The sequence below is a fragment of the Sapajus apella genome, unplaced genomic scaffold (genome assembly GCF_009761245.1).
Source record: "Sapajus apella isolate SASKATOON/1434 unplaced genomic scaffold, GSC_monkey_1.0 scaffold31, whole genome shotgun sequence".
In the NCBI taxonomy this organism is placed as follows: domain Eukaryota; kingdom Metazoa; phylum Chordata; class Mammalia; order Primates; family Cebidae; genus Sapajus; species Sapajus apella.
The window spans coordinates 21413249-21485337 of NW_022436971.1; the positions used below are offsets into that span (position 1 = coordinate 21413249).

A 72089-nucleotide genomic window follows, 5' to 3' on the forward strand; every position below is an offset into this window, starting at 1 on the left:
TCCAGCATCAGATCTAAAGACATTGCCTCCCTGCTATTCTCTGATACTCCCCTCTATCAAACTCTTCAGGGCTTACATAAGTCATAGCCTCTCTTTCCCTGCCTGAGTCCTGCCAGCTCAGAGGGCAGCTACCAGCCCATCCTAAGCACCGTCTTTCCCAAGGTGACGCTGCCGGAGCGCAGAGTGATCTCCCCTGGGAAGCAAGTTGCTTTTGTTATTGACAACCGAAACTGGAGACAGGGCCTCAGGACCACACCAGAGGGACCAGGCTGCTTGGGAAGGTGTTGTGAATATCGCATGCACAGGCTGCCTGAAATATAGCAGTATTCAGAATCCAGTGAGTCCACACAGGTGCTTAAGATTGAGCGTGTATACTGTCAGGATGCCCATGCGCTTGACAGCTAAGATAATACTCTGAATCGCTTAGCATGTACTTCACTTCAGGAGGCCAGGTGGTCAGTATGAAGCATGACTGTGTTTATGACGGCTGGAGGGGGGAGGATGAGCATCCATTTGAAATACGATAATAGGAGATTACTCTTTTTTAGTTCTGTATCTGTTCAATTGATTCATTAAATCTTCACTGATCACCTGCCAAGTGGATAGTCTCATGCAACGCACTTTGAGAGACACAGAACAACACAAGGCTGGGTCTCTATACTCCAGAAACCTAAGACATGGTGTGAAGATGAGCCACCTGTACCCAAAGCCATCAGTAGCAGAAGTGTGTGAATTACTGAACAGTCTGATGCATGGGGCCATGGGGGGTCTGTGCCAGTGCTGTCTTCACCCATCATGGAGCTGATTGGCACATGACCCTTTGTCCTGTGTGTGCCCAGTTCCTAGAACTGAAAATCAGTCCTAAGACTGTAATAAACCTAAAAGAAAAATGAGATTATATAAGATGAAATAAAATGGAAACAGCGTATAACAGGAACCGAAAAACAATGGTGACAACAATGACAATTACCATGATGACGATGACAGTGACAGAGTGTGTGTCTCCCTATTAGAGATATGACGACACATCTGACCCGCGGCAGATGCGTACCCACAGCCAAAAAGGTGAGACATATACAATGGAGACCAGGAATCTGTGGGTTCCCACTCATATTCATCCGTTATTATTCTAAGGGCATCACCAAACACACATTCCTCAAATATAACGGTTTCAAATGCTTAAAAACAATCAAAAGCTCAAAGGGAAAACCTTATTTAATATCCTTCCAACCGAGAGACAGAAAGAAACCCAAGAACAAAGTTTAGAATGCACCACTGCACAACTGTCCAGAGTTGGCAGGTGACGGCGTCATTTACCCAAACGTACAGCTTTCACTCAAGAAAAATTTCCACATCTATAAATGCCTACAGCTCAAAGTTCATTTTTTACTGTATCTCAACACTCAGCTTTTATGGTGGAAACATATTAGGAACTATACATTTTGCATTATACACAGGAACTACGAAGAGGAACATATCTTATGTGTGTGCATGTACACACACACACACACACACATCCTATATAAGATCAAGTAAATCCACTATGTATAAAAATATCATATGTTGCAAATCACGCGTCAAACTGTTTGAAGGGTGGAGGGACGCAGCAATTGAATTTTCGTTCCAGGTTCCAAACAGTATTTCACTAGAGAACCTCCTTGATCTTTGGTTATTAAGTTTAGACTCCTCTTAATTACAACAACGGAAGTTCTCATTTTAATAGCAGCTTTCAGCTCAGTCCCACTTTCACAGCTAGACTGCAGGAGCCCTCCAAGTTGAGCCAGACGCTTGAACAGGTGCGAGGTCCCGTGTGTGTGTCATTTTTGTTTCACATCCCATAGTCATCTCGGCATTAATCCCAAAGCAGGCCAGCTTCAACAAAGCCACTACCAGAGGTGTCTAATGTCATAAGCAATCAGCCAAAAAAAGAAACTTTTCTGGACCTGGGGACCTGACAAAAATCCCCCCAAAAGAGTCAAAGTCACTGCATTCAAGATAGAGTTTGGTTTTTTTTTTTTTTTTTTTTTTTTGAGACAGAATCTCACTCCATCAGCAGGCGCCAGGCTGGAGTGCAGTGGCACGACCTCGACTCACTGCAACCTCTGCCCCCCAGGTTCAAGCAATTCTCCTGCCTCAGCCTCCCGAGTAGCTGGGACTACTGGCTAGTGCCACCATGCCCGGCTAATTTTCGTATTTTTAGTACAGACGAAGTTTCACCACGTTGACCAGGATGGTCTCCATCTCTCGACCTCGTGATCCGCCCGCCTCGGCCTCCCAAAGTGCAGGGATTACAGGCATGAGCCACCGCGCCCAGCCTAGATAGAGATTTTTTTTAACATGCTGTTGATAAAATGAAAAAGTATAAACTTTCTTGCAGCTGCCAGACCGCAGAGCTGAGGTCTCTGCCCTCTGCACCTGCTCTTATGAAACAACTGCAGGACCAAGGTGCTACCAGGGAGACTCAAGCCTTGCCTGAAAAGAAGAATCCATAAGAATGAACTTACTAATTATTCAGCGAGGCCCACTGACCTAAGCAGAAAACTGAACTTAAATTTGAAAACAAGAATTATTTTTGCCTAGTGAGCCAGGTACTTTGCTGTGCCATTACCTACTTTCAGACTGTTGAGCTTAAGAACATGGAATGATCTTGTCACTGCTTCTGTTTTCAAGCAGTAACCAGCTGGTCCCCACCTTGTAAGAAACAGGTGCTCCCTGCTCCAGAAAACGCAAGCATCAAGGAGTTGCTACTTGGAGCATAAAAGGCGAAAGAAAAGTGAGTGGAGATTCAACAGCGCAGGAAACCACTGAGGAGAGGAGAGAAGGCGGCTGTCCCTGCATGTGCGATACAGTGAAAGAGAGAGAGGTCATTTCATTTTCCGTTTCACCATCCAAGGCCTCTTTCCTAAGCTCAGCACATGTGCCTCTTCAGGACCCACCACCCCTGTCACTGGGTGCTCAATGTCTAGCCAGAAGGCTTGGAACTGACTTCATTCATTCATTCTGTCTACACCCTCACTGCTCCCAGCAAGGACCCTGGGACAGCAGCACCAGAGTCACCTGAGAGAAATGCAGGTCCCGGGGCCCTCCAAACCCAGCAAAGCAAAAGCTGCCTTGTAACAAGATCCTCAGTAGTTTCTGTGCACAATAGAGTGCAGGAAACACCCCAGAAAATGTCCTCGAAACCCCAAGTCCTTTTCGTCTGCTCAGAGCCTATGACTGCGTCCCCCCAACATCTAGGCAGCTCTGCAGGGGACATCTTGGCCACGCACTGAGGAACACATCCCAGTGTGCCCATACCTCATGCCATAAAGAGGACACACGCAGAGCCACAGAATCCACCTTTGGACTATAAAGTCACTAAAGTGGTCAGCTTTCTGGTCCAGTGCTCTCACTATATAGAGGAGGAAAAAGTCAAGGCCACATAGCTGAGATCTCAAAGGGAAGCAGTCACATGGGTGAGGACGGGCCCCACAGCCTCCCTAATTTCTCATCTGCTTTGCTTCCTTCTCTCTCATGAACAAAGCCTCGGCTTGCAGCTCAGGAGGGAGGTGTGAGGAGCTACTTATAAAGTGAAAATTTAGCAGGAATCTTGGAGACGGCTGACCTCTCCATTTTCTACATGCAGCAGGACCCCAGGGAGGCTGAGGCATTCCACAGCTATGCCAGAGAGCAGCTAAGGGCCAGGCGGCACCCACATCTGCACCCAGGCGATGTCCATGCATTCCGTTTCCTGAGATATCTTCCCCTGCTCTATTAGCCAAGACACGTGCCCAGGTCACCAAAAGACTCCTACTTACCATCTCCTCCCCATGGCCAACAACATGGGGCCTCCAGGGAGCAGACGTCAGCTGCCTGCTTACTCTTATGTGAGAAGCACTGAAAAGTCTTTCTTCTGAGCCTCAGACATCCTCGACACCATCCACCAGGGTTCATGTGTTTTTCCACCTTTTGAGATCTTAGGGAAAAAATGCATTTCTTCCTTCAATCACCATGATAACCATCACTATTCTCTACCCCTCTGCCTCTTGCTCACACTGCCAGGTTAATTTGTATAAGACATATGTTTGACAGAGGAGGGAGAAATCTATTCAGTTGAGCCCCTGCCTGTTCCCATGAACTGCGTGGATCAATTCTACATGGACGCTTCAGTCCGTGCCTGTCATAAAAGCTGCTCACTGTTGTTAGGAGGAGGGGTGAAACTGGCTTACTAAATGTTCCAGTTAATTTTAACTGAAACCTTTTCAAAAAATAGAAAGTCGGACTTGCTGTTGACAATATGCCATTCCAATTTCTCTCCTTAATCATGAGGAAAATCACTCTTTTAAGTGGTTAAAGGAGGCTGTTCTCATGCTACTAACCAAGACATACCTGAGACTGGGTAATCTATAAAGGAAAGATTTTTAATGGACTCACAGTCCCACATGGCTGGGGAGGCCTCATGATCACGGCAGAAGGCAAAGGAGGAGCAAAGGCACATCTTACACGGCAGCAGGCAAGAGCGTGCGTGTGCAGGGGAATTACCTTTGATAAAACCATCAGCTCTTGTGAGACTTGTTCACTATCACAAGAACAGCACAGGAAAAACTAGCCCTATGATTCAATTACCTCCCATGGGGTCCCTCCCATGACACATGGGAATTATGGGAGCTACAATTCAAGATGAGATTTGGGTAAAGACACAGCCAAACCATATCAGAGACCAAGCAGAAAGGGCCAGGCCAGCAGGATGGAAGGGAGGGAAGACCAAGTGGGAGGCAGCATCCTAAAGTGGAGAGAAGAATCAATTCTGCCCAATGGTTCAGAGGTCAAATAAGCTTAAAAGCAAAAAGTGCTGTCTGGAAAATTCTGTCTTGAAGTTCTAGGACAGCTGAAATAAAGCCTCACAGACCAGATGGCTTCAGCCGCAGAGGTGCATCTCCTCCTGCCCTGGATGCTGGGAGCCCGAAATGAAGGTGTCCACAAGCCCCACTTCCTCACTGGCTCTGGGTAGACTCCTCCCATGCCTCTTCTGTGTGCATGCCTGGCAGCCCTTGGTGTTCACGGGTTTGCGGATGTCACTTCAGCACCTGCCTCCATTTTGCATGGCAGTCTTGCCTTCTGTGTGTCTGGGTCCACACTTCTCTCTTCTGCCAAGGACACCAGCCATTATATAAGGGCCCAGTCTAAGCCATTATGACCTGACCTTAACCTGAATATCTCTGGAAAGGCCCTGTTTCCAAAGAAAGTCACATCCACATGGAGTGAGAGTTATAGCATCCACACGTAGTTTTTGAGAGGCATAAGTCAGCCTGCAACAGATGTCTACAGGACTTGGGTATAAGGAAGCCACTGGTGACCTTCCCACTATACTTGATCATGTGCTAGAGAGAGCCAGGTGAGGACAGTAAAGATGTAAGCCGGGAGGACAGGAGAAGAGTCCCTTTCAAGGAGCCTGGTTGGAGTCAGAAGAACAATGGCAATAGTTAATGAGGGCATACATGTTGGAGGTAGAACGCTGTCTGTGTGTTTTATGTACAGATACCAGCACATTGAAGGGAAGGACCTGATGAAAAGTGAGAAATTGGAGACGCAGAAGAGAAAGGTTTACTGTTGGAGTCAAGTCTTGATGGAGACAAGTGTGGTGAGGGAAGAGCTCAGCCTCGGGCAGAAGAGGCTGAACGAAGGTGGGAGTCGGTCCTGGAAAGAGGTGGCAGAGCCAGCAAACAGAATCGATTTGGAGGGAGGAGTGCAGGAGGCCTGCTAATCCACTCTGCAAAGGTGTACCCAGCCAACTGGCACATCAGAGCTTCTGGGTGTCAGGAACCAACAAGGAACGAAACAAAAAGCCCTTCTGTTCTGCTAGTGAGGGAAGGGAGGCGAGGCGTGGATGGGAGTGGGGATGGGGATGGGGATGGATGTAGGTGCATTTTTAAATAAAGTTAACTGTCACAATATTTTAGATGGGGAAATGCTATAAGAAAAATAGATTAGCAGGGTAAGGGGAATCTGCTTGTGAGGGTGACACAATTTGGAAAACGCTGGTCTGGATAGGACTTTTAGGGAAATGCAGATTGCCAGGGAAGGGGGTCATGTTCTAGAACCATCCCATGGATGTGTGGATGTTGAAGAGTCATTGTTCCAGGGATGGAGACGTCCACCCAACTGCCTGTGTTCCTGGGAGGGCTCCTCACCAGCTCAGCCCCCTCAGGAATGGAGGTGTCCACCTGACTGCCTTCTCGCCTGGGAGGGCCCCTCACTGGCTCAGCTCCCTCTGGGTTGAAGATACCCCCCTAACTGCCTGCATGCCTGGGAGGGCTCCTTACTGGCTCAGCGCCCTCAGGAATGGAGACATCCCCCACAACTGTCTGCATGCCTGGGAGGGCTCCTTACCAGCTCAACCCCCTCGGGGATGGAGATATCCCCCTGACTGCCTGCGTGCCTGGGAGGGCTCTTCACTGGCTCAGTGCCCTCAGGAATGGAGACATCCCCCCCCCAACTGTCTGCGTGCCTGGGAGGGCTCCTTACCAGCTCAGCCCCCTCAGGGATGGAGACATCCACCTGACTGCCTGTGTGCCTGGGAGGGCTCCTCACTGGCTCAGCCTGCTCAGGGATTGAGACATCCCCCAGACTGTCTGCGTGCCTGGGAGGGCTCCTCACTGGCTTAGCTCTCTGCACACCAGCTTTCCATTTATCTGGAGGGCCTTTCCTCTACACTCCATCCACTGTCCTAGCTACTGCTCACCCTCAAGACTCGAAAAGAGAGCCCAGTCTTCCAAGCACCTTCCCAGTCCCTTCCCTGGTGGATCAGAATTGGGGGCCCATCCTCCATGCCCTCCTGAGCATGTGTTGTCAATGTCCATCACCTGCTGCTCTGTCCTTCTGCAGAACGTTCTCCTCCAGGCCCACAGGTGTGTTCCACCACCCACGGTCCTTCCTGCCTGCGCCTGGTACATGGCACGACACTTAGTTGCAGTTAGATTCCATGAGTAATTGCTGAATAAACAGGTGATGGAGAGGGAAGGGAAGAAGGCAGAGGAGAGTGAGAGAGAAGGAAAGAAGGGAAAGAGAGAGAAGTGGTCTTTGTAAATGGAAGAGGTGTCAGCCATGTGGAGGATCGTGAACCATGAGAAAGAAGTAAGACTGGCCAGGTGAAATGTGGAGGGAGCTTCCTGACCCCCATCTACCCATTCCAACCCATTCTCCGTAGACTAGATCTTTCCAAATCATACCTTAAGATGTTTTCTCTCCTGATCAAAGATCTTCAATGTCTCCCCTTTACCTACAGACTAAATTAAAACTCATCAGCCCAAAAGAAAGGCTTTCATCATTTGGCAAAATTACCTCTGACAACTCCTGTATGTGCAGGTGAAATTGTGGGACTTGTTGATACCGGAGCACACTCTTCACGGTACTGCTCTGACTTTGCTCCCTGGAACACCTCCTACGGCTGACATTGAAATTCCATCCCTCTCATGTGGTTAAACTCAAAGAATTGCCCCTTACAAAGTCTTCCAGGATCTTGTCCTTCGCCCTCACAGCCTCATTCCACATTCTGTTAACCTGGCCTTGGCTTTTGTCTGACTCTGCCTTAACATTCTACATCTGTCTCATTAATCCACATGCTCCAGAGAGCAATGGGTGCATTTTACTCATCTTTGTTTTTCCTTCAGGGTACAGCATAATAATAGATATTTCTTAAGTGGGTTGTACATGAATGAATGAATGAATGAATGAACGAATGAACAGAGTTCAAAGGAGAGAGGCCGGAGGATGATGGAGACACCTCAGAGTTAGGGTTCAGAAGACATGGATTCTGGCCCTTCTACCTACCGACCGTGCGACCTTGGATGGTTACTTAATCAGCACTAAGGTGCATCTATAAAACATAGCATTTATAATATATATTCTCTAAAGTTTGTCCTCCTCTAATAATTCACATGCAGCACAAATTCCAAGTAACTGAAAGCTGGCTTCCAATTCACTGATGTTTCACAACATCCTATTTCAGCATTTTTTTTTTACAAGGTGGGTTTAATCATTCTGAATTACAGCAAGAAAATGAATATGACACCATGGAGGTATAAATTCTTTGAGGCCAGGAAATCTCTGAGGCCTATGACAATTATGGGATTGGCATCTCCTGATAATCAACATGGTAATGACGATAGCACCCAGACAAAATTGTCAAATGCACGGAGAGCAGCATTGTCCACGTTTGGGGGAGTAGCAAATTGAAATGCAGCCGGACTCTTCTATTTCCAGTAAGGACACCATTTATCACGAGCCAGCACGTGACCCTGCAGTGCAGCTCGCTTGGGGGAGGGGATGCTCGGGGTGTGCACTTGTGCTCTATCCATGTTGTGCACAAGAAAATGGGGCTGCAGGCACGGGCTCCGGCCACCTCTGGAAGTAATAAAGGCTGAACTGACAGTCACGTGCTCGTAACACTCAAAGCGAGGGGGAAAGCAAAGTTCTGCTGCAGCATAATGACCTGTCCGCAGAGAAGCCAGTTCCATTTCCATCCTGAGAGCTACAGGAATGTGTCATCTACTTAGAACAAGGGAGGGGCTACGACAGAAGGTGTGAGATATTCTGGGTAACCTAATGAGGAGAGGATAAAACATAGGAGGCATTTTGGTCTGTTCATTTTCCAGGCAGTAACTGCTTGTGCAAGGTTACTTCTGCGCACCAAAAGGAAAGAAAATAAATCTACCCTCTCTGTCAGCCAGGAGACAGTCTCCATATTCTATGAAGGGCGGAAATGGGCTCCCTTGGGAAATTAAACCAGCCACCTTGGTGAATCTTCAGGAGAACATGCAATTAAAATTACAATTTTTTTTAAGTGACGTTTCCATCCCTGTGCTGTGTAGCTAGCTGCGGGAAAACCCCTAAAGGAAGATCTGCCGTCCTTCACCAGCCATTTGCTAACAGGGCACTCACAGTCCACTGCGGGGGAGTGGGGGGAGCCTACATACTTTTTTCTTAGTTAAGACCCTTGGCTTTAAACATAAGCAATGGCGATCAAATCACCACATTAAAGGAATAACTGCTAGCAAACTCTTATTTTCCCAGGATCAAGATCAGCCAAAACTATTGAAAAGGAACATTCCAATGTTTTGAGATACTATCTAAAGATTTGCTGTCCCGAAAAGTTCAAGATAATTGTAATTACAGTGAATTGTCCCATTCACAGAATCTTCAAGTTGGCAGTTAAGTGGCAAAAGCCCAGGAATTCAGATATGATAAAAATCCTGAAGACTGTCCAAGCATAAGGGAGAACACAAACGAGGAGCAGAGCAGAACTATCTCTGTTCCGTTTAAATCCTGTTCACTCTCATCATTACTTCTTTCTCCTCTTTTTCCCCCTTTACATTCTCCTTCTTCCAAACTTTCCAATTTACATGATCTTTGCTTAAATTTTAGCAAAATTTCAGTGTGTTATGGCCAGTGAGCAAAGGCAGTGGTCTATGTTCATAGCAGTTAAGTCATCTGAAATGACCATCATTTTGCTGCTTTAACATTTTTGAAGATTTTCTTATAAAGCTTATCATTTTCATATACACTCTAGTTGTTCTAATTCATTCGTTTTGATTCTGATACTATGTATTGGCACAATGGCTATAATTAAGTCTAATTATATAATTAGCATAACATATGTGATCATGTAATTAGAATATGCAATTACATAATTACAATGTGTAATGGCATCAGGGTGTAAATATCTTTCCAAAATGTCAGGAAGAAATATCCTCTGTTTGCTCAAGAGGAGGTTTTAAAGTTCAGTTTCACATTTGATTACAGGATGGAAATTCAAATATTATTTGAATCAACCACTTTAATTATGCTTAGGGAATAAAAGCTTTATTTTCTCTTCCTTTAATATCTTTTCTAAGTGAAGTACAAGGTAAGAAACTCTGCAATGTATCAAAAGTGTGTATTTTACTAATCTTCCTGCATTATTTGAGTTGGGGAAATAAAATTATTAGAACTCCTGGCAAAATGAACCAGATCTCAAAATTTATATGCTTGGATCTAGCAAATTTAGATCTAAAAACGTATTATTTCCTTTAGTCACCAGTTAACCCCACAATTGCCACATGCTAGGCATGGGCTCCTGGATGCTTCACGGCCTTCTTAAGCCCCAAAATACACAAAACCAAGCACATTTTTCATCCAGACCTGATTTTTCACCCATATTACCTCCCTCATTGGTTCTCAGACTTCAACATGAATGAGAATCACCTGAAGGGCTCTGAATAACAGATTTCTGAGTCTCACCTGAGAGTTTCTGATTAGGTAATCCTGAAGTAAACCAGAGAATGTCCAATTTTAACAGGTTTCCAGTTAACCTGTGGCTGCTGGTCCAGGGCCATACTTGAAGAAATATTATCTTACCCATCACCAAGTTTCCCAAGCTAGAAACTCAGATTAACAATTGCCTCCTCTTGTTCATCTCCCCTCTACTCTCCACTCACCCGATTCCCAAGTCCTGTGGGTTCCACCTCAAGAAACCTCTGAGTTACTTCCCGACCCTCCTCTGCATCCCCCCTGGCCAGGCTGTGTTCACCTCTCCTGTGCTAGGACCATGCTGGTACCAAGAGGGAAGTGCTCCTCTCATTTCCTCCCCTAGTCAAACCCCAAGCTAGCACCAACTTGATTACCCTTCTACCCTTCCTTTTTGAGAACGTAGTGCTCCCCTGACCTGCAGGATGGCTTTCACTTCTCAGCACGGCAGCTCCCTTCCCAAGCACTCCACTGCTCTCTCACCACTCCCACACCAGGACTCCCTTTGCTAATGCTGTCCCTTTTGTGTGGATGGAGGCTCTAGGCAGGGCCTGACCTGTCACTAGAAATCAGAGACTCATGAAATGAGATCACACTGTAGACACAGGAAGCCATGATTTTGTGCAAGTCCAGATGCAGAGACAAACTGAAGTCTATGGTGGGGGAGGCATTGAGAAAGTGTAGGGAAGGGAGGAGGGCTTTTTTTTTTTTTTTTTTTTTTTTTTGAGACTGAGTCTCACTCTGTCCTCCAGGTTGGAATGCAATGGCATGATCACAGCTCATTGCAACCCCTGACTCCCAGGTTCAAGCAATTCTTCTGCCTCAGCCTCCTAAGTAGCTGGGACTACAGGCAAGTGCCACCACACCCAGCTAAGTTTTCTATTTTTAGTAAAGATGAGGTTTCACCATGTTGGCCAGGCTGGTTTCGAGCTCCTGACCTCGTGATCTGCCTACCTTGGCCTCCCAAAGTGCTGGGATTACAGGAGTGAGACACCATGCCCAGCTGGGAGGATGGCTTTTTTTAGACAGGACAGTGTGCCCAGTGCTTTACCTATTATCTCATTTAGTTCTCACAAGTCTGTTTTATAAATTACATTTGCTACATGAGAAAACATGAGGCTCAGGAAGAGCACACAGCTTGTTTAAGGTCCAATATCCAGTAAGCAGCACCATCAACTTTGAAACCTACCTTGTAACAAACACGCTGTCTGCCTCCAAAATCCACACTTATTTAACACATTTCCACTGTTGGATGATTTCATGGTTAGATGAGAAAACATACTCTAGTAGTGCTGGAGAGCTGATAGATGTGGAACTGGAAAGCAATCTCTAGGGCAGAGGTCTCAGCCTTTTTGGCACCAGGGATGGATTTTGTGGAAGACAATTTTTCCATAGACTGGGTTGTGGGGGATAATTTCATGATGATTCAGGCACATTACATTTCTTATATATTTTATTTCTATTATTACATTGTAATATGTAATAAAATAATTATATAACTCACCACAATGCAGAATCAGTGAGAACCCTGAGCCTGTTTTCCTGCAGCTAGAAAGTGGGGGTGGTAAGAGGCAGTGACAGATCATCAGGCATTAGATTTTCAGAAAGAGCTCACAACCTAGATTCCCTCACATACACAGTTCACAATAGGGTTCTTGCTCCTATGAGATTCTAACAGTGGATCTTCCTGTCAGATCCACTGCCTGATGTAACAGACAGTGGAGCTCAGGTGATAATGAGAGTTATGGGGAGCAGCTGTAAATACAGGTGAATCTTTGCTTGTCCACTGCTCACCTCCTGCTGTGCTGACGGGCTGTGCTCCTAACAGGCCGCCAACCAGTACCAGTCTGTGACCCAGGAGATGGTGACACCTACTCTAGGGGACCTACAGTATGGCTCTATCTCAGGCCCTGCCCTTGTCAAACTTCTTAGTAAACCCTATAAGACCTAGAGCCTGTGGTTCTCAGAGTTCAGAAGGTCTGCTAATGAATCACTGAATCATCAATCACAATATTAAACAGGAACATGGACAAATGCAACATAGCACATTTAGTTCCAAAATAATTGGACAACTTTCAGGATTCAAAGACATTTGATGTTGACAACATGTAATGTGTGAAGGATCTAGGAATTTCTCTTGACTGTAAACTTAGCAAGGGCCATCAACATAACGTGACTTTTAAAAAACACATAAAAACAAAATTGTGCTTGTTTTCAACATGGCACTTGATTCAATCTTAAAATGGCTCCCCTTCTCCAAGGCAAAGTATCTCAAATTATGGGAAAGATTTATCCACACTCAATAGCAAGAGAAAAATGCCCATCGTTTAGAAAGGAAAGAAACCATAGAGCACTAAAAAGGGAAAAAGCCATTCGCCTGTGGGTTCTTAGTCAAGGTACGTGAAAAAGTACAAACAGGTACAGATATCATTCAGCATAAGGTAAAGAACTAGAACCAAGGTGGATGTTTGGTCCTGGTTCCTGTAGTGGCTATATCTATCTATAAGCTATATCCTTATAATGTAATGTAAATACAGTGTACAGATTTTACAAAAATAAAATCCACTCTAAGTTCTCTTTTCCACTCCAAAAGGAAAAGAGAAAAGACTTCAAATTCTGGCCTTAGCTATAATTTCTATGAACATTCATACCTGAGATGTGAAAGAAAAAAGATCTAGCTAAGCAATGAGCTACAGGCACCCATTGGCTCAGTGATGGCCATAAAGATGCGCCTGGAGCCAGCACTCCTGGGGTCTGATTAGAAGGAACCCCATTATCTCCATGGAGGGGCTAAGCACAGATTAAGAGAAAAAAAAACTGGAAAACTAAAATTTCAAAACACAAATGCAAAAGAACACTAAAAAAAACAACCAAAAATATCAAAAATGAAAAGGCAAATTCATTCCAAGAAAATTCAAATAACAGATCAACATAAAAGTGAATATAAATGTTTAAAATCCTCAAATGAGTAAAGAATGATGTAACAGTCATAAAAATAGAAGAAGTAAGAAACTGAGATTACAAAAAACATGGATGTGAACAAGAACTGATCGAAATTTTTGGAATAAAAAAATGTATTCATTGAAATAAAAATTCCTGAAAATAAGATAAACTCTAAATTGGATATGTCAAAGAAATAATAAGTAAAGTAATAGATATTGCTGAGTAAATCACCTAAATATGGGTTAAAATAAGAGCTATGAATAAGAGGTATAACTCCAAAAATTCATCTAGAATAAGAAGTTCCAGAAGAAGAAATGAGACAGAGTTTGAAATAAGCAACATTTTAAAAGACATAAGCAAATAATTTTTTTCAGAATTGAAGAATCTTCAGATTGAAAGCAATCGCCAGATATTAAGCTTATAAAATAAACTCATATAAAAATATATCCATATGAAACATCAGAAAACTATACATGAGAAAAGCATAAAACCAACCAGAGAGAAAACAGTTTGCTTTCCAAACAGCAATTAGATGTCAGCAGAATTGTCACCAGAGTTAAAAATAGAAACCAAAAGATGTTGACTGAAGTCTTCAATGGGAATATAATTTTCAACCTAAAATTTTATGCCCAGCTGAACTATTTTTAAAGTGGGGCAACATAAAAAGACATTTTCAAATATGCAAGAGCCATGATGAGTTGCAACTTACACATTCTTTACTAAAGAGTGTTCTAAAGACACAGAAGGAACACATGGAATATAAGAAACCACAGTAAGCACGTGACTTAGTACACTGTATTAGTGTATACACTTAATGAGTAGATGAAATACTTCTAAAATGTGTGTTTAAAATACAGAGGAATTTATAAATAACAATAGCAATGATGATAGAATGGGGAAATATATTTGGTAGCTATATGTTTTATATATATGTACATATATGTGTGTATATATGTATATATGTTTGTGTATATATGTATATATTTAAAAGGCTACTTCTTTTATCTAATTCAAAAAGATTATAAAAGTTAATGAAAAACTTTAGAATATTTTAACATATGTTAAAGTGCAAAGTAAGCATAAAAAGGTATAAATACAGTTTATAGATTTTACAAAAAAAAAATTATTTAAAACCTATGAAAATAAAAAAAGCAAAAGAGCAAGTTTTAGTAGAGATGGGGTTTCACCACCTTGGTTAGGCTGGTTTCGAACTCCTAACCTCATGATCCACCCACCTCGGCCTCCCAAAGTGTTGGAACTATAGGCGTGAGCCACTGTGCCTGGCCAAAAGGCACTGTTCAATTCAAAATAAGGAAGAACCTTTGAACAAGCAGAGCTCCCGCAAACTGGGGCATCCTCCTCCCCAGTCTCTGCAGAACAGGGATGGGGATCTGCTGCTACCAGGGCTTCCAAAGGATTTTGTTAATAAATATCTCACAAAGGTTCTCACCATCTCTTCCCCACACATAACAATTCCTCCACAAACTCTCACCTCCTGTGCATGCATGTATCAAGGCCATTCACATTTCCCCACCCAAATGTGGGTTCCCTAAGTCCACTTCACAGAGTTCATTGGAGTAATAGGATTTTTAAAGTTTTCTCAGTATAAAACATGTCAAAAACTGAAATATTATCTCATCTTTTAATACACAATAGGACATTAAGAATGAGCTACAATTAGAAAATAAATATGTAATTTTGAGGGATGATTTTAGTATATGCTTTAAATACAGGTTTTAATAGATTAAAAATATGTGTGAATTTTAACTCTTTGTTAACCCTGTCTCTACTAAAAATACAAAAATTGGCTGGGTATGGTGGTGGGCACCTGTAATCTCAGCTGCCTGGGAGGGAGGCTAAGGCAGGAGAATCACTTGAACCTGGGAGGTAGAGGTTGCGGTGAGCCAAGGTGGCACCACTGTGCTGCAGCCTGGGTGACAGAGTGAGGCTGTGTCTCAAAAAAAAAAAAAAAACATAATTAGCTACAGTTGCTGTATCGTACAGCAGATCTTGTTACTTAATTTGCATCTGATACTTGGTTTTATTACCTATTAAGTGGTGGTGTTTTGAGAATTGATGAGATAATATATGGGACTCACCTAGTATAGTGTCTGGCCTACAGTAAGAATTCAATAAATAATAGCTACACTATTATGATAATCATTGACTGAGGGTTTACTCCTGCTACTACTGTTTATTTCAAATGATAACATGAGCTAACACTTGTGGAGCCTTTACTATGTATCTGGTACCATGGCAATTATCAGGTGAGTGATTTCATTTAATCTTTAAACTTCTTATGTAGTAGGTGCTATCCTCACCTCCACTTTGCAGGTGAGGAAGCTGAGCCTTGAAGGATAAGGAGACCGCGCTGGTTAGTCAGAGCCCAGGCCCTGAGCCCCAGCACTGGGAGCCCTGGTGCTCAGCCTGCGCCCACTACCCAGGCCACGGTGGAGGTCTTCCTGGGTGTCTCCAGCTCTCTGCTGTTCTCTAGTTGCTTATTCAAAGCTCACTTGTCTCCACACAGAAGTGTGAATACTCAGCTCACCCTGGCAGCTCATGACTCTCAGATTCTCTGCAGCCTTTTGCAATGCAAGAACACAGACCCCCTGGCTGGTCTCAAACTCATCCCTCAGGTGATCCACCCGCTTCAGCCTCCCAAAGTGCTGGGATTATAAGTGTGAGCCACCGTGCCCAGCCTAATTAGGTATTTTTTTAAATGGCTAAGAGGGACTTTAAGTGTTCTCACCATACACACACACAAAAAGTATAAGTATGTGAAATAGTGCACATGCTAATTAGTTTAATTCAGCCATTCATCAATGTATACATATTTCAAAACATGATGTATACAATAAATATATACAATTTTTATTAGTCAATTTTTTAATCCATTAATTTAAAAAGGGGGTGCTGCTCCGTGCTCAGTGAGGCCCAATCCACTGGCTGATTCTGAAGCAGAGGCTCTGCCTGTGTCACTTACACTCACTGAACCTTAACTGCCTTATCTGCAAAACAGGAAGATACTGGAAGCTGTTGTGCAGATTGAAAGAACTGTTGTCCTCTGCACACTTGGCTTCCTCACACCCTTTCCCTGCCTCTGTGAGATTCGGGGTGGCCTCTAGCACAGGGCCAGGAGACTTAGTTTTTACTCCCATTTGAGACTAGCTAGGGGTGAACCCAAAGCCAGGTGCCACATGAGCCGCCCTCCCAACCTCCCCCAAGTGCAAAATAAAGATCAGGATTGCCAGAGTTTCCTCTCTCAATTCCTGTCTCAAAGTACCAGCCATCTCATGTCCTTAAAGCCTGGAAAGTGAGGAGCATACCATGTCTCCTTCAAAACAAATGAAACAAAGCGCATATTTTGTGAAAAGATTCTCTGGAGCAGAAAAACAGTGAATGGGATAAAAGTGTCTTGCCAAAAATAGCACCTCAGGTTCTGAAGCCGTTACAGGTGGGTACAACATACATGACACCTGCTTTCAGAATTGAGGAGAGCATGGGATGGAGGCTGTATTGGTCTGTTTTCACACTGCTGATAAAGACATCCCCCAGATTGGGCAATTTACAAAAGAAAGGTTTAATTGGACTTACAGTTCTACATGGCTGGGGAAGCCTCACAATCATAATGGAAAGCAAAAGGCACATCCCACATGGTGACAGACAAGAGAGCTGGCACAGGGAAACTCCCCTGTTTAAAACCATCAGATCTCATGAAACTCACTCACTGTAATGAGACAGTGCAGAAGACCCACCCCCATAATTCAATCACTTCCCACTGGGTTTCTCCCATGACACACGGGAATTGTGGGAATTAAAATTCAAAGTGAGATTTGGGTGGGGATGCAGCCAAACCATATCAGAGGCCCCAAGTGTTTCAATCACCTTTGCTTCTAGATTTTTATTTTTATTTATTTATTTTTTTTTTTTTGAGAAAGAGTCTTGCTCTGTCACCAGGCACCAGGCTGGAGTGCAGAGGCGCCATCCCTGCTCACCGCAACCTCCGTAGATTTTGCAGGTATACAGGAGAGGCCGCTTTGCACAGGTGGCGATATTAAATCTACGACATTGTATCATGCCCAAGTCTGTAGCCCGGCAGCAAGGGTGTGGGGCAGGTGCTGGTCCTAGGCTCTGCTCTGACAGATCCCTTTGGCCAAATTATTTCCTCTCTCTGGGTTTTGTCTCCCTACAAGATACAAAAATTCGATGTCATGATGCCCAAGCTCTTTTCTAGTTCAAATTGTATGACTCCAATTGAATGGTTATAATGGACTGAACAAATAAGATATATGTGGAAAAGCAAATATTTGACCCAGATTTTGTCTGGAGGAAATATTAATGTTGTGTTGGATAATGCGCTTGTCGACAGTCAAGAGTGTTATCTGGTTCCCATAACGGGCAATAATGGAGGAACTAATGGTTCCGGGAAGGCAGGCGGCCTGGTAGGGGCCATGGTGGGGCGCCACTATGTCTGAAGCAAGCCCTGCACGCCCCAGTCTACTGCTAACAAAGCAAAGGGCATAGACAAATTCACGTCTCAGAAGAGGGGAGAGAATTAACTACATGAGGCAGAGTTTGGGAGCAATGTCCTAAGAAAATGAGCTCACTGGGAAGGCGCTCTGCTGCAGTCAGCAGCCCCTTGACACCCCAGGGACACATTGGAGCACCTGGGGGAAACAGGATTCCAACCCCAGGTGTGCTGAAAGACTACCATAGAGGGTGAGGTGTGGGAATAGTGAGAATGCATATGCTCAGGAGAGTGAGCTCCTCTACTAACCAAGTGGATCGCAAACCTGCCTAGACATTAGAATACCCTGGGAAGCTTTCCAAAAATCTGATTCCCAGACTCCAGCTCAGTACAAATGTCTAGATGTCTGGCCCAGGAATATGTATGTTTTTAGGACCTCCCACGCATTTCTGATGGTGAGCTGGTGAGTACAGAATCTCTTCATAGATGTGCCTGGCGTATTAACCAAACTCAACAGAAAAGCAAAATGGGTACTCCAGGTTTTACTTGTTTTCATTTTTTGGAAGAAAGAGAGAAGGCAGCAGAGGTGAAAAGAAATGCAGGATGGAGTTTCAAACCTTCACAAATTCCTTCTCAAGAATCCTCCATATTACCAGCCTGGGCAACATGGCAAGACCCCATCTCTACAGAAACGCAAAAGTTAGCCAGGCGTGGTGGTGCATGCCTGTCATCCCAGATACTCGGGAGGCTGAGGTGGGAGGATCAGTTGAGCCCAGGGAGGTTGAGGCTGCAGTGAGCCGTGACTGCACCACTGCACTGCAGCCTGGAAGACACAGGGAAAACCAGTCTCAGGAAAAGAATCCTCCTCATGGGCGAGTGGAGGAAACTCTGGCTCTGGCTTGTGGCCCAGCCTCTCCCAACAAGTCTGCTTTTGCCAAGTCCTGCCTACAGCCCTCCGGCTTCTGCTTATCCTCAAAACCCAGGTCACCAGCGTCAGCAGGCTGGGAGCAAAGGAGCCTGAACTTGTGAGGAGGTCCCTGTCCAAAAATGTCCCCATGCTTCCCACTATGTCTTTTCTTACCTTATAGTGCAGAAACATTTACATCGGGAAGATGTTTTCATACAACTTAAGGGCAAGACAGTGTTTCCTAGCCCTCTCTATGGGCATTGGGTCAGCTAAATTAGAGAGATTAGAATTGCCGCTGTAAAATATTTCCAAGCTCCCATCTCCAAACCCTCTATCTTCCGAAGCTGTTGCACTCGATCTGTCTGCACTGGTTCTTTTTGAGCTTGTCTGTGTTTCTAGGACCCCATTCGCCCACTCACTCTTCCATCAAGTGTCTATCATGGGGTAGCCATGTCACAAAATGCTGGGGTCACAGAAGTATGAAGTCATCATCCCTGGACTTAACAAGTCTACAACCTATCCTCTCCAACTCCACCTCTAACACATTGAGCATCTACGATAAACGCACTCTCTGTGATGTATAAACCGTACTCACTTCCTTCCACACCTCGGGGAGCAGGACTGAGACTGTGGTTTTGAAGTTATGTTCTATGTAGACCTTGCTCTGGAATGCTGCTAGAAGCGGGGCTCATGGTATACGGGGCACTTACCAGCTAAATCTGTCTCTTCCCCACATCAATATTTTTTACTTCTTGTATGAATTGTATGAATTATTGGTTTTAATGATGTGCTTTCAAAATTCCTGATGCAGATGAGATGTAAGGTTCTTTCCAGAGTTTGCATCTTATGGTTTTGAGATCATATTCGGAGGAGCTTTGAATAAAGACGACTTGGGTTGATGACAGAGGTAAGAGGGAGCCGCTGTAAGGAACCATCTTAAAGCCACACATGCTGAAAGGAAAGGACTCGTTTTGAGTTACTCTCTTGAAACTAAGCATGGGCAGAGGATTGGAAAGTGTCCAAATGCTTTGACACCAGAATAGATCTGAATGATCACCTGGCAGCTTCCAAAATTATAGGTGTTAACGTGGTTATTTTTATCAGTTGACACTCTTCAAAAGAAAATCTGATGTGTTCTGTATTAGGTAAATGCTGATATGCACATTCCATGACTAAATTATTCATCATTTCCTTATTCTAAGTGTCTAAGTGAATAGTGCATGCCCAGTGTATTTGTTCATTTTCACGTTTCTGATAAAGACATACTGGAAACTGGGAATAAAAAGAGATTTAATTGGACTTAAAGTTCCACATGGCTGGGGAGGCCTCAGAATCATGGCAGGGGGCAAAAGACACTTCTTACGTGGCAGGGAGTGCACACAGCATTAGGTGCCCAGCACCTCCAGACCCAGCTGTGGTAGAGCCCAGCACAGCCAGAGGGTCCTGCCATGGCGGCCTGGAGGAGCTCAGAGGACTGCGACAGGAACCAGGACCCTGGTAGGGTTTGTTTTCCAGTTTCTGGGTAAAAAGGACAGGGCTGAGGCTAGGAATCAAACCTGGAAACCAGCTGCACAGGCAGGTAGAGTCTGGCTGGGGTCCCCGCATGGCTCACGATGCATAGGCCGCCCTCACAGCATGACTGTGAATGAGCCACGCCCTGGCTTCCAGCCACTCACCTGATCTAGGGCCCACTGCCCTCCACCTCCATGCAGCTTCCACGAGCGTGCGCAGGCTTGGCTGTGGGGCCAGGCCAGGCAGGAGACGCTCTGACAGGACAGTTTGGACAGATGAAGGCGAGGGGCAGAGAAGCCCTTACTGCATTCAAGATGCCGATTACACTTGCCAATTTAGTTTTTAGTCAAAATCAATTTTTCACTCTCATTTTCATTTTATGCATGTTGTCATACATGGGAAAAAAGACTATCTTGTCGGAACGATTGAATCTTCCATGAAATGAAAGCCATTTCCTGAATGCTGTCCATTCAAGAGAACACAAAGGAGGGGGTGCCACCAGCCTCAGAAACGTGGCCTTTGCAGCTACGGCAAGTGGAATGCTTCCACCAATCTGTATGTTTTCTTATTTCTGAAAATTGTGTAAGTAATATTAATATAAGACCAATAATTTTGGTAAATCTATGGCAGACTGATAATTTGCATTGCAACGTGACACTGAAAGACAGAGAATCCCTGCCTAAAATTGACATCATCAAAGCTATTCAACCAACTCTCAACACGAATTTAGAAAATGTAAAAAATTAATGTCTGTGTTATTTTAAGCTCCACTATTTCAACTTTGTGAAACATAAAAACATGCTATTTCCTGGGCAGTTATGTAAACAGATCAAATACTTAAGTATTTTATTTCTATTAAATATCTGGATGATATGGTTTGGCTGTGTTCCTACGCAAATCTCAGCTTGAACTGTATCTCCCAGAATTCCTACATGTTGTGGGAGGGAACCAGGGGGAGGTAATTGAATCATGGGGGTCCGTCTTTCCCATGCTATTTGGGTGATAGTGAGCAAGCCTCATGAGATCTGGTGGGTTTGTCAGGGATTTCTGCTTTTGCTGCTTCCTAATTTTTTCTTGCCGCCACCATAAGAAGTGGTGTAGATGCTGATCCGAGCATTTCAGACTGACCTGAGGGAGGGCGTTGAAGCTGCATGTCCACCCTTCTGGCGGATCCTCCGCCTCCTGTCTTCTCCACGATTTCTGGTGTGCAAGAGTTTTCTTTGTCAGTAGAGACAGCAGGGGCCACTTTAAATGGTCCAAGTTTTCTGACCCTTGTGATAAGAATAGGAATTGGGAAGATATATAAAGTACTTCTGGGGCTTAAATAATTCTTACACGTGAATTAACTCTTTTTTTTCTTCGTACACACTAAAAGGCTGACGATGCAGAAAGAAGAAAGAGAAGGCATTTATGAAGGCTGCCTACTCTGTGGCAGTTGTGTTTTAGTCCTTATAGCAATACTAATAACACATCCCTTCCATTTCACAGAAGGATAGACAGCCACCCATAAGGTAAAGGAGTCTGTCCGTGGTCAGGGCTGTGGTGAGTGACAGCCAAACCAGAATGCAGCTCCCCATCCTTCAAACAGCATGATTTTCCTGCTTTACATGTCTGCACTCATCATCCAAATGCCACTGGATGAACGCATCCAGTCTTCACCAGCTGGTTTCTTTGGCCCCCACTATAAACCTACTCATGCCTGCAGCTGAAGGACGTTTCCAGAAAGCCTCCAGCACAAGTGAGGAATCTTCTCCCATGCTGGCTGAGCATGGGAGAAGACACAGATGTAGCCTCTAAGCTGTCCTGGCACAGGAGCCATCTGAATCTCTTCCACCCTAAGGAAACCCTGCTGGCCATGGGGGAGCCAGCAGCCTTTGGTGCCAGGGCTGGGGCCAAGAGGTGGGGGAGTTATGTTACCCAAAGGAAATTAGTCAGGAGTGGATTCCTGCAGCCCATCCAAACCAAAGTGAGTGGATAGCCAAAAACTCAGGAGACCAGATGCCAATGCCAAGATCGCAGAGTGACACTGAGCTGGCTGTGGCAGGTAGAGTGAGCAGGACAGTGCCCTGCTGGGAAGGACACACTGCACCTGCCTGAGGGCCGCATCCAGAGACTTAGGAAGCCCCCGGCCTACCATTCTCACCCCAGAACAGAGTCATAGCAGTCGGAATAGTTAGGGAAATAAGTAGGTGAGGAGTCTAGAGGTATATTTTTGGGAGAAAGAAGAGTGAGTGGGCTCCTAGGATTGAGCGGGTTTTGGGAGTTTAGGGTTCAAGTTTCCCTCTTCCCTTTGGCTCCAGGGAACTGCTGCTGGATTTGAGCTCGGCCCAAAAGAAGAAAAAAAAATCTGACTCTGAATTCAAGGGCAGCACAAGGGGACCCAGGAAGGCCTGGTCCACAGCGTTGTATTCCCAGGTCCCCTTCCCTTCCTCCAAGGTTAGAGTTAGGGTGGAAATGCATTTGGGTGGGTTCCAGGTCTTTGCTATTGTAAACAGTGCTGCAATGAACATTTGTGTGCATGTGTCCTTACAGTAGAACGATTTATAATCCTTTGGATATATACCTATGCAACAATCTTGCATGTTCTTCACATGTACCCCAACACCTAAAATGCAATAAAAAAAATAAATTATTAAAAAAAAAAAATGCAAGGCAAAGTTTCCTGTGTTTGGAACTACAAACAAAGCAATGCCTCCAAGAGCCATGAGCAGGAGAAAAGCATGACTCCAAGGACAACCGTGGCTCTGATTTAAGTGCCGGCATGCAACAGGAGGCAGCTTAGTGGCTGGAGAAGACAACTTTGAAGAGCTCTCTGCTGCTTTTTAAATAAGAATTTGCAGAGCGCAGAGGTGGCCTGCCCGCGGCCCTGCATCCATTCTGTCCTTGCCTTGATAAAAATCAGTCACTCACCAAGATAATCAGGGGTGATCTGTAGGAAAAATGGGGAGAGAAGACTAGTTTGGCCTGTAACCTGAGTAGCGAATCTAATACCTGCTTCCATAAAAAAAAAGAAAGAATTCTAAAGTCAACCTGAACAGCACTGAGATCATCCGGCAAACATGGGAAGGTCCCCACTTTGTATAAATCAGCAAAAGAACATCTGCATTCCCAGGAGAGTCTAGCTGATTTACAAAACAGTGACTAATAGGCTCATGCAGAAAGAATCCTAAAAGAGAAAAATGTAGAACAGCTTCACCACTAACAAAACAAACATTCATCAACTACGCTTCTCGTTAGGAAAAGACAGTTTCACTATATTTACTAACATCTATAAATTCTAAAGATTTTCCCTCCATCCCGTTTCTCGGCTTGTGGGCTCCAACTCAGCAGGCTCAGGTGTCTTCCCTCCCTGGGGGGCCTGGCTCTGCCACCTGGCATCCAGCCTTCCTGATCCAGCCCCTCCTTCCCAGCATGTCATGTCCTCGTGTCTCCCACCTATACTGCCCACCACGTCACGCCGGGTGTGAATGGTTGGGGGAGCAGCACATCACATCCCTGGCCCCTCTCCTCCTCCCTATTCCCTCACTCAAAGAGTTCACTCAGGTCAGCTGGTTCCTCATGCCCTCCACGCCACTGCCTTCATTTCCTTTGTCCTCCAAGAACTCTTCATGCTCAGGTAGTGCTTGAATCCCCCCAGATCCTTATTTGAAATCATAACCCCCAAATTCATATTTGAAATCCTAATACCCTAATATGAGGGTATTGGGAGGTGGGGCCTTCAGGAGGTGATGAGGGTAGAGCCTCACAAATCGGGTTAGTGCCCTTATAAAAGGGACCCAGAGAGCCACCCCACTCTTCCACCATGTGAGGACACAGCCAAAAGCCACTGTCTATGAAGAATAGCTCCTCCCCAGACACGAAATCTGCTGGCGCCTTGATCTTGGGCTTCTAAGCTTTCAGAGCTGAGGTCCATCAATTTTTGTTTATTATAAGCTAACCAGTGCATGGTGTTTTGTTACAGAAGCCTAAATGGGTTAAATAGTTAATGTTCAGGTTCACTATCTCACACCACTCCTTCATTGCTCCAGGCATGCTCCAACTAGATGGGTGGCAGGAAAGCCTATAATTGTATTTGATGTATTCACCTCTCAAACATTTGGAAACACAAACATGATGCCAAATGCTGTCCTCAGGTGCACAGTGTGGTGAGTGACACCACGACTTGGCCCTCAGAAGAACCATGATGACACAGAGTGGGACTGAGGTGAATCCCAGGAACAGAGAGCGAGTGGCTGGTTCTAGAGCTCCGTGTGGATCTCGGCCCACAGACAGCTTCTAGCAGGAATTGGCAGCTGATTCTTGCAGCACACAAGTGGAGGGGACACTGGAGCACAGGTACTGGGAGGCGAGGTTCCTGAGCATTGAATGAAGGATTAACAGTAGGGTGAATTAGCATGCAGGTTAAATTCTGTAAATTGGTGAGGTATCCCATGATATCCATGATAGAAAAGAAAACTGCAGGTGAAGAAGGGACTTACACCATCTCATAACCAGTGAGAGTCAATCCAGAATTTAAAGCCAGAGTTTCTAACTCCAAATCCTGTGTTCAGAAACTGGAAGGAGATACAAACCCAGCGATGGATGGCTACCAGATAGCGTGACGCCTCCACCAGCCACGCAGGCGGCGCAGCATGGTCGGTGTAAGGCTCGTGTCTACACCAGATGTCATGCCGAGGCCTGAAGGGAGTGGGTGGGCGAGCAGAAAGAACACTCGGGACCGTAGGCAGGTGAAAGATGATTTTATTCCGGAGCAGCTCTCATCAGCAGCTTTCTCACGCTGTCTGCCCTGTCTCAGCTGCTTGAGCCGGCCCCGCAGCTCCTTTCAGCAGCTGGCTCCCACACACAGCTGCGCAGCCGGCTCTCCCTTGCCATCAGGATCAGCAGCTTAACTCTCTCTGGGCACTGGTAAACCAAGCTATGTCCTGGCTGACCCCTGTCCATCTGCCAAGATGGGCAACTTTGACTCTCTCTCTCTGGGCATGATCTGCACAGTGTCAACAGGGCAATTATATCTTTTATAGAAAATAGTGGCTTAGAGCTAAAGGATAAGCATTCCCCGTGTTATGGCTGTGGTGGTGAGCTTCTTTATGGTACGTCTACATGGCTATAACAAGTGGAGTTATATGCCTGCGCTCTACACTCGCTGAGTCACTCTGGATACTCACCTCAGCCTATCCTTGACCAAAGCACAGCCCTTACCTGACAGTCAGGCTGCACTTTCTGCCATGTCTGCTTTCGGTTGTCCTGACAACAGCTTGGTTTATAAATATTATTTCACAGTAAAGGCTATTAACTACACCCCCACCTCCTTTGGGAGCTCATGCTTAACCAAGCAGAAGCAAGGACTTGCTGCCACCCTGGCCTAACTCTCTGCCCACAGTCAGGCCCACACAGGAGATGCATGTCACCAAACAAACCACCAGGAACAAAACCCACATGAAATGCCAGTGACTGTGGATTTGTTTGGAGCTTCTCTCCTTTCATAAGTTCAATGAAAAGGCAGCAGCCGGTGGTGGAGAGAATGCAGGATTTGGAGTCAGAAACCCCAGCTTTAAGTTCCTGAGTGACCCTAACTAGTTATGAGATGCCGTAAGACACTTAACTTCTTCACCTGCAGTTTTCTCTTCTACAAATTGGAGGGACATCACTGGACTCACATTAATCCTTCATTTGAAGCTTGGTGGATGATATGGTTCAGCTGCATCCTCGCCAAAATCTTACCTTGAATTATAATAACTCCCACATGTCAAGGGTGGGGCCAGGTGGAGATAATTGAATCATGGTGGTGGTTTCCCCTATACTCTTCTCATAATAGTGAATAAGTCTCCTGAGGTCTGATGGTTTTATAAAGGGGAGTTCCCCCACACATGCTGTCTTGCCTGCTGTAGTGTAAGACGTGACTTTGCTCCCCATTCGCCTTCTTCCATGACTGTGAGGCATCCCCTGCCATGTGGAACTGTTAATTGAACCTCTTTCCTTCGTAAATTACCCAATCTCAGATATGTCTTTATTAGCAGTGTGAGAATAGAATAATACAATAAACTGGTACCAGTAAGTGGGGGGCTGCTCTAAAGATACATAAAAATGTGAAAGCAACTTTGAAACTGGGTAGCAGGCAGAGGTTGATACCATCTGGAGGACTCAGAAGACGACAGGAAGATTTGGGAAACTTTGGAACTCTTTAGAGACCAGTTGAATGGCTTTGACCAAAATGCTGATAGTGATATGGGTAATAAAGTCCCGGCTGAGGTGATCTCAGATGGAGATGAGAAACTTGTTGAAACGGGAACAAAGGTGACTCTATGTTTTAGCAAAGCGAGTGGTGGCATTTTGCTCCACCCCTAGAGATTTGTGGAACTTTGAACTTAAGAGAGATGATTAAGGGCATCTGGTGGAAGACATTTCTAAGCAGCAAAGCATTCGAGAGGTGCCTTGGGTGCTGTTAAAAGTATTCAATTTTATATATTCACAAAGATATGGTTTGGAATTGGAGCTTATGTTCTAAAGAAAAGCAGAGCATAAAAGTTTGGAACATTTGCAGCCTGTTTATGCAACAGAAAAGAAAAACCCACTTTCTGAGGACAAATTTGAGCTGGCTGAAGAAATTTGCATAGGTAGCAAGGAGCCAAATGTTAATCACCAAGACAATGGGGAAAATGTCTCCAGATCAACCAGGAACTTCCATGGCAGCCCCTCCCATCACAGGCCCAGAGGCCTAGAAGGAAAAAATGGTTTTGTGCAGTCTTGGGAATTGGTGCCCTGCATCCCAGCTATGGTTAAAAGCAGGCTAAGGTAGAGCTCAGGCCATTGCTTCAGAGAGTGCAAACCCCAAGCCTTGGCAGCTTCCATGTGGTGTTGAGCCTTTGGGGGCACAGAAGTCAAGAATTGAGGTTTTGGAACTCTGCCTAGATTTCAGAAGATGTATGGAAATGCCTGGATGTCCAGACAAAAGTTTGCTGCAGAATCAGAGCCCTCATGGAGAACCTCTGCTAGAGCAGTGCAGAAAGAAAATGTGGGAGCCCTACACACAGAGTCACCACTGGGGCACTGTCTAGTGGAGCTGTGAGATGATGGCCACCATCCTCCAGACCCTAAAGTGTCAGATCCACTGACGGCTTCCACCACACAGCTAGAAAAGCTGCAGACACAACACCAGCCCATGAAAGCAGCTGGGAGTGGGGCTGTACCCTGCAAAGCCACAGGGGCGGAAATACCCAAGACCATGGGAACCCACCTCTTGCATCAGCATGACCTGGACATGAGACATGGAGTCAAAGGAGATCATTTTACAACTTTAAGATTTGACTTCCCTTCTGGATTTCAGACTTGCATGGGGCCTGTAGCCCCTTCATTTTGGCCAATTTCCCCCATTTGGAATGGCTGTATTTACCTATTGCCTGTACCTTCATTGTATCTAGGGAGTAACTAACTTGCTTTTGATTTTACAGGCTCATAGGTGTACGGGACTTGCCTTGTCTCAGGTGATACTTTGGACTTGGACTTTTGAATTAATGTTGAAATGAGTTAAGACTTTGGGGCACTGTTGGGAAAGCACGATTGGTTTTGAAATGTGAGGACATGAGATTTGGGAGGGGCCAGAGGCAGAATGATATGGTTTGGCTGTGTCCCCACCCAAATCTCAACTTGAATTGTAATAATCCCCACATGTCAAGTGCAGGGCCAGGTGTAGACAATTGAATCATGAGAGTTTTTCCCCCATACTGTTCTCATGGCAGTGAATAAGTCTCATGAGATCTGATGGTTTTATAAAGGGGAGTTCCCCTGCACAAGGTCTCTTGCCTGTCACCATGTAAGATATCACTTTGCTCCTCTGCCAAGATTGTGAAGCCTCCCCAGCCATGTGGAACTGTGAGTCAATTAAACCTCTTTCCTTTGTACATTACCCAGTCTTAGGTATGTCTTTATTAGCAGCATGAGAACAGACTAATACAGTGGAACATGAAGGTGTGTTCTGACTTGGGCAACTCTGTGGTCTTGATCATTAATTCTAGGAATGAAATAAATACATCACAGTGTATCCCTGGATGATTATTCTTGTTCCATTTCACTTTACACTTGAAACAGTGTGATGCTCAATTTCATGTGCCAGCTTGGCTGAATCATGGGAGCCTGTGGTAAACATTTCTGACTGTGTCTGAGAGGACGTTTCCGGAAGAGGTTAGCATTTGAACTGATGGACTCAGTGAAGATCTCCTCCCAGTGCAAGTGGGCATCATTCAATCTGTTGAGGGCCTAAACAAAAGGCAGAGGAAGGGAGAATTCTGACTTCTCCTGCCTGCCTGTTGATCTGGAACCTGGGTCTTCTCCTGCCCATGGACCAGGATTTACACCATCCACTCCCTGAGTTCTCAGGCCTTTGGACTCAGACTGAATAACACCAGCAACTCTCCTGGGTCTGCACCTTGCACCCAGCAGACGGTGGGGCTTCTCAGCTCCAAAATTGCATGTGCTAACTCCCACAATCAATTTGTGTGTTTATGTGTGTGTGTGAGTGTGGTGTGTGAACCCCTACTAATACAAACATATTGAAGATGACATCTTCCCCATGTTTAAACCTTCCAAACTCTACAAGTTTTGCCCTGCCTTTGGAGAACAGACATGTGGCAGTGGGAGGAACCCCTATTTTTTTCTCCATATCTCCAGAGAATAAGTCATTTCTCTTCCCTGTGTCCTCCCTGCCCTGTAGTGGGTAAGAAGGAGCTGCCACATCCAGGCTCCAGCACTGAGCATCTGGCTTAGGGGAGGGGAGGAAAGACTAATTGCTTGAGTGCAGCTCCTTAACTTCCAGATTGTCTGAAGAGTTGCTCATGGCAAGGAGTTTCTTCACAGTCAGGGAAACACTGCATTTCAAGTGAAAAGAGCCCAACGGGTCCACCTGGATGTCCTTGCACTTGATTGCAACCTCTGTGGGGCTGTTATAATCAGAGCACAGCCAGCCTCGGGGTAGAGGTATCCACCACACACAGTCTCAGCTCCAAACCTTCTCAGCATTTTGCATAGATGAAGCAGTAGAGGCTACAGCAACCAAGTGAGATCCTCAAATGTTCTTCATACCAGGACATTTCCAAATGCCTTCTCCCTGGCTGACTTCTCCCTATTGCCTGACTCTGTAAAGCCATAATTCTCCACCTCTGAGCAGCCTAAAGTAACTTTTTACCTTCAGCCCAAACAGTTGACTCAGCAGTGGTTGCGGGCTTTCTGACATTTTTTTCCAAATAATAATAATGATTTTAGCCTGTTGCTCCTATTCATAAACTAAATCTCTCACAGAACCCAAAAAACCCTGATTCATCTTCACCTCTTAAGAATGACTCTTTCATCAAAATTGAAAGAACTAGAGGAGCAAGATCAAAAAAACTCAAAAGCTAGCAAAAGACAAGAGATAACTAAGATCAGAGCAGAACTGAAGGAGATAGAAACACAAAAAAAAAACACTTCAAAAAATCAGTAAATCCAGGAGCTAGTTTTTTGTAAAGATCAACAAAATAGACCACTAGCCAGAATAATAAAAAAGAAAAGGGAGAAGAATCAAATAGATGCAATAAAAAACGATAACGGGGCTATCACCACTGATCCCACAGAAATACACACTACCATCAGAGATTACTACAAACAGCTCTGCTCACATAAACCAGTAAACCAGAAAGAAATGGATAAATTCCTAGACACTTGTACTTTACCAAAACTAAACCAGGAGGAAGCTGAAACCCTGAATAGACCAATAACAAGGGCTGAAGTAGAGGCAGGAATCAATAGCCTACCAACTAAAAAAAGTCCAGGTCCAGATGGGTTCACAGCTGAATTCTACCAGACATACAAAGAGGAGCTAGTTCCATTCCTTCTGAAACTGTATCAAACACCACAAAAGGAGGGAATCCTCCCTAACTCATTTTATGAGACCAACCTTATCCCTATATGAAAACCAGGCAGAGACTCAACTAAAAAAGAAAACTTCAGGCAATATCCATAATGAACATCGATGCAAAAATCTTCAATAAAATACTGGCAAACAGATTGCAACAGCACATCAAGAAGCTTATCCATCATGACCAAGTAGGCTTCATCCCGGGGATGCAACCCTGGTTCAACATATGCAAATCCATAAATGTAATCTGTCACATAAACAGAACCAAAGACAAAAACCACATGATTATCTCAATAGATGCAGAGAAGGCCTTCAATAAAATTCAACAATACTTCATGCTAAAAACTCTCAATAAACTAGATATTGATGGAATGTACCATAAAATGATAAAAGCTATATATGACAAACCTACAGCCAATATCATACTGAACAGGCAAAAGCTAGAAGAATTCCCTTTGAAATCAGGCACTAGACAAGGACATCCTCTCTCACCACTCCTATTCAACATAGTATTGGAAGTTCTAGCCAGAGCAATCAGGCAAGAAAAAGATAAAGGGTATTTGATTAGGAAAGGAGGAAGTCAAACTGTCTCTATTTGCAGATGACATGATTGTATATCTAGAAGACCCCATTGTCTCAGCCCAAAATCTCCTGAAACTGATAAGCAAGTTCAGCAAAGTCTCAGGATACAAAATCAATGTGCAAAAATCACAAGCATTCCTATATACCAATAACAGACAAACAGAGAGCCAAATCAAGAGCAAACTCCCATTCACAATTGCTACAAAGAGAATAAAATACCTGGGAATACAACTAACAAAGGATGTAAAGGACCTCTTCAAGGAGAACTACAAACCACTGCTCAGTGAAATAAGAGAGGACACAAACAGATGGAGAAACATGCTCATGGTTAGGAAGAATCAATACTGTGAAAATGGCCATACTGCCCAAAGTAATCTATAGATTCAATGCTATCCCCATCAAGCTACCGATGACCTTCTTCACAGAACTGGAAAAAAACACTTTAAATATCATATGGAATCACAAAAGACCCCACATAGCCAAGACACTCCCAAGCAAAAAGAACAAAGCCGGAGGCATCACACTGCCAGACTTCAAACTATACTACAAGGCTACAGTAATCAAAACAGCATGGTACTGGTACCAAAACAGAGACATAGACCAATGGAACAGAACAGGATCCCAGAAGAAACACCACACATCTACAACCATCTGACATTTGACAAACCCAGCAAAAACAAGCAATGGGGAAAGGACTCCATGTTTAATAAATGGTGTTGGGAAAACTGGCTAGCCATGTGCAGAAAGCAGAAACTGGACCCCTACCTCTCACCTTACACTAAAATTAACTCCAGGTGGATCAAAGATTTAAACATAAAACCTAACACCATAAAAACACTAGAAGAAAACGTAGGCAAAACCATCCAGGACATAGGCGTAGGCAAAGACTTCATGACTAAAACTCCAAAAGCAATGGCAACAAAAGCCAGGATAGTCAAATGAGATCTAATTAAACTCCAGAGCTTCTGTACAGCAAAAGAAACCATCATTAGAGTGAATCAGCAACCAACAGAATGGAAAAAAATTTTTGCAATCTACCCATCTGACAAAGGGCTAATATCCAGAATCTACAAAGAACTAAAATAGACATACAAGAAAAAAACAAACAACCCCATTCAAAAGTGAGGAAAGGATATGAACAGACACTTTTCAAAAGAAGACATACGTGAGGCCAAGAAACATGAAAAAATGCTCATCATCACTGGTCATTAGAGAAATGCAAATCAAAACCACACTGAGATATTATCTCACACCAGTTAGAATGGTGATCATTAAAAAATCTGGAGGCAACAGATGCTGGAGAGGATGTGGAGAAATAGGAACACTCTTGCACAGTTGGTGGGAGTGTAAATTAGTTCAACCATTGTGGAAGACAGTGTGGCGATTTCTCAAGGATCTAGAAATAGAAATTCCATTTGACCCAGCAATCCCACTATTGGGTATATACCCAAAGAACTATAAATCGTTCTACTATAAAGACACATGCATATGTATGTTTATTGCAGTCCTGTGTACAATAGCAAAGTCCTGGAACCAACCCAAATGCCCATCAATGATAGACTCAACAAAGAAAATGTGGTACATATACACCGTGGAATACTACGCAGCTGTAAAAAACGATGAGTTCATGTCCTTTGTAGGGACTTGGATGAATCTGGAAACCATCATTCTCAGCAAACTGACCCAAGAACAGAAAGACAAGCACCATATGTTCTCACTCATAGGTGAGTGTTGAGCAACGAGAACACGTGGACTCAGGGAGAGGAACATCACACACAGGGGACAGTTGGGGGGGGATGGGGAGAGACAATGGGGAATGGGGAGGGAAGGGAGGGATAACATGGGGAGAAATGCCAGATATAGTGTGCACCTAAAGTAAAATAAATTAAAAAAAAAAAGAATGATTCTTTCTATGCTCATTAACTAGGAAAATGTTTTAGCTTTATTTTTAGAGTCTGTGTTTACACACATAAAATTGTGTTTTCAAAAATAACTTTAAATCAAAATGTGTAATTATTAAAAGTGCACATGCCTGAATGTGTGCCTAGATAAAGTCTTAGTGTGGCAGACCATCTGTGTCCTGGCACAAGCTGAGATGGTGTGCATGGGATGTGGTGTCCTTCAGGAGCATCCCCAAGTCATAGCTGAGTCAGTACTCACCTGGTTCCGTGGGGTTTTGCTGGATGGCTCTTGTCTATTAGGCTTTCAGCATCCAGGTGCGCCTCTTGCACTCACTAATCACACCCCACTGTCTTCCTCCACCCCACCCTCAATGCTGCAGGAGTTGTAAGACTAAAATCTAAATTTCCCAGGCCCTCTGATGGCTCAGTTCCTGGATGCAGCTTAGGTTCTGCAACAAGATGCAGCTGCAGATGGAGGTAAAGGCCACTTCCTAGCTGTTTTTATGCTTGACAAGTGTGCTCATTTTCTAGGGCTGCAGTGGCAAAGCACCTGCTGTGAACTGCGCTGTGTTCCCCAGAATTCTGATGCTGACGCTCTAACCCCCAACCCCAACATGATAGTATTAGGAGGTGCAGCCTGTGGGAGGCAATTAGGTTGAGATGAGGCCATGAGGGGTGGCCCCTAGGAGGAGATTAGTGCTCTTACAAGGAGACACAGCAGAGCTGCATTCCTCTGTCTTTCTCTGAAGCCAGGCTGAGATTAGTACCTCATACAATAGCTGGAGAGGACTGACTAGGTGTTCTTGGCCTTCTGCCTTCCTCCACATGAGGATGCAGTGTTCATGTCTTCTGCTATGTGAGGTACCACCCTGGAAGCAGAGGGCAGGCCCTGCCAGACACTGAACCTCCCAGCACTTAGATCATGGAGTCCCAGCCTCCAGAACTGAAAAGAATAAATGTCTGTTTTTATAAATCACTTAGTCTCAGATATTTCGTTATAACATCAGGAACAGAGTAGGACAATTAATCACCAATTAGTGTGCAATACCAAGAAATATTGCACATCTCTTCTATCCAATGCATCAACAATCCCCACAGCTCTGCCTCGCAGACATGTCCTGATCATCAATTACTTCTCCATTGTCACCTTTGCAGGCCCTATCATCTCTCATCCAGACACAGCTCCAACTCTTTCACCCTCTCAAGGACATAGATTGGGTTATGTCAATCACCCGCCTAAATCTCCCAGTGTCCTCACAGTGCCTCTAGACCAAGATGTCAAGGTCCAGCTGAAACACACAGGGTCCTACACGACCTGGCCCTGGCCCCATCACTCATTGCTCTGTTCTTCAAACAACCAAGCAAGTTTCTGCTGCTTCTGCTACATGCTGTTCCCAACCACATCCACAGATGCGGGCTGGCTCCATCACATTACTCAGGGCTGATACCATCTCAGAGAGGCCTTCCTTAGCCACCCAAGTTAAAATAACTCCCTCTCCTACCAAGAGTCACTAGCCACCCTATTCCTCCATTTTTTGTCCTCACAGCTGATGGCACTGTCTGTGGCTTCAATAGCAAGAGCTTTCTTGCCCTGTTCCCCAGGGTCTGGAATAAAACTGTGTAGAATGAATCAATAAATGAAAATCCCTAACTCTAATGAGCTGGTCTACCTGGGAAAGCAAGAGATGCAAACAACAGGTTAGACAATCTTCAAGGGAGTGTACAACCACAGGAAAAGTGTGAACAAGCTTTGTTCAACTCAAAAATGTTTTTAAAAATAAATCTACATCAAAAAAGAAAATAAGCATCATCACACAGCTTAAATCTCATACAAATGAATTCTAGAATGGTCTAATGGCCACATTAAACTTAGCTTACAATAAGCACCAAACCCAAAAACTACTCCCGCAGTTGTCCTGGGGAAGGCAGATACTCACACTAACAAGGAACTTTGATGAACTGGAAAAATAGACCAGTGGTGTTGATGCGCAGTTCTGTTGTGATTCTCTGATTGCCTACTCAGTGTACAGATTACGACCCAAAGACAGGGATGCTTCTGGTTTGAGGGTTACTGAACAAGTATCTGGGAACAGGTGTCCACACACTCAAGAATAATTAAGGAGAGCACGAAGACTGTGTCTGTCCTACTGCTGGGATATGGAAGGAGCCAACAGAATGAGTAGCAAACTGAAGGGGACGGTTCTTCTGAAATTGGGCAGCCTCAGTTATTATTCTTGTACTAATTACTACTGACCTTAAAATTAAGGCTGGCCCAGATATTTACACAGCAATGTTCATTACACACAGAAGCCAAAAGGTAGAAGAAGCCAAAAGTCCATCAGATGAATGGATCAACCAAACATGGTCTATACATGCAATGGAATATTATTCAGCCATGAAAAGGAATGAAGTTCTGACACATGCTACCCCATGGATGAAGCTTGAGGACATCGTGCCAAGTGAAATAAGCTGGTCACAAGAAGACAAACACTGTAGATCACACTTATGTGAAATATTCAGAATAGGTCAAGTCACAGAAACAGAAAACACATCAGAGATTACAAGGTGGTTGAGAGGGGGAAATGGGTGATTATTATTTAATGAGTGGAGAATTTTTGTTTGGGATGATAAAAAAAAGTTTGTGAATATAATTAATGCTACAAAAATAGGTGAATGGAAAGTTTTATTATATATATTTTATGATACATTTAAATCTTAATGAAAATACTAAAGACATTGATTAGACACTTTAAATGAGTGAACTGTAAAGTATGTGCATTATATATCATGAAAGCTGTTAAAAAGAAAATGATGATTGACTGTTGAGGTTCAGCATGAAATAGGATCTTTAACCCTTGGTCCAGTGTTCTGGATGTAGGGCATAAAAATATCCTCTCCATTTTGAAAATAACAAAGAAATCCCTTCAAGATGCAATTATTAGTTTGAAAACATTATCATGTATTGCATTGGCTTTTAGAATGTGTATTAGTCTGTTGTCACGCTGCTGATAAAGACATACCCAAGACTGGACTATTTACAAAAGAAAACAGACTCAGAGTTCCATGTGGTGGGGGAGCCTCACAATCATGGTGGAAGGCGAAAGCTATGTCTCACATGGTGGCAGACAAGAGAAGAGAATGAGAGCCGAGGGAAAAAGGTTTCTCCTTATAAAACCATCAGATCTTGTGAGAATTACTCACTACCAGGAGAACAGCATGGGGGAAACAGACCCCATTATTCAATTATCTCCCACCAGGTCCCTCCCACAGCATGAGGGGATTATGGGAGCTACAATTCAAGACAAGATTTGTGTGGGGACACAGCCAAACTATATCAGAGCCGGTGCATAGAGAGGCACTTAACCTCACAGGCAGGACTTCATGTGACATTCATTCAAACTATGTCAGAAACACAGCGTGCCCAGCGCTCCCATTCCACAGGTGCTGGAGAGGCCTGTGAAGCCCCACACTGATTCCAAGAGAGGCTGTTACCTAGAAAAATGTTTAATCATGTGTTTGCATAGTTGGTTCACTTGAAAAGTTATTTTTCAGAAATGTGTTCCCAAGTAATCAAGGTAGTGTCACCTCAGTGCCTTGTGTCATGGAACAAGTTGTGATGTTTTCTACTGAATATTAGTACTAGATAATTCCATCCTTACCTATCCTCAGAATTCACTCAGAAAATAGGCAATAGGTGGAAAATCAAAGAAGTCAAAATACAAGGAGAGTGAATATGGCAGTGCTAAGACCGGCCTTGGGCAGTCAGAATGCCCAATACTGAAAGCTTCCCTGGAACAAGGCAGTGCCAAGGACTAAGCCCCTTGCGGCCTGATGCCAGCACCAGTTTCTGCTCTGATTGGGTTTCTTACAACCCATAACAAATCCTCAGCAATTCTTTCTCTGGGGTGCCAAACAGTTTATTCTTTTTTAGACGATGTCTTACTCTGTCGCCAAGACTACAGTGCAGTGGCACAATCTCAGCTCACTGCAACCTCTGCCTCCAGGGTTCAAGCAATTCTCTTCCTCAGCCTCCATGCAGCTGGGATTACAGGCACCTGCCACCACAGCCGGCTATTTTTTGTTTGTTTGTATTTTTAGTAGAGATGAAGTTTCACCATCTTGGCCAGGCTGGTCTTGAACTTCTGACCTCGTGATCCACCTGCCTTGGCCTCGCAAAGTGCTGGGACTACAGGCGTGAGTCACTGCGCCCAGCCAGTTTCTAATTTTTTATAACCCGAAAAGGTAGCCTCTTTGCACGGGCAAAGGCAAACTCCACCAGATATAACCATGCGTGGGCACAAGACAATGTGAAAGAAGCCACCTGCCAGTGTGGAGAGCCTCTCAGCCTCTACTGCAGGGTCTCCAGGTGTGAGCTGTTCCCTCAACCACAGGAGTCATTACACACACATGCCAGTTCCTGGAGATGATCACAAGCGAAATGGAGGTGGCTCCTGAAACATCAGAACACCTAATGCTACATCATTAGTCTGCTAATGTTTGCAATCTGTTACTCTTCTAAGCCCTTGCAAGGTGTCTTTCTGAAGCCAGACTTCATGGTGGGTATTGAGAACATGATGGTAACAAACATAAAAAAATCTCTGCGGCACAACAGTTATACCACAGAGCATTGAGTCACATGGCTGATTCTCCCCACATTCAGGCCGCTCAAGCTGCTTAGGATGTGTAGGGGAGAGGACGTCAGCGATAGGTGGGGAACTGGGGAATGAGCAGGGCAGCAAAGTATCTGCAGGGAGCCAGGTTCTTTAAGGAGTCCTGCACCCCATGTGCACCGCAGCAGTATGCACAACAGCCAAGATATGGAATCGACCTGGGTGTCCATCAACAGACGAAGGGGTAGAGAAAATGTGGCACATATATGCAGTAGAGTACAATTCAGCCATGAAAAATAGTAAAAAACTGTGGTTACATGAATGATCCTGGAGGTTCTACGTTAAGTGGAGTCAGCCAGGTGCAGAAGGTTATATACCACAGGTTCCCACTAATATGCAGAAGCTTAAAAAGTGAATCCAGGGAGGCAGAGAGAAGAATGGTGGTTCCCAGGGGCTGGGAAGGTTTGGGGGAGAAGAGAAGAGAGGAGGGAGGTTAATGAGTACACAGGTACATTAGATGGGAGAAATAAACTCTCATGTTCAATAGCACCATTGGGTGACTAGTGACAACAGTAATCTATTGTATATTTCATGATAGCTGGAAGAGATTTGGAATACTCCCAACACATGGAAATATTTGAGGTGTTGGATAACCTAAATACTCTTATTTCGTGGTTACACATTGTATGGATGTATCAAAGTATCTATAGACGTGTAGTCTATAAATATGTACAGTTATTATGTATTGATTCAAAAAAAAGGATCTGAAGGAAGGAGAGCTTCACCTCAGGAGGCCAGTGGGGACACTGCCTACCCTTAGCATTTCCCACCCTGCTGAAAGGCCTGCACTGTGTGTGTGACTGACCCCAGGAAGAGCAAGGAGCCCTTCAGAAAACAGATTTCTACAAATTCCCTCAGTGCAATTCTGCTAGTTCTATGTAGGAAACTCAACACACAGATACCTGGGGCAGAAGGCTCAGTACCCAGCATTGGCAACATGGCACCCACAGCGCCAGGGAGCCATCTCCCTGCCTCTTCCCAGGAGAGATTCCCTCCTCCACCCAGCATTGGCAACATGGCACCCACAGTGCCAGGCAGCCCTCTCCCTGCCTATTCTCAAGAGAAAAATTGCCTCTCCCTCCATTCTTGCCTCCTTTCCTTCCTTCCTTCCTTCCAGGGACACTTGCACACCTGTCACATACCCCACACTCTCCTGGGTAGGTGTTCAGTTCAAGCAACGAATAGAACCAAGCCCTTGCCCTGTAATGCTAGGATTTTAGCTGGAGAGACATTTAAATAAAAACAATGGATTCACAATTTAATATTATAAAGTGATGTGTTCAGTGAAAGGCAAGAGAAGGAAGGAAGTTGGGTGTTTGTGGGGAAGCGGTGAGCATGGCAGTTGTGGATTCCACCTGACGATGGAGAGAGCAGAGGCATGATGCAGAGGATGGATCTGGGCATGGGGCCCCCCTAGCGTCAGGGCACCATCATGCCTAGGTCCCCTGCAGCAAGGAGAAGCACCTCCAGAAGGAGAGCGCTGCTGCGCACAACCCCGTGGGAGAGGCCCAGCCCAGCGTCAGGCCAGAGGAGACAAGCCTTCGACTAATTCATTCACTGAAAGTGTTCTATGGGGGCAGTCAAATCGAATATTTGAAATCTCAGAAAATTTCAAGCCTAAAGTTGACGTCACCAGTAACAAACTTCTCACACCCCAGAATAAAGATCCTTCCTAGGACCAAGAGATGAAAAGGTAGTTTCCTGCCTAGCAATTTTCTGAGAACCACTTCCACCAGTGAAACCGGTTTATTTCTTGTCCTGGGACTCAACCAACTGCTAAGCCTGCTCTTTGCAGGTCGAGACGGCTTGGCTGGCCTGGCCCTGGGAAGGCCTTGGGCAGCAAAGGCTTTGTGTCCAGGACACCCCAGGCCCCCGTCCTGCTGCAAGCACAAGCGTTTCTCCTCCTACTAGACTTGCTGACCTCGTGGGGTTCCTGGAACCCTGACCACTTACCTCACCATAAGTCTCCCGATCCTTAGGTGTGAATCCCTAGCACACTCCTGTTTCCTGATCCTGATAATTTTATTCCCTGCTCCTTATCCAACAGAGACAGCATGAGTCAGCAAAGATGCACACTTGAACCACAGAGCCAGGTCCCTGACTTCGCAGAGCTTAGGCTCTGCAGTGGGGTTCTCAGCCCTAGAAGCACATTAAAATCACCTGGGGAGTTTTAAAAATAGTCATATGCTGGTCCCACCCCAAAACAGGAAAACTGGTGTCCTTATGGGTGGAACCTAGGCACTGGTATTCTTTAATAGCTCTGAGATATTTTGATGTACAACCAAGATGACCTGCAGACATTCCTTGGGGCATACAGGCATAGATGCTTTTAAGGGAATTTATTCCCAAACCCTTTACTTTTAAGTCGTTTTTCTGAATATTTATTCTCTTGAAATGGAGCCTGTGGCTCTCCTTTTCCATCAAGTCCATCACAAAGCCTTCTCCCACTCACAAGACAAAAGCAGCCTCTGCCTCCCTCCCACTGGCCTTTGCAAGGGTGCACTGCTGTGCAATGGAAAGCCTTACCATTGACGCACAACGAGTGGCTCTACTCCTCTATGTAGGGAAAGTGATCGCTCCTGGTTTTCAGGCAAGAAATTCTGCTGCAAGGTATTTCCTGCAGGCTTGCTTTCAACAAAATCATAGGAAGATTTGATTGAGATGTTAACTGATGATTATAATAAATCTTTGATAATACATCAATTATATAATTTTTAGCTTCTAATTAAGAAGGCATTCAAAGAGGAACAAAGCACATATGAAATAACTTTTATTTTCATCAGTTTATTTCCCTGAACAGCATTCATCACTACTTATATCTATAACAAAAATAACAGAGTCGACGCTAAAAAAGATCTCATTCTGGTAATAATAGCACACATGAATACATAACTTAAAAGCGGAAAAACTGACAAATCAGAGACCCATCAATTAACAGAGCCATTTCCAATAGTGCTCTTTGTATATTTAATAATTGTTGAAATCAATGTTTTAGTTTTTATCAATTTTGTACTATTATAATTTATGAAGAATTTTAACACTTTCAGCCTTTTAGTCAAAAGAATTTTTAAAAATCAGTCCATATGCATATCTTTAAATAGGACAACATAATCAATAAATGACTTTTGCTCTTTAAAATATTATTTTAAGATATAGTTATCTACAGAAAGCAGAATGGAATTATGAGCCCAAGGAGAAAAAGCATGTCACATTTCTAATTAATGAAAAATATGTTCATGTGACTTTTAATCAACTAGTGATATCAAATCTCTATGGTGTCTAGATTACATTGCATAATAATAAAAATTATATTTTAAAGTGTTAATAGTGACAGACCCTGGAACTTAATTGCTTTGTAAGTATTTGAAATTATGACAAAAATATTTAGAATTCAATCTAAAAATGCATAAATGAGTAGATGATATTTCTAAAGTATTTTAGAGTGTATGTGAACAAAAGTGCATGAAGCCACTGGTCAAGAACCTCAGTTCCCATCACCCACCATCTAATATGAACATGATCGACACTTCCTAGCTTCAATCCACCAGTTCTTTGCTGGGCTCTTGTACTGGTATTTTATGGGAAAGCAACAGCAGGCTGACTAGCTCCCTTCTGAAAAGGAGTGATTTTCTGAAATTGCAGGAATCCAGGGAGAGAACAAGGATAGAACCATGAAACTCTGATGCCCAGGCTTCCCAAAGCAGAGAAGTCTGAGTTCTTTCTGCCAGGGAGAGAGAAATGGGAAACAGAGCCAGTATAGGAGCCACATTCTCTTCGCAGTGCCTTCATTCACCTTGAGGTTCTTTTTTTTCTTTTTGTGGTAAGATAGTTCACCAGAAAATTGTCTTAATAAGGACAGAAATACGCAGAGGCTTGATATATCACAAATCTTAATCAAAGACAATGTTTAAAGTTCTCCAGAACCTGACTGAACAAAAGAGAGTTACATAAAAGAAGGACTGAGTGTGTGTTAGCAGAAAGTGTCAGACAGATAGCAGACAGCAAATGAGAGCATTGTTCCCAATAGTGCAGGGGACCCCAGAAGTGCACATGAATGCATGGAGAGATGTGTGCGTGTGCATACACACACACACACACACAGCAGACATGCACAGAGATGCAAATGCCCACAGATGCACACACAGAGAGATGCACACACAGATGCACGTGCACACAGATGCACAGAGAGATGAACACACAAAGACACACACGTACAGAAATGCACACCCCCCTAGAGGCACACACAGATGCATAGAGATGCAGAAACACAGATATAAACACAGAGAAGTGCACACAGATGCACATGCACAGACAGACACAGATGCACACAGCCATAACACTAGAGCTCACAGACCACCATCTCCTGCAGCTAAATTGGACTTCCTTCAACACCACCAAGAAGAAGGCCTATGTGACAGGTTACACCCTGTATCAACCCAAAGAACAAGCGTCAGACCTGAGAAAGTAATAAAGCCCACCTAGAGACAAGTTGTAGCTGACATGTTTGGGGGAAATGCCTCCTGACACTTCATTTTTCCATCAACAGCAGGTGTGGAATGGGAGGGCTAGTCTACAGAAATATTTTGTAAGCCCCCAAAATACCTTCCTCACTGGAGATGGTGCAGGCATAAAATGTATTAGCAAAGCAATTGAAACCAACGAAGAACCCATCAGGTGGGTCAGCCCTGTGGGAGCAGTGGATGAAAAGCCCATGAAAATGGAGTAACAGAGTGAAAAATAATCAGTTCTGAAATGTAGTAAAGAAGGTCGAAAACAAAGCACCTCATGAAGCCTATTTCTGGTTTATGCTCTACGAGGTGCCAGAATCTCTACAGGTGTCAGGTGGGGAAGCTCTGAAACCATGGTAAGCCATGGGGCAATTTCTGAGATGTTACCGTGGCTCATAGCAACTGTGGGAACATCATTCTGAAACCACTTTCAAGGTCATCAAGAAAACCAACCTGGTGCAGTCCCCAAAAGCCAACTTTGGAGCCAGCAGCATGGCTCAAATCCTGAACCTTGATAAAACCCCTTGCAGGTTAGTGTCGCTGTGTGTACAAATGGAAAATGTAGGAATTGCCTCAAAGCGTTGCCAGAATAATTAATTGTGTCCCTTAGAACAGTGCCTGACACAACGAAATGCTCTGTTTCTAATGTTCTTTCAGTATAAGAAAGAATCTTTCTTTGAAGATAATTTTTGAAAAGATTAAGACATAAATCAAAATAATTTTCACTGAACACAGTGCCCAAGCCAGGATATGCTGTTTGGGATTAAGAAAAAATAACAAAGCTGGTTTGGGTGTGTGTGAGAGACAGACAGACCCCTTCAGAGCAGGGCAGCTCTGGAAATTCCAGAGCAGGTGCCATAGATCATTCAACAGTCAGAGGGGTAAGGGAAGATCAAGACCCATGTCTGAAGGCTGCCTTTGCTGCCTAAATGTTTCCGATTTGGTTCTATGTCCATCTGGGGCACTCTGAAGCTAGTGTATTTGAAGTCCTTGAGGGAAGGCTTGTGGATGGGGGTGTCATTTCAGTTCCACTTTGGTTGCAACCATTGGACAGAGGTGATTATTTGAACATGTTCATTCATTCCACCAACATGTGGGTAATTTAGCGTGATCTGGCACCAACCATTGAGGCAAATACAGAAGTGGAAAATGCATGGCCACGCCTCCAAAGAGACCTGCCTACATGTCCCCAAGGATCACATGGACAACCTAACACAGAGTGGTGTGGAGAAGGGTGGGATTAACCATGTGGGGGCAGGGACAGAGTGTGCAGGGGCTGAGTAGCTTCAGAATGAAGTAACAGCTCAGGTAGACTTTAGGGGTGTAGGAGGCAGGGAGCGGGGATAAGGCGGCAGGGGTGCATGTTGGGAGAACTCCAGCAGCTGGAACTGCAAGAGCAAAAGGTACAGAGATAGAATAAAGCAGCCTGGGATGTTCAGAGGTTCTGAAGAGCTGGGCATTTCCAAAGTGAGCAGTGAGGAGAAGCAAGAGAGGTGAAGGGGAGAAGGATGGAAGGTGGGCTAAGAAGGAGAGAAACCAGCGCAGAAAGAAGTGGGCGACGTCTGCTATGTGTGTTTCAAAATCATTACTTTTATACCTTTAGAATCAAGCCTCATTCTTTATTCACCAATAATTTACTGAAAAGTTTGCTTTCCTGTGTTACTGGTATTGGAAATATGTCTAGAAAAAATGCAGTTCATGCTGTGATATTATTCCTCCAGACACTGTTCCTTTGTTCTCATTAAAATGGTTTCCATTTTCTTCCGAACTCCATAATACCATCTTCCGATTTACCGAGTACCTCCCTCCATATCAACACATAATGTTAGATATCTTGAGGTCAGGTTTTCGCTCAGCAATTTCAATTAAAAAGTCAGTTTTGCTAATAATTGGCAATAATAAACCTTTTTAAATTCAAAATTGCTTACTGGTTTATAGCATTTGTAGCTTAATAAAATATTGATAACGCTTTCAGCTTATTAAAACACTTAAATCCTTAGGTACTATACAAGGGATAAGAGTAAAATTGCCACATAGTTTTAAGAAAATAATTTCTATAAATACTAGTATTTCAGTGACTTCATACTCATCCCTTTTCCTATTATCATTTGAGTTAAAAATAATAGTCATTCTTGTGGAAGACAGTGTGGCAATTCCTTAAGGACTTAGAAATAGAAATTCCATTTGACCCAGCAATCCTTTTACTGGGTATATATCCAAAGGATTATAAATCATTCTACTATAAGGGCACATGTACACGAATGTTCATTGCAGCACTGTTTACAATAGCAAAGACCTGGAACCAACCCAAATGCCCATCGATGATAGACTGGACAGGGAAAATGTGGTACATATACACCATGGACTATTATGCAGCCATCAAAAACGATGAGTTCGTGTCCTTTGTAGGGACATGAATGAACCTGGAAACCATCATTCTCAGCAAACTGACACAAGAGCAGAAAATCAAACACCACATGTTCTCACTCATAGGCGGGTGTTGAATAATGAGAACACATGGACACAGGGAGGGGAGCACTACACACTGGGGTCTGTTGGGGGGAAATCGGGGAGGGACGGGGGGGTGGGGAGGTGGGGAGAGACAGCATAGGGAGAAATGCCAGATATAGGTAATGGGGAGGAAGACAGCAAATCACACTGCCACGTGTGTACCTATGCAACAACCTTGCATGTTCTTCACATTTTCCCCAAAACCTAAATGCAATTCAAAAAAAAAAAAAGAAAAGAAAAAAGAAAAACATGCTGCTGGCCAGGCACAATAGCTCATACCTGTAAAAAAATAATAATAATAATAATAGTCATTCTTTGCGCATCTTGAGATGACTGTAAAAGCAAATGTGTTACCAAGTGTTTCTCAGAACATTAAACATTTTGAAGTTATGGTTTCCAATTCTTTGATGAAAATAAAAGAAAAATTTTTAATGTGGCATCTTTCCTATTCTTGATAACTATTGCTTATTACAATCAGAGGGTGATTATTTTAAAACAAAGAAGTTTGACAATAGTTTATTTTATCAGAGAAATAAATCTGAGAGTCAATAATTTCCAGCCTGAAAAACACATTCAACTTTCTGATTTCAAGAAAAAGAATAATTCTTTCTAGTTTGTTTGCCTTTGTGCAGCTAGATATGATGATTCAGGTAAAATCTTCTCACCCCAGGGTTTCCTCCCCACACAATTGCAGCAAAGAATACGAGGGAGAATTGTGTGATGAGAGTGTTTGGCAGCAGCACCTGTTACCCTTGCCTCAAAAATAATGCAATTTATAAAATATAGCAGATTGATACCTTATTGTTTCATTCTGTGGTGCCAACATCTCCTTAAAAACTCTACCAAGGCCAAATAAGCATCTTCTATATTTAGAACACTATGGATGGTGACTTCTCATATCTTAAGGAAAATCCAGAAATCAAGTATAGTGGTGAAGCTTATGAGTGTCAGGTCCTACAGACTTGGATCCCAATCCTTGTTTCACATCCACCAGCTGTGTGAGCTGGGCAAGCATGCACCTGACCAAGGGACACATTAATAAATAATGGTAACGTTATTAATACATACTTCACGAGACTCAGTGAAGCTTAAATTAAGGGACACTGGTAGAACGTTTAGCTCAGGATTTGGCAGGTAGTAAGCATGGTGAATTTTGTGTGTCAAATTGACTCAGCTACACAGTGCCCAGATGAAACAGTGTTTCTGAATGTGTCTGTGAGCTTGTTTCTAGATGCCATCAGCATTGAAATGGGTGAACTTGGTAAAGCAAATTTCCCTCTCCAGTGTGGGAATCATACAATCCAAATCCACTCAGGGTCCTAAGAGGACAAAAGGCAGAGGAAGCAGGAATCTGCCCCTTCTGTCTCCTGCCTGCCTGTATAAGCTGGAACAGCTCTCCTCCAGTTCTGGGACTAGCATCTGATTCATGCCATCACCCCACCTTATTCTTAGACCTGTGGATCTGGACTGGAGCTATACCACCAGCTTTCTTGCATCTTCAGCTTACAGGTGGCAGATCATGGGATTTCACAGCCTCTGTAATCACTTGAGCCAATGTCTCATAATAAATCTCCTTTTATATATATGCATAGAGATATAGGAATATCCTATTGTTTCTGTTTCCCTGGAGAACCCTAAGATATTATGTCAATAACTGTTTATTTTCACTATTCCTATTACTACTGTGACCGCAATTATAGCAGACAATGAAGTTTTTTTCACTCTATTAAGCTTGAATGGGAAATTATAAGGACCATATATAGATCACCTTTAAATGAAGGTTTAGAGGTTTATCAGAAAGATCAGTTGTTCTTTGTACCTGCCCAGGGACCTTGTGATGTGGGGAGGGGCCAGTGCCTGAAATAAGGATTGACCGGTGAGCCAGGCATGACCCTGGCCATGGTGGTTGGTTACGGAGAGGCAGGTGACAAATGCAACCAGGCACAGAATTTTTCCTAGAAAAGAAGGTCACGCTGGCAGAGCATAAGCCTGGGTGTCTGACACCTGGGGAGAAGCTACCTGGGAAAGAATATGAACTCTAGAAAGGCAGTAAATTTTAACTCTTTTGTTCACTGTTGTAACACTAGTGCCCAGTATATGATGCAAAATGCCTGAAACATTATGTAAGTGTTCAAGAAATAATAGAATAAAAATATATTAAATGAATGAAGTCAACACAGAGCAAATTAGAGCTGAGAACAGGAGGAATTTCTATTTCTGAAACGTCTTGTGTGCACTCATCTCCTTGGTCTAGAGACTGCACTTTGACTATTATTAGGTTTCTTAAACCAATAAATACCACTCCCTTTAAAAAAATCAATTATAATAATATAAATTTCATTTTTCTCACTTGCAACAGAGTCTCGACTACTACAAAAGATGTTTATAATGTTTCCGAGATTTACTGTGATCTACCTGATTCTCAACCCTGAGAAAAATAGTTGGTTCTTCCTTGTCTTCAGGATAATGGTAACAATCCTGGCCTTAGGAGAAAATATGTTTTATTGAAAAATAGCGTCATCCCCCTTTCAGCTACTGATCACACTCTAAGGGTCTTAGGATTGTACCACATGTAGAGCCTCATTTTGTTTAGCTCTTCCCACTCTAAAATGCCTTTACTTAGGTGTGCAAAATAACCATTGTGGGGATTTTAAAGTAGCATCTCAGGTGATCCGAATGCAGGTGGAGCAGCTTTTTTTTTTTTTTTTTTTTTTTTTTTTTTGAGACGGAGTCTTGCTCTGTTGCCAGGCTAGAGTGCAGTGGCACAATCTTGGCTCACTGCAGCCTCCATCTCCCAGGTTCAAGAAATTCCCCTGCCTCAGCCTCCTGAGTAGCTGGGATTACAGGTACATGCCACCACACCTGGCTTTTTGTGTTTTAGTAGAGATAGGGTTTTACCATGTTGTCCAGGATGGTCTTGCTCTCCTGACCACGTGATCCACCTGCCTCGGCCTCCCAAAGTGCTGGGATTACAGGCGTGAGCCAACAGAGCAGCATTATTTATGGGCTCCTCTCACTGACCTAGAAGCCTAGGTGACTGTCTTCAAAGAGCAACTCTATACAGTGAATAAAACTCTACTCCACAAAATTATGATCTAGACAGAGAACAAATACTACACAGGTAATGGCAATTGAGGAATAATTAAACAGAAGCTAACTGCCCATAAAAGTTCTATTAGTAAACACAGAAATAGGACAAATGCACAGTAGTTGGGGACAACATAGAAGAGCAGTCTTCATAAAGGAGGAAGGACTAGATCCCAGATTTAAAGAATAAGAAGGAATTTGATAGAACAGAATTTGAAGAAACAGCATAAATCCTGAGGCTTGCTGGCAAATGGTATCTTTAGATGATGTGCTAAGAGCATAGGGCAAGGGGCTCAGAGATACAGTTAGAAAAGGGCCAAGGAATCAGATCATTGAGGATTTTAAACATGGACTAAAGCATTTACACTCAGTGAAGAGACCTGGAGCCAAAAAGGGTTTGTTCAAGATCTAGAGCAGTGGAGTGATTTGAACTGATGAGGGGTTTCTAATGATACCTCTTGGGGAAGAATGAGGAGAGGACTGGAAAAGTGTGGAAGGTCATTGTATTAGTCCATTCTCACACTGCTAGAAAGATACTACCTGAGACTGGGTAATTTATAAAGGAAAAAAGTTTAACTGACTCACAGTTCTGTATGGCTGAGGCGGCCTCAGGAAACTTACAATCATGGGGAAGGCCAACCAGGCACCTTTTTCACAAGGTGGCAGGAGGGGAAGGGTAAGTAGTTAAGATGGTTATAAAACCATCAGAGCGGTGATGCCCTCTTTCACCATTCCTATTCAACATAGTATTGGAAATTCTGGCCAGGGCAATCAGGAAAGAAAAAGAAATAAAAGATATTCAATTAGGAAAAGAGGAAGTCAAATTGTCTCTATTTGCAGACCACATGATTGTATATTTAGAAGACCCCAACATCTCAGCCCAAAATCTCCTTAGGATGATCAGCAACTTCAGCAAAGTTTCAGGATACAAAATTAATGTGCAAAAATCACAAGCATTCTTATATACCAATAACAGACAAACAGAGAGCCAAATCATGAGTCAACTCCCACTCACAATAGCTACAAAGAGAATAAAATATCTAGGAATACAACTTACAAGGGATATGAAGGGCCTCTTCAAGGAGAAAACAAACCACTGCTCAAGGAAATAAGGACACAAACAGATGAAAAACATTCCATGCTCATGGTTAGGAAGAATCAATATTGTGAACATGGCCATTCTGCCCAAAGTAATTTACTGATTCAATGTTATCCTCATCAAACTACCATTGACATTCTATACAGAATTGGGAAAAACCACCTTAAACTTCATATGGAACCAAAAAAGAACCCGCATAGCCAAGATAATCCTAAGCAAAAATAGAAAAACAAAGCTGGACGCATCATGCTACCTGACTTCAAACTATACTACAAGGCTACAGTAATCAAAACAGCATGGTACTGTACCAAAACAGAGATATAGACCAATGGAACAGAACAGAGGCCTCAGAAGTAACACTACACATCTGCAACCATCTGATCTTTGACAAACCAGAAAAAAACAATGAGGAAAGGATTCCCTATTTAATAAATGCTGTTGGGAAAACTGGCTAGTCATACACAGAAAGCTGAAACTGGATCCCTTCCTTACACCTTATGCAAAAATTAACTCCAGATGGATTAAAGATTTAAACATAAGACCTAACACCATAAAAACCCTAAAAGAAAACCTAGGCAAAACCATTCAGAACATAGGCATAGGCAAGGACTTTATGACTAAAACACCAAAAGCAATGGCAACAAAAGCCAAAATAGACAAATGGGACCTAATTAAACTTAGTTTCTTTTGCTGTGCAGAAGCCCTTATCATTAGAGTGAACTGGCAACCAACAGAATGGGAAAGAAATTTTGCAATCTACCCATCTGACAAAGGACTAATAACCAGAATCTACAAATAACTTAAACAAATTTACAAGAATAAAACAAACAACCCCATTAAAAAGTGGGCAAAGGATATGAATAGACATTTTTCAAAAGGAGACATTTATGCTGCCAAAAACCATATGAGAAAAAGCTCATCATCACTGGTCATTAGAAAAGCGCAAATCAAAACCACATTGAAATACCATATCACACCAGTTAGAAAGGCGATCATCAAAAAATCAGGAGACAACAGATGCTGGAGAGGACGTGAAGAAATAGGAATGCTTTTACACCATTGGTGGGAGTGTAAATTGGTTCACCATTGTGGATGACAGTGTAGCGATTCCTCAAGGATCTAGAAATAGAAATGCCATCTGACCCAGCAATACGATTATTAATCCCAAAGGATTATAAATCATTCTATTATAAAGACACGTGCACCCATATGTTTATTGCAGCACTGTTTACAATAGTAAAGACTTGGAACCAACCCAAATGCCCATCAATGATAGACTTGATAAAGAAAATGTAGCACATAAACATCATGGAATACTATGCAGCCATAAGAAAGGATGAGTTCATGTCCTTTGCAGAGACATGGATGAAACTGGAAATCATTCTCAGCATACTGACACAAGAACAGAAAACCAAACACTACATGTTCTCATTTATAAGTGGGTGTTGAACAATGAGAACACAAGGACACAGGGAGGGGAATATCACACACTCCCTAGGGGGGGTAGGGGAGTGATAACAGGGGGTGGGGGGATTGGGGAGGGATAACATTAGTCGAAGTACCTAATGTAGATGATGGGGGGATGGATGCAGCAAATCACCATGGTACGTGTATACCTATATAACAAACCTGCACATTTTGCACATGTACGCCAGAACTTAAGGTATGATAATTAGAAATAAATAAATAGATAAATAAACACATCAGAGCTCATAAGAATAGTATGGTAACCCCCTTCCCTGCCCCATGACCCAATCACCTCCTAGCAGGTCCCACCCTCAATACGTGGGGATTATGGGGATTACAATTAAAGATGAGATTTGGATGGGGACACAGCCAAACCATATCAATCATAATCCATGGGAAAGGTCAAAGACAGAGGAAACTGATTATGGATTTATACATGAGCATGGAAACTGAGCATGGACTGATGATCTCATCCCTGAAGGACATGGCAGCCGTGGAGCTGCCATGATATTCACGTTAAGTTAGGATGGTTTCTCCTGTGCTTTACAACATCATTCATCCAGAGTTGTCATCAGACAATGGCAGAAAGCTGAAAAATACTGTGGAAAATATGTGGGCACCCCAACTAACTGTGACTTCGTGTCTCATAGGAACCTTTGAAGCTATCTAGCAAAGAGGAAACTCATAGCTAATAGCCACTCTTTATTGGTGGATTGAGATTTGCAGCTTCAGTGGGAACTTTCAACTGATGAACATCATCTACCAAGTAAGCATGCTTCTTGGTCTCAGGACAAGTGTTCTTTATTTCACTGATTACTGTGGAAGTTCTAAATTTTCCCATTTTAATAACATGAAGCATCCTGAGCATACACCTTTTGGTACATCAGTCTTTCCCTCTAGTCTTGCAGTGTTAACTGTATTTGCTGTTAGCCATGATTTTTGCCAAATAAAAAATTTAATCATTGTATATTAAGCTGTTTTAAATCTTTATTTGGAACAAAATAGTGATTTAAATAAAAAACATACAAACAAATAAAAATTTTAAAGAGCAGTATACAGTCCTAGCTATTCAAATTGTCTCAATGTTCTAATCATTTTGTCACATCCAAATTTGTGTACTTGGGCACCTATACTTACTGTCTTGGGTTAGCACCTCATATTACCTCCTTGTGCCCCTTCAATTCCTAGTTCTCTCTGTATATGTGAATCTACCTTGATTACTCTGTTCTCTGCTCTCATTGGTGCCCTCAACACATTGCTATCTATCCCAATATCCCAGGACTAACCTGGTGATATATTAGATGGGAAGCAAGGGCTTCCATAGCAAGTTCTCTGCTCTCATTTCCATTATAGCCAGGAGCTTCCACCCCTTTTCCACTGGGGAGATGTTATCTAAGAGAATACTCCTGATCATTACATTATATACAGGAAAACAAAGATCAGGATGATAGGAGATTTCTTATTGGAAACATACAAGCTATATAATAGTAAAAGAACAGCCATGACATGCTGAGAAAAAAAGCTGCCAATCTAGAATGCTATAATCAATGGATATATTGTTGATAAATAATGACAAAACAAATATTTTTCAAATATACAAAACCTGATGAATTAATATATGGTAGGCATGCACTACAAGAAATAATAAATGAAGGGAGAAGAAAAACTACATGATACAGAAATCTAGATCTACAGAAAGAAGTTTTTAAAATTAAAAATTATAACAACTTGTATGTTGTAAAAACAATATAAAATAAGTTTTCCTTATAATTTAAATCACTTTAAAAGAATTGCTCAAGGCAAAAATAACAGCAACGTGGACAGTCTATAAACATGAAGAAGTAAAACATATCACAATAGCACAAAAAGAGAGAAATGAAAACATTTTTATGAGCTCTTATACTACATTTGAGTGAAATTGTATTATTTAAAGTTATACTGTGATAAGTTAAAGGCATATACTACAAACCCTAAAGCAACCTGTAAAAATGAAAACAAGGGCTTTGCCACCTACAACAGCACATGGTCACATATGCCGCTTCTAATCTTTCTTGAATTTCACACCAGATTAGAAGAATAAAATGATGACTACTTTATTGGATGCCAGATTGGGGAAAAAATCATAACGACTTGAAAACGATTTAAATGTTTATATATTGAAGCCAAACCTAAGGGATTACATAGAAATTTAATCCCTCAGAGGAGGATCCAAGATGACCAAATAGGAACAGCTCTGGATTGCGGTTCCCAGAGAAAATGCAGAGGGTGAGTGATCACTGCATTTCACAATGAATCTTTACTGCCCACAGACTAGGAGATTCCCATGCGGAAAAGCACCATGAGTCTCCATGCAGCTGATTCAGCTGGCGCAGGGAATCTCAGCACAAAAACTCACACAAATCCGGGCACCGTTTCAAATGGCGACTGTAGCACATGGGAGACAGAGTCGTGTGTTCAACTGAAAAAAAAGGGGGGTGAAACAGGGAGCAAGGTGATCTGGCTCAGCTGATCCCACCCCAACAAAGACCAGCAATCTGAAATGCTCTGGATTGAGAGTTTCACAGCAAGCACAGCTGGAGCCAGGATAGTCCAACTCTGTGAAGGGAAGGGTGTCCGCCATTACTGAGGCAGGCCACCACTATGAGGCAGTCCTAACTATACCCCATAAACAAAACTGCAAGGAAGTTCACACAGCAGCTTGGCAGAGCCCATGGCAGCTCAGCAATGCCTCTGCTGGCAGACTGTTACTACGCTACCCCCTCACTGAGCAGGGCATCTCTGAAAAAAGGCAGCAGCACATCAGGAACTTACAAATAAAGCCCCACCATCCCAGGAAAAGGACCTGGGAAAAAAGGTGGTTATGAGTTCCCCTGCAGCAGACTTAAACGTACCTGCCCAGCAGCTCTGAATGGAACAACAGAGCTCACAGCTCAACACTTGAGCTCCTAGAATGAACAGACTGTCTCCTCAAGCAGCTCCCTGACCCCCATATAACCAAAGAGACACCTCATAAAGGAGAGCTCAGGCTGACATCTGGCAGTATCCTTCTGGGACAAAGATAACAGAAGAAGAAACTGGCAGCCACCCTTACTGTTCTGCAGCTGCCACAGGTGATCCCCAGGCAAGCAGGGTCTGGAGTGGACCTCCAGCAGTCCTACAGCAGTGGAGTCTAGTAGAAGGAAAACTAAGAAACAGAAAGAAATAACTTCATCAGCAACAAAAAGGACGTCTAATCAGAGACCCCATCTAAAAGTCACCAACCACAAAGACAACAGGTAGATAAATCCACAAAGATGGGAAGAAACCAGTGCAAAAAGGATGAAAATACCCAAAACCAGAATGCCTCTCCTCCTCCAAGGGATCACAATTCCTCACCAGCAAGGGAACAAGGCCGGATGGAGAATGACTCTAATGAATTGACAGAAATAGGCTTCAGAAGGTGGGTAATAACAAACTTCTCAGAGCTAAAAGATCATGTTCTAACCCAACGCAAACAAAGAACATTGAAAAAAGGTTTGACAAAATGCTAACGAGAATAAACAGCTGAGAGAGGAATATAAGTGAATTGATGGAGCTAAAAAACAACACAAGAACTTCACGAAGCATACACAAGTTTCAATAGCTGAACTGACCAAGAAGAAGAAAGGATATCAAAGATTGAAGATCAACTCAATGAAATAAAATGAGAAGAAAAGATTAGAGAAAAAAGAGTAAAAAGAAATGAACAAAGCCTCCGAGAAATATGGGATTGTATGGAAAGACCTAATCTACGTTTGATCAGTGTAACTGAATGTGAAGGAGAGAATGAATCCAAGCTGGAAAACACTCTTGAGGATATTATCCAGGAGGACTTCCCCGACCTAGCAAGGCAGGCCAATACTCAGGTCCAGAAAATATGGAGAGCACCACAAAGATCAAGAAGAGCAACCCCAAGGCACGTAATCGTCAGATTCACCAGGGTGGAAATGAAGGAAAAAATACTAAGGGCAGCCAGAGAGAAAGGGTGGGTTACCCACAGAGGGAAGCCCATTAGACTTACAGAGGATCTCTCAGCAGAAACCGTACAAGCCAGAAGAGAGTGGGGGCCAATATTCAACATCCTTAAAGAAAAGAACTTTCTGCCTAGAATTTCATATCCAGCCAAACTAAGCTTCATAAGCGAAGGAGAAATAAAATCCTTTAGGAACAAGCAACTGCTCAGAGATTTCATCACCACCAGGCCTGCTTCACAAGAGCTCCTGAAAGAAGCACTAAACATAGAAAGGAACAACCGGTACCAGCCACTCCAAAACATACCAAATGGTAAAGAGCATCAACACAATGAAGAAACTGCATCAACTAATGGGTAAAACAACCAGCTAGCATAAAAATGGAAGGATCAAATTCACACAGAACAATATTAACCCTAAATGTAAATGGGCTAAATGCCCCAATCAAAAGATACAGACTGGCAAAGTGAATAAAAAGTCAAAATCCATTGGTGTGCTGTATCCCGGAAACCCGTCTCATATGCAAGGATACACATAGACACAAAATAAAGGGATGGAGGAAGATCTACCAAGCAAATGGAGAACAAAAAAAAAAAAAAAAAAAAAAAAAAAGAAAGAAAAAAAGCAGAAGATGCAATAAAATAGACTATAAACCAACACTGGTCAAAAGAGACAAAGAAGGGTATTACATAATGGTAAAGGGATCAATGTAACAAGAAGAGCTAATGATCCTAGATATATACACATCCAATACAGGAGCACCCACATACATAAAGCAAGTTCTTAATGACTTACAAAGAGACTTAGACTCCCACACAATAATAGTGGGAGACTTTAACACCCCACTGTAAATATTAGACAGATCAATGAGACAGAAAATTAACAAGGATATCCAGGACTTGAACTCAGATCTGGACCAAGGAAACCTAACAGACATTTACAGAACTCTCCACCCTAAATCCACAAAATATACATTCTTCTCAGTACCACATCACACCTACTCTAAAACTGACCACATAATTGGAAGTGAATCATTCCTCAGCAAATGCAAAAGAACAGAAATCATAACAAACAGTCTCTCAGACCACAGTGCAATCAAGTTTAGAACCCAGAATTCAGAAACTGACTCAGAACCGCACAACTTCATAGAAACTAAACAACTGGATCTTGAATGTTGACTGGATAAACAATGAAATGAAGACAGAAATAAAGATGTTCTTTGAAACCAATGAGAACAAACATACAACATACCAGAATCTCTGGGACACATTTAAAGCAGTGTCTAGAGGAAAATTTATAGCAATAAATGCCCACATGAGAGGCAAGGAAAGATCTAAAATCGGCACCCTATCATCAAAATTGAAAGAGCTAGAGGAGCAATACCAAAAAACTCAAAAGCTAGCAGAAGACAAAAAATAACTAAGATCAGAGCAAAACTGAAGGAGATAGAGACACAAAAAAAGCCTTCTAAAAAAAAATCAATAAATCCAGGAGCTAGTTTTTTTTAAAAGATCAACAAAATAGACCACTAGCCAGATTAATAAAAAAGAAAAGAGAGAATAATCAAATTGATGCAATAAAAAACAGTAAAGGGGATATCACCACAGATTCCACAGAAAAACAAACTACCATCTGAGATTACTACTAACAACTCTATGCACATAAACCAGTAAACCTGGAAGAAATGGATAAATTCCTGGACACTTACGCCCTCCCAAGCCTCAACCAGGAAGAAGTTGAAACCCTGAATAGACCAATAACAAGGGCTGAAGTTGAGGCAGCAATTAATAGCCCAACCAAAAAGCCCCAGTCCAAATGAATTCACAGCTGAATTCTGCCAGACATACAAAGAGGAGCTGGTACCACTCCTTCTGAAACTATTCCAAACAATCCAAAAAGAGGGAATCCTCCACAAATCATTTTATGAGACTAACATCATCCTAATACCAAAACCTGGCAGAGACCCAACAAGAAAATAAAACTTCAGGCCAATATCCATGATGAACATAGATGCAAAAATCTTCAATAAAATATTGGCAAACCAATTGCAAGAGCATATCAAAAAGCTTACCCATCATGATTAAGTAGGTGTTATCCTGGGGATGCAAGGCTGGTTCAACATACGCAAGTCTATAAACGTAATTCACCACATAAACAGAACCAAAGACAAAAAACACATAATTATCTCAAGAGATACGGAGAAGGCCTTTGACAAAATTCCACAGCCCTTTATGCTAAAAAAGCTCAATAAACTAAGTATCAATGGAACACATCTCAAAATAATAAAAGCTATTTACGACAAACCCACAGCCAATATTATACTGAATGGGCAAAAACTGGAAGCATTCCCTTTGAAATCTGGCACTAGACAAGGATGCCCTCTCTCACCACTCCTATTCAATATAGTACTGGAAGTTCTAGCCAGAGCAATCAGGCAAGAAAAAGAAATAAAGCATATTCAATTAGGAAAGAGGAAGTCCAATTATCTCTATTTGCAGACGACATGATCATATATTTAGAAGACCCTGTCATCTTAGCCCAGAATCTCCTTAAACTGATAAGCAACTTCAGCAAAGTCGCAGCATACAAAATCAATGTGCAAAAATCACAAGCATTTCTATACACCAATAACAGACTGAAAGAGAGCCAAATCAAGAACAAACTTCCATTCACAATTGCTACAAAGAGAATAAAATACCTAGGAATACAACTAACAAAAGATGTAAAGAACCTCTTCAAGGAGAACTACAAACCACTGCTCAAGGAAATAAGAGAGGACACAAACAGATGGAAAAACATTCCATGCTCATGGTTAGGAAGAATCAATATTATGACAATGGCTATACTACCCAAAGTAATTTATGGATTCAATGCTATCCCCATCAAGTTACCTATGACCCTCTTCACAGAACTGGAAAAAACCACCTTAAACTTCATATGGAACCAAAACAAAGAGCCCACATAGCCAAGTCAATTATAAGCAAAAAGAACAAAGCTGGAGGCATCACACTTCCTGACTTCAAACTATACTACAAGGCTCTAGTAATCAAAACAGCATGGTACTGCTACCAAAACAGAGATATAGACCAATGGAACAGAACAGAGGCCTCAGAGGCAATACCACACATCTACAACCATCTGATCTTTGACAAACCTCACAAAAACAAGCAATAGGGAAATGAGTCCCTGTTTAATAAATGGTGTTGGGAAAACTGGCTAGCCATGTGCAGAAAGCAGAAACTGGAACCCTTCCTGACATCTTACGCTAAAATTAACTCCAGATGGATTAAGGACTTAAACATAAGACCTAACATGATAAAAACCCTAGAAGAAAACCTAGGCAAAACCATTCAGGACATAGGCATAGGCAAGGACTTCATGAATAAAACACCAAAAGCATTGGAACGAAAGCCAAAATAGACAAATGGGATCTAATTAAACTCCACAGCTTCTGCACAGCAAAAGAAACAATCATTAAAGTGAACTGGCAACAAACAGAATGGGGAAAAAAAAATTTGCAATCTACCCATCTGACAAAGTACTTATATCCAAAATCTACAAAGAACTAAAGCAGATTTACAAGAAAACAACAAACCCATTCAAAAGTGGACAAAGGATAGGAACAGACATTTTTCAAAAGAAGACATATATGAGGCCAACAAACATGAAAAAATGCTCATCATCACTTTTCATTAGAGAAATGCAAATCAAAACCACATTGAGATACCATCTCACACCAGTTAGAATGGTGATCATTAAAAAATCTGGAGACAACAGATGCTGGAGAGGATGTAGAGAAATAGGAACATTTTTACACTGTAGGTGGGAATGTAAATTAGTTCAACCATTGAGGAAGACAGTGTGGTGATTCCTCAAGGACCTAGAAATAGAAATTCCATTTGATCCAGTAATCCCATTACTGGGTATATATCCAAAGGATTATAAATCGTTCTATTATAAGGACACATGCACACATATGTTCCTTGGAACCAACCCAAATGCCCATCAATGATAGACTGGACAGGGAAAATGTGGCACATATACACCATGGAATATCATGCCGCCATAAAAAAAGATAAGTTCGTGTCCTTTGTAGGGACATGGATGAACCTGGAAACCATCATTCTCAGCAAACTGACACAAGAACAGAAAATCAAACACTGCATGTTCTCACTCATAGGCGGGTGTTAAACGATGAGAACACGTGTACACGGGGAGGGGAGCATCATACACTGAGGTCTGTGGCAGGAGACTAGGGAGGGACAGTAGGGGGTAGGGAGTTGGAGAGGGATAACATGGGGAGAAATGCCAGATATAGGTGATAGGGACGGAGGCAGCAAACCACAATGCCATGTATGTATCTATGCAACAATCCTGCAAGTTCTTTACATGTATCCCAGAACCTAAAATGCAATAATATATATATTTTTAGAAAATGAAAACAAAAATAGTTCTAGGTAAAAAGCCAACAAATGAGAATTGGTTAAAATAATAAAAACACTCAATTGCTCAAAAGAAGGCAGTTAAAGAGAAAAATTTTAAAGTACAAATAGAAAAAAAATCAAGATAAAAATTTAAATCAAGCCATCAAAAATAATTGCATTTAATATAAATGGTCTAAACACTCCAATTAAATTATGGCAATTGTAAGACCGGATAAAGAAGCAAGACTCTGATATAAGCTGCCTAAAAGAATTCCACTGTACAAACAAAAACTCAGTATAATAAAAGTAAAATGACGGGAAAAACTAGCATGGTAACACCAAACAGAAGCATGCCAGGATAACTATGATTCCAGGCCAAAATGTGAAGTACTTGGAAGTTGTCACTTCCACCCCTATAACAAATGAAAAACTGTACATCAGCTGTTTTTGAATCCGCTAAAGAGGTTGGCAGAGAAAACTACCATCATGAAATCTGCAGAAAATGATAAATACAGAAAATCAGAGCTGAGATCTGTTTACCAGAGGCAGAAGCTACTGAAGCCCAAAACTGGTAGAAACATGTAATTAGGAAGTCAGATGAATTGCTGGAGACTAGATGTGGACTCTCAGGAGAATGAGAAACTCCTGGAGCCACAGTCTTAGAGGAGGTCTCCACACTTTCACAGATCTTAACACAACAAACTTCACCAGGTTTTCCTGGTAATGAATGATCTCAGAAAGATCCCATGGTAGCACTGGCAGGGGAGGGTGGGGAAAACTCATTGTGAAATGTCCAGAGCATTCTCCTTAACAAGGGCCTATGATGCACAGGAAGAGGCTTTACCAAAGATTTCTCTCACCTGTGGGAAGGGTATTCCTGCCACTTCAGACCCCTCCACCTTTCCTGACAAGGCCAAGAGAAAACAAAAACCAATAATAATGGAAAAAGACTTGTGAAACCCACAGCCCAGAGATGCAGGTCCAGGAAGAGACTGAAAGTTAATCATAAGATTACAGAATGCTTCCCTCTACAGTTTGCCAACAAGTCAACAGTTTGCCAACAATCCAACAAGTCTCAAGAATGATAATACTGGACTACAGCTCAAAGAGAAGCAAGACACAGCAGCATTTTCTGAGGAAGAGGACTTAAGCCCAGAGACAAGAGAGAAAATAGAAAAAAGAGTACGAGAGGAGTTTGAAGCCTCTGGCAACTATAGTCATAACAAACATAAAACCAGCCCAAGACCTAATCAGAGTAACACAAATCCTCACACTAAAGGCCTATTTACATGAGTTCCTTTGCTTGATACACCATGCTCAGGTTCCAGCAAAAAATCATATGACATACAAAAGAGAAACACAGTCTGAAGACACAAAACAAGCACTGAAACCAGATTCAGATAGGACACAGCTGTTGGAAGCATGAGGTAAGGAATATAAAATAACTAAGATTAATATGCTAAGTGCAGTAATGAAGAAAGTAGACATCACACATAGGTAATATAACCAGAGAGATTAGAAATATAAGAAAAAAACTTATTTAATTGTTGGAAATAAAATAACAAATGAACTCCCATTCATGATTGCTACAAAGAGAGTAAGATACCTAGGAATACAGCTAACAAGAGAAGTAAAGGACCTCCCCAAAGAGAACTACAAACCACTGCTCAAGGAAATCAAAGAGTACACAAATAAATGGAAAACATTCCATGCTCATGAAGAGGAAGACTCAAAATCATGAAAACAGCTATACGTCCTAAAGTAATTTATAGATTCAATATTATTCTCATTAAACTATCATTGACATTCTTTACAGAATTGGGAAAAACTATGTTAAAATTTATATTGAACCAAAAAAAAAAAAAAAAAACACAAAGCTGGAGGCATCATGTTACCCAACTTCAAACAATACTACAAGGCTACAGTAATCAAAACAGCATGGTACTGGCACAAAAACAGACACATAGTTCTCTATTCTGTTACATTGGTCTAAGAAATGAGACCAAACACCTACAACCATCTGATCTTTAACAAACCTGACAGAAACAAGCAATGGGGAAAGGATCTCCTATTCAGTGAATGGTCCTGAGAGAACTGGCTAGCCAAAGGCATAAAATTGAAACTAGACCCCTTCCTTACACCTTATACAAAAATTAACTCAAGGTAGATTAAAGACTAAAATGTAAAACCCAAAACTATAAAAACCCTAGAAGAAAATCTAGGCAATACCCTTTAGGACATAGGCATGGGCAAAGATTTCATGATGAAAACACCAATAGCAATTGCAACAAAAGGAAAAATTGACAGATTGGATCTAATTAAACTAAAGAACTTCTACACAACAAGAGAAACTTTCATCAGAGTGAACAGACAACCTACAGAATGGGAGAAAATTTTTGCAATCTATTCATCTGACAAAGGTCTTATATACGGAGTGGATGAGGAACTTAAACAAATTTACAAGAAAAAAAAACCCCATTAAAAAGTGGGTAAAGGATATGAACAGACGCTGCTCAAAAGAAGACATTCATGGGGCCAACAATTATATGAAAAAAAGCTCAACATCATTGATTATTAGAGAAAAGCAAATCAAAACCGCAATGAGATGCCATCTCACACCAGTTAGAACAGCAATTATTAAAAAGTCAAGAAATAACAGATGCTGATGAGGATGCAGAGAAATAAGATTGCTTTTACACTGTTGGTGGGAATGTAAATTACTTCAACCATTGTGGAAGACAATGTGACAATTCCTGCACCCATGAACCCCCTGAGGGAGTTGTTTCTGACCTTTGTCTTCTTCCGGGTAGAATTTATACCCTCGGCCCCATTCTTTTAAACCTATGTCTATCATCACATTCATGACAATGTGGAGGATAGAAAAGGCAGGATTCACATGCTCTTCTCCTCCCCAAAAACAAATATTTGCCTGTAATCCCAGCTACTTGGGAGGCTGAGGCAGGAGAATCGCTTGAACCTGGGAGGTGGAGGCTGCAGTGAGCTGAGATCACACCACTAAAGTCCAGCCTGGGCAACAGAGTGAGACTCCATCTCAACAACAACAACAACAAAAAACTGACAATACCAAATGCTGACAAGTTCCCATAAACTTCTGGACACCTTCTGTTTTGACAATTGGAAGTCATTAAGAAAGTTTCTCAAAGGTGCTTTTGTATCTTCAACTCTTGATAGGAATCACATTCTTACATAAAGGCTTTTGGCCACAGTAGAGACCATTTGAACAACTCATAAACAAACTTAACTAAATAGACATAGAGAATTTTAACCAAGAATTAGAGTATTTTTTATGTGTGGAACATTTAATTTATAAAAATTAAATACCTAAAAAACCACAAGGCAAGTTGTAACAAATGGCAAAGAACTGATATTTTACAGATCAGTTTCTGACAACAGTGCAATTATGCTGGAAATCAGTGACAAAGCACAGCAATACCCATACACTGTTTTGTTTTGTTTTTTTAATTTTTCTTGTAACATTTTAAATAAATTATAGTTAGAGAAAAAAATCATAATAAAAATCATAAACTACTTAGGATCGAACTTAAGAAACTACTCTATCTAAATTTGTGGTATGCTGATAAAATATTGTATTTGGGAAGTTTATATTCCTAAGTGCTTTTATTAGGAAAAAAGAAAAACTGAAAGTAATCATCTGATATGGTTTGGCTGTATCCTCACCCAAATCTCATCTTGTAGTTCCCATAATTTCCGTGCGCTGTGGAAGGGATCTGGTTGGAGGTAACTAAATCATGGGGGTGGGTTTTTCCCATGCTATTCTCATGAAAGTAAGTCTCATGAGATCTGATGGTTTTATAAATGGGAGTTTCCCTTGTACAGTCTCTCTTGACTGCCGCCACATAAGACATGCCTTTGCTCTTCCTTTGCCTTTTGCCATGACTGTGAGGCCCTCTCAGCCATGTGGAACCATGAGTCCATTAAACCTCTTTTTCTTTATAAATTACCCTGTCTCTGGTATTTCTTCATAGCAATATGAGAATGGACTAATACATCATCTAAACACCCCACTTGATAAGTTCAAAACAAGAACAGCATAATAAGTAGCAAAAGACCAAATAAAGCAGAAAGAAGAAAACAGTAGCTGGATGGGCATGAACTAAGGACAGAGAAAAGGTGCACAGAGCAGAAAGTCCACACTGCCAAAGTGCTCTTCCATGAGATTAAGAAAATTGTTCAAAACAGCATGTTGTACATCACAAATATACACAAGTTTTGTCAATTAAAAATTAATTTTAAAAAGAAAAGTGTTAAACTTCTACAGGATACCAAAAAAACAAGTGAGAAGACACAAGCAAAGTGGGTATACATCCACGCTGCAACTCCTAAAAATACCACTATGTATAGCTACACACCAAAAAATAAAAAGATTGGAAATGGACAAATCCCTAGATAAAATATAATCATATAAATTACTTTAAAAAATTAAAATTTGAATAACCCTATTAAATAAAGCAAATTAATTGTTAAATATCTCCCCACAAAGAGTACAGCAGGTCTAACAACTTTACCAGACAGTTCTAACAAATAATGAGAACAAATAATCCTTAACTTAATCAAACTATCTCCAAGAATTTACTTCCTAACTCATTATAAGTTCAACAAAACTTTGATACCAAAGCTAGACAAAAGCAATACGTGAAAAAAAAGTTTCAAGTCAATCTGATTCACTAATAGGGATGTGAAAGTAATTTTTTGAAACTGAATCTGAAATTTATAAAAAGCTAAATAGATAAACTGACCAAATTGGACATATGCCAAGAATACAGCATTCATCTATCATTTAAGAATCTATTAACGTAACTCATGGTATAACAGAATTAATGACAAAATTCACAAGGCTACCCCAATAGATGCAATTAGAAAATTTAATAAAATTCAATATCCATTAAGGATAAAAATTTTTAGCCAACTAGGATCAACCTAATAAAGGGGTTTAAGTTGCTTCAAAAACAAGTCAACAGTAAAACGTTTGAAACATTTCCTTTAAGAACAAGACAAGAATATCTACTGTTACCACTTTTATTTAATGCTAAGCAGTAAAATGAAAAGCTAAAAAGATACAAAAGGATATAAAAGAAACAAAATTGCACATAAAAAGGCCAAAAGAATTAACAGTTAAATTATTAGAATTAATAAGGATTTAGCAAGATTGCTGGACGTAAAATCAATATACAAAAGTCAACGGTATTTCTATAACAGTAGTAAATGTTAGAAAAGATAAACTTATGATTCTCCATAGCAAAAATAACAAAAATTACCAAAGAGAAACATCTAACAAAAGATGTACAAGATCTTTAGAGAATATTAAATGTCATTGAAAGACATTGGTCATCTTTTTGGGAAGTGTCTTTGTGAATATTGAGAATATCTTTTCATGATATATTTTAATACATAAAATATCTAATAAATTGAGAGAAACATTCATGTTCATGGATAGGAAACAAATTCTTCCAATTTTTCTCTCTTTAACGCAGTCTCCATCAAAACTTCAATAGGTTTTTGCACAACTTACGAAGCTAATTATTAGCAGATAAAGACAGACAAAGGTTCAGAAGTAGCTAAACTCTTATGAAGATCAATAGCAGGAGCTATGGTTGTCAAGGCAACTGGGGGAATTGCCCTAAAAGAAACCACATTCATAAAATTATGGTAACTAAGATGGTGTGGGTTTGAGGCATTGAATAATATAGACCAAAGAAACAGAGTAGAAAGTCAAGGAACACAGCAGTGAGTATATTAAAATTCAATTTATTAGCTGGGCATGGTGGCGTGCACCTGTGGTCCCAGCTACTTGGGAGGCTGGGGCAGGAGAATTGCTTGAACCCGGGAGACAGAAGTTGCAGTGAGCCGAGATCGCGCCACTGCACTCCAGCCTGGTGCCTGGCAACAGAGCAAGACCCTGTCTCAAAACAAAAAAAAAATTCAATTTATGACAGAGCTACAGTTGCAAACTAAAGGAAATGAGACAATTACTCATTATGCATATGAAAGAAAACGCCATTGGATCCCTACCTCAAATCATGCACAAAATCTACTTTGGTGCAGTTAACAATCTCAGTGTGAAGTCAAGGCATATGAAATGCAAAAAGCAATATTCCCCCTTATCCACAGGGGTTAACCAGGAATACTACCAAACCCTATATACACCATGTTTGTTTTATTCCATTCATGCAAACTTATGATAAAGTTTAATTTATAAATTAGGCACAGAAAGAGATTAGCATCAATAATAATAAAATAGAACAATATACTGCAATAAAAGGTAAATGTTCTCCCCACACACACACCAGTATCATCATGTTTTCAGGCTGCTGGTAACTGAAATCACAGAAAGCAAAGCTGTGGCTAAGGGGAAACTGCTGAATAGAGGAATGTCTTCATAAACTTCAGGAAAAGATGAGGTTCTATCTTCTCAGCCTGGGATCTTTCTTCCATGCATTCTCTCCCCGTTTATCTGACACTCTGAACCAATGGGAAGAAAGGCAGTTCTGGTAGAAAAGGGAGATAAATCAGTATAGAAAACACTGAATTGCCTGGGAGTAAAAACGACCTTAAGTCTGACATTGCTTCCAAATAACTACAGTTTCCCAGAAAGCAGCCACAAGAGCCACAGTGTCCGTGACTGAAAGAATGCACCCAACCCTGGGCAAGTGCTGACAGGGGGAAACCCTCTCCCCACGCTCCAGGAACAGAGGGAAGCCTCGCGGAGATGGTGCCACGCAAGTGACATCTGAACCCGTGTGACACCAAAGTGCTCCGTTTTCTTCTTTGTTCTTTATTTCAATCTTCAGGGGTTTTTAATATTGCCTTTCCATTATTATTTAACAAAACAGTGACTGCTGTTTTAAAATTTACTCTAATTTTAAACAGCAATTTTTTATGCCTTTGACAGTTTTACCTTATTTCCGACAGGCAAATATTCGTTTTGGGGGAGGAGAAGAGCATGTGAATCCTGCCTCTTCTATCCTCCACATTGTCATGAATGTGATGATAGACACAGGTTTAAAAGAATGGGACCTAGGGCATAAATCTACCCTGGAGAAGACGAGGGTCAGAAACGGTTCCCTCAGGGGATGATGACTGAACCCATGCTTCAAAGACGAGCAGAAAGTAACGTGGCAAAGTGAGTTGAAGCAAGTGTTTGAGACCAAAGCGATTTCAGGAAATGAACAACATAAGACAAGTCCCGGGACAAGAACGAACATCCGAGGTAAACAAAACCCTTGGCTTGCACCGATCTCGATTCCAATCCTAGCTCTGTAACTCACCATCCTTGTGATTTACCATGAGTAACATAGACTCTTACCTCTGAAGTTGATTCCTCAACAATTGTATAAGGATTACAAATAACACGTGCAAAATACCTGGCACCTACTGGATATTCCATCAGTGTGAGCTGTGACTATTACTATTAGTAAGGTGTAGTGGTATCTATTTTTCTGCACATGCTTGGACAATGACCAGGCCTTGGTCCTTAGTCATTTTATCATGAGTCATGTAATAGTGTATCCTTTCCTTAATGGTTTACGTCTCCACATTGGTCATAAAGAAGCTCCCTTATGAGTGGGTTTCTCTCAGGGCCCTCTGGACTGTTTCATTTGTTGGTTTTTACCCACGCACCAGCACCATACCTCCCAATTGGTTCAGCTTTATCATCTCATGGGGTCTAATGGAATAAATCCTTGTTCTTCAAATTGCCTGGAATATTTGTGGCAGGTTAAATTTTACACACACACACACACACACACACGCACGCACACACACACACGCACGCACACACACGCACGCACACACTCATCCATACACATGATGTCCATACCACGTGTTGCTGATGCTACTCCTACCAGCAGGGTGGTGCATATTCCCTTCCCTTGAATCTGAGTAGGGTCCTTTGACTAACACCCAATATGGAGTAGTGCAAACGATGCCTTTGTGAATTTTTTTTTTTGGAGAGGGAGTTTCACTCTTGTTATCCAGGCTGGAGCGCAATGGCACGATCTTGGCTCACTGCAACCTCTGCCTCCTGGCTTCAAGCAATTCTGCTGCCTCAGCCTCCCGAGTAGCTGGGACTACAGACGTGCGCTACCATGCCCAGCTAATGTTTTGTATTTTTAGTAGAGACGGAGTTTCACCTTGTTGACCAGGATGGTCTTGATCTCTTGACCTCGTGATCCACCCGCCTCGTCCTCCCAAAATGCTGAGATTATAGGCGTGAGCCATCGCGCCCGGCCACCTTTGCGACTTCTAAAGCTATGTCACAGAAGGATGCAGCTTTAGGCCTGGTACCTTCAGAGCCCCGAGCTGACATGTAAGTCCAGCCACCCTGATAGTGTAGGAAGATGACCTGCAGAGAGGGAAATGCACAAGAAGCCCACCCTGTACAGCCCTCCCAGCCAAGGCACCAGGGACATGAGTGAAAGTGACTTTAGATCATCCCAGCCATCAGCCTGAAAGTCCTACAGCTGATGCCAAGGAAAGCAGAAATGAGCTGCCCCCGCCAGACCCCACAGCCAGATCTACTGTGAGCGACATATCCTCTTACTTCTAAAGTTGATTCCTCAAGGACATTACAAAGATTACAAGGTAAAGGGTTTGTAGCACTGAGCTTTGGGATCATTTGTTACAAAGCCCTAGTAACAGGAAGAATATTCTGGGCCTTCTGCTGCTCCATCAGCTTGTTAAATTACAGAAGAAAAAAAAAAAAACTCTGGGAAAATATTTAACAGAATTGCCTTGAATTTGAGGTAAACAAACATCTTTCCAATACTGAGTCTTCCTGTCATGATGTGCAAAACACCAAATCCTTCTTTGTATCTTTAAAAGTGAGATATGCTTTCTTCTCTTTTAATCATTTAAATGTGCTAAGTTACATCTATATTTCTAGCTGCAAACAACTCAGCATTCCCAAGATAATCCCACCTTTTATAGCCTACACTTTTATACATGTTTCTGGATTTGATTTGCTAATATTTTATTTGAGATGTCCCAGTCAAGATTCACAAAAGAGATAGGTATATAACTTTTTATTATTCTCTGATTTTCATAAAAGGTCATATTGAGCATATAAAATAAATTGGTTCATATCTCTTGTTATTCTGCTCTCTCAAAATTGGGACGTTGGATTCCTTGACTGTTGGCTGGAATTTTCATGTAGAAGCCATTAGGCCTGGTGATTGGGAGAAGTCATTTGTTTTTGGAGTAAATTTAAACTACTAATACAATGGCTTTAATGTTAGAAGTATGTTTGCCTAGTCTTTTTACACTTTGGGTAAGTTTTTAATATTCTAAGTAAATTAAAACATTTCAATTTTGTATTATGACTGGACAATGGCTTACCTATAGAATTCTCTCTGATATCTTCTATTGTTTCTTGTTGATGCTGCTGTCCTAACTGCAGCTGCTGCCTCTTCTCTTCTGACAGTGTCTTGGCAGTTCTTCTGTCTCCTTTGCCCATATCAAGATGCAGACCCTTCCCTGGGCTCACTGAGATGACAGAATCGGAGTGGCCGTGGCTCTCTGGACACTGGGCTCGCTGAGATGACGGAATCCGAGTGGCCATGGCTCTCTGGACACTGGGCTCGCTGAGATGACGGAATCCGAGTGGCCGTGGCTCTCTGGACACTGGGCTCGCTGAGATGACGGAATCCGAGTGGCCGTGGCTCTCTGGACACTGGGTGCTCTGCATTCCCCCTGCTCTGCCTCGAGTTCCGTTACATGTGCGTTTGACCATCGCGCTGTCCACAGTGTCCCAGGCTTGCTCTGGTACTTCCCATCTCTTCTGTGCTCTGCAGTGCGTTCTGTGCCATTTTCTCAGTGTCACATTTCAGATCACCGATTATTCATTTCACTTAATGATCTGATCAGGGAATTTTTGTTTCAGTGAGTTTATATTTTATTTCTGAAAGTTCCATGGCATGTCTTGCAGGTTTTATTACAATTCCAAAACCTTCTTTGACATCTTTAAACATCCTGAAGGACTGGATCCTGCTGTTTTTCGCATTTGACTCTTCCCACCGTAATTTTCTTCCCGTTTTGTAATTTCGGATTGCATGCCTGCTGTGCTGGCTTCACCTAGGAGGTACCGTGCACTCCGCTGAGGATCTGTGTCTCCAGGCAATGTGTGTTTCCTTCTGCCAGGCATCCAGTAGTAACTCCAGCCTCTATTACTTTTGTGGTATTTCCTCAGGCCAAGGATTCTCATGTCATGTAGAAAGAAAAAACTCAACCTCTAATCATCGTGAGGATAGGTCTATGGTTACAAAATCTCAGGGAGGTTGTTTTTCATCCCCAAGCCTAGATCAAGAAAAATAATGTTCCTTCATTTTCCAATTTTCTATTTCAAAATTTTTCAAACTTCCAGAAAAGTAGGAAGAACCATATAAAGACTGCACATCTACCCACTTCCTGGATTATTAACATTTTGTCATAATGGTTTTATCTATACATTGAACCGTATGTATACATATTTGATGAACCACTATAAAAGTATACAATTTACACTTTAACACTTTATACACCATAACACTTTAACGCTGAATACTTCTGCATGCAAATTATAAGAATAGAATATTCTGACAATATTATTACATTTGAGAAAATAACAAAAATTTCTTAATATGATCTACTATCCAGTCTATATTCAATTTCCCCAGTGGCCCACAAAGGGTCTTAGGGTCTTCTGTACTTTGCTTTTTCATTTTTTTTTCTTAATCAGATTCCATCAAGGTTTACACATTAGATTTGGTTGTAAATAATCTTTACTTTTATCTCCTGATGAAGGAAGGTGAGTTTATTTTTAGTCCATCTTTTCATGAGCCTTCATTCAGGGATAAGAAATCCATTTCCCCGCCGTGCACCAGCCTGGAACGTCACTTACTATCCCTGAATTAGCATTGCAGTCCAAGGCCCGAAGGAGCAGGTGACAATCACTGCACCCTCCGACCCCAGCCTCAGGATGCCTGGGTACAAGGTCTGGTGCTGTCATTCTGGGTTTCAATTTCCTCTTCCATTTCAACCCTTGGATATTTTTATTTCATTTCCTGAGATCTCAGCTACTCACTAAAAATTCAATATTTAATTAAATATTTCTAAGTGTTTCATAGGTATCCCTCCCCACTGCCACGTCTTTGACCTCTTTTTATGCCTCCAGCATCTAACACCCTACCTGACACATCCGGAGTACCCCAAGTGTTTTTTTGAATGGAACAGATTAAATGAAATCACACCCTTATTTTATCATGATTAAATCCACATGTGCCCACTTTAAAAATTTTTTTAGTATCAATTACTTTAATTCCTTAGTTCCAAATTTAAAAAGTGATTTTGAAGAAATAGAACCTACACCTGCCTGTCCCCAGCTATTCTATTCCATCATCATCTATGGTCATTGACAGCATGGCCCAGAACTGCAGAGGGCATCCGTTCCAATAAGCTAATCTTAGATCAATTTTCTTGTAAGAAGGTAGGTTGTTGATGTTCCCAGATGCAGAGGAAAAATATATTTTTGTTTTATTAAAATTGCCATGTCAACAGCCCTAGCTCACTTTGCATCTTAATATACACAAACCAATGCATACACTTAATTTTTCATTATTTGAGTCATTATGCTCTTATTTCACAATAGTATAGAGCTTCTGAGCTTTGCACTTAAATGGCGTCTGAGTTTAAAATCACATCATACTGAATTTGATCCCCAAACCTCTTAAATCATAAGTCTCCCCAGGTTGGACACAAGAGCAGCGCATCCATTCTAGCAGCTGCATCCATCCTGGAAGGTGAGCTTGCCTTTTATCAGCCACTGTGTATGCATGAATACCAGGTATAAAGTCTTGACAGATTCTCCTCACCCATCTATAAGGACTGACAATTCCAAATAACTATGGTTCTTCAAAGCAATTGCCTTTCTTTAAAACTTTTGTTCTGTGATGTTTATTTTCCAATTCTCTTCACAATCACACACAGACATAGATGGGTCTCGAGGCTATTTTAGTTCCAGAATGTCTTCACTTAACTCCCTACCACCCTTGCCCTCTTCATTTCTTTCATTTTTTCCTCTTTCCTAACCCCTTAGCCAACGTCACAGTAGCTGTGGTGGGTGGAATTTGCTGCACTGGCAGACACGGAAGATGGTGAGATGAGGCAGAGAATTGAGAGCTGGGGAAGTCCCAGGGGCCCTTCATGAAGCAAGTCTATTGACACAAACGTACTCCTGGGCCACCCACCAGCCTGCAAGAGCTGTACCTGGGGACATGGGTGCAACTGACAGAGTGTCGGGGGACCAAGCAGAGGGTGCAAGGCCATCCCATGAGCTCCACCTGCCAGGAGCCTCATCTGGAACACGGCATTATCCGAAATGGGGGTAACTTCAAGTACCCTCGTGGGCTGGAGGTACTGCAGCTTGTGTTGGCACGGCCAAACCCACCTTGGGTCCTGAATATCTGAGTTCATCCAGAATTTGAGCAACTTCCAGACTAAATTCAAAACCATCACTTTCTAAAAACTTCTATTCCTGTGAATAAATTTAGAATGGATTCAGCACTCTAGCACTAACTGTGACTTGTGTCACTCAACTTTTGGATATTTAGGGTATCAGAATTAGGAATCTGAAGGCAAGACACAGGACTAGCATTTGCCAAACTGCCTTGCACCTCCCACTCTTCTGTGTTCTCTCTGATACTGACGTGACCACATAGTCCACCCATGCATGCATGTTGTCAGGTAGCAGGACTGTATACTATACTAGATAGCTCTATACTATTGTGAACAAACTGAAGCTCAGAGGGGCTAATAGGCCTGCACAAATAGCCATTCTTTAAATGACAGGGCTAGAATGCAAGCCCAGATCTGTGCAGGAGGCAAATAGGTCTACGCAGCTCAGAGCCCCAGGCCTCTTTAGTCCATGCTCCTTCTACAATGTCACCACTTTGGACTGAGATTTGGGACTTGGCCCCGTGTCCTGGATCTGCTATTGTCCAGCCACACCATCTAATTTTTTCTGAGTCTCAGTTTACTATTTATGAAAGAGGGAAGATGACAGCCTACCCTGGCTCCTCCACACAGCTGCCATCAGAATGCAGTGACTTCCTAATGTGCACATGGAGGTAAGCTCTGAAGAGCTGCACACATGCAAAGCACTGGAGAGGTCACCAGAAATGCCTGCCAGTGCTTTCCTGGGCAGCTCTTCATCCAATTTCAGAAACAACACAGCTAGGGGAAAAAATACATGGTCAGGAGAGGTAACAAGGCCAGGCAGTGGACACAGAAAAAGGAATCACAACCCAAGCCTGGCAGTTTGGTGATTTGTGTAGCTGTTGATTTTACAAATCATTAAACATAACAGCAAATATAAAGCAGGTGTTTCCTACCAAGATTTAAAATGTGGAGTCAGAGGGTAACATTGTAACGTTTGCCGTGAGTGGGCATTACACGGGGCATTGCGTGCAGACCTGGTGGTCACTGCTCCAGCCTCAGGTCCCCCAGCAGCAGCTATGGCTGCTAATTGTAGCAGGGGCAGAAACCAGAGTGCCTCCTACAGTCAGAGCCAAAGGTCTCCCCAGGTCCAGACCTCACATCTGCTCCCCAGAAAACACTAGAGAGGCTGCCACAACAGAGCTGGGGGGAAGTGCTGGGAAGATGCCGCCAATACCTGTTCTTTGGCATGTAAATTATCAGAAACGCCTTTCTTGTTGCACCCATCAATATGGTTTCCAAGCACGAATAGACCCTAACAACCTGCATTTGCAAATAATGTCCACACCGAGCCTCTCTTCTCCTGTCCAAGACCTCAGTCCCTCGTCCTGTCCTTCCCACCTACAAAGATGTCTGGAATAAGGC

General features: G+C 42.4%; 1 long non-coding RNA gene across 1 annotated transcript; it reads right to left on the reverse strand.

Annotated features, from left to right (window-relative positions):
- Nucleotides 1-24924: 24924 nt before the first annotated feature.
- LOC116561906 lies at nt 24925-36731 on the reverse strand. Its single transcript, XR_004273666.1, has 3 exons — nt 36720-36731; nt 25058-25066; nt 24925-24988 (listed from the first exon to the last, which is right to left on the reverse strand). It is a non-coding gene; the product is annotated as an uncharacterized LOC116561906 (long non-coding RNA).
- Between the last annotated feature and the right edge of the window lie 35358 nt (nt 36732-72089).